The 60,948-nt window shown below is 38.0% G+C and overlaps 6 protein-coding genes across 16 annotated transcripts; 2 read left to right on the top strand and 4 right to left on the bottom strand.

Annotated features, from left to right (window-relative positions):
• Nucleotides 1–815: 815 nt before the first annotated feature.
• Nucleotides 816–21,049, bottom strand: LOC136784103 (homeobox protein Nkx-2.2-like). 4 transcript variants are annotated; one of them, XM_066744607.1, is made up of 4 exons: nt 20,549–21,049; nt 9,221–9,327; nt 7,058–7,261; nt 816–3,488 (listed from the first exon to the last, which is right to left on the bottom strand). In XM_066744607.1, exons 1-4 carry the CDS (start codon nt 20,629–20,631, stop codon nt 2,971–2,973), a joined length of 912 nt encoding a protein of 303 aa, XP_066600704.1. In that variant the 5' UTR covers nt 20,632–21,049; the 3' UTR covers nt 816–2,970. The 4 variants fall into 4 exon arrangements, with proteins under 4 accessions (XP_066600704.1, XP_066600707.1, XP_066600706.1 ...); XM_066744610.1 differs by having other exon boundaries at nt 7,058–7,240; XM_066744609.1 differs by lacking the exon at nt 20,549–21,049 and adding an exon at nt 12,050–12,345 and having other exon boundaries at nt 7,058–7,240.
• A 5,114-nt stretch (nt 21,050–26,163) lies between these two features.
• LOC136784104 (uncharacterized) lies at nt 26,164–34,133 on the bottom strand. 5 transcript variants are annotated; one of them, XM_066744611.1, is made up of 13 exons: nt 33,508–34,133; nt 30,959–31,057; nt 30,780–30,824; nt 30,538–30,703; nt 30,301–30,458; nt 30,098–30,193; nt 29,759–29,914; nt 29,155–29,340; nt 28,604–28,729; nt 28,427–28,522; nt 27,702–27,876; nt 26,946–27,008; nt 26,164–26,836 (listed from the first exon to the last, which is right to left on the bottom strand). In XM_066744611.1, the coding sequence occupies exons 2-13, from the start codon at nt 30,959–30,961 to the stop codon at nt 26,706–26,708; spliced, it is 1,401 nt and encodes a 466-aa protein (XP_066600708.1). In that variant the 5' UTR covers nt 30,962–31,057; nt 33,508–34,133; the 3' UTR covers nt 26,164–26,705. The 5 variants fall into 5 exon arrangements, with proteins under 5 accessions (XP_066600708.1, XP_066600709.1, XP_066600710.1 ...); XM_066744612.1 differs by having other exon boundaries at nt 27,702–27,873; XM_066744613.1 differs by having other exon boundaries at nt 30,964–31,057.
• Nucleotides 34,134–34,288: 155 nt separating this feature from the next.
• On the bottom strand, nt 34,289–39,359 carry Eb1 (microtubule-associated protein RP/EB family member 1). Of its 4 annotated transcripts, none has more exons than XM_066744616.1 (7): nt 39,192–39,351; nt 38,241–38,524; nt 37,089–37,320; nt 36,761–36,832; nt 36,048–36,139; nt 35,818–35,973; nt 34,289–35,736 (listed from the first exon to the last, which is right to left on the bottom strand). In XM_066744616.1, exons 2-7 carry the CDS (start codon nt 38,517–38,519, stop codon nt 35,671–35,673), a joined length of 897 nt encoding a protein of 298 aa, XP_066600713.1. In that variant the 5' UTR covers nt 38,520–38,524; nt 39,192–39,351; the 3' UTR covers nt 34,289–35,670. The 4 variants fall into 4 exon arrangements, with proteins under 4 accessions (XP_066600713.1, XP_066600714.1, XP_066600716.1 ...); XM_066744617.1 differs by lacking the exon at nt 39,192–39,351 and adding an exon at nt 38,871–39,025; XM_066744619.1 differs by lacking the exons at nt 36,761–36,832; nt 37,089–37,320 and adding an exon at nt 37,670–37,931 and having other exon boundaries at nt 39,192–39,359.
• An 11,506-nt stretch (nt 39,360–50,865) lies between these two features.
• LOC136784159 (putative nuclease HARBI1) lies at nt 50,866–52,187 on the top strand. The gene is made up of 3 exons (XM_066744675.1): nt 50,866–50,882; nt 51,258–51,544; nt 51,628–52,187. Exons 1-3 carry the CDS (start codon nt 50,866–50,868, stop codon nt 52,185–52,187), a joined length of 864 nt encoding a protein of 287 aa, XP_066600772.1.
• Nucleotides 52,188–52,818: 631 nt separating this feature from the next.
• On the top strand, nt 52,819–53,886 carry LOC136784158 (histone-lysine N-methyltransferase SETMAR-like). The gene has a single exon (XM_066744674.1). It carries the CDS (start codon nt 52,819–52,821, stop codon nt 53,884–53,886), a length of 1,068 nt encoding a protein of 355 aa, XP_066600771.1.
• A 1,904-nt stretch (nt 53,887–55,790) lies between these two features.
• Nucleotides 55,791–56,360, bottom strand: LOC136784157 (myb/SANT-like DNA-binding domain-containing protein 3). Its single transcript, XM_066744673.1, has 2 exons — nt 56,075–56,360; nt 55,791–55,999 (listed from the first exon to the last, which is right to left on the bottom strand). Exons 1-2 carry the CDS (start codon nt 56,358–56,360, stop codon nt 55,791–55,793), a joined length of 495 nt encoding a protein of 164 aa, XP_066600770.1.
• Between the last annotated feature and the right edge of the window lie 4,588 nt (nt 56,361–60,948).

Raw genomic sequence — 60,948 nt, 5'->3', positions numbered from 1 at the left:
TATAGTTCCTATACTTCGAGATATTATATCCTTCGTAGAATTGAATAATTTTTTACTGACTCTCTCTGTACAGATAAATTCAGAATCACTCCACATTTTATTTCAGCTGTTTTTCACTATAGTATGTATATATATGTGTGTGTGTGTGTGTGTGTGGAGATCCGACGGGAAGCTTTATATCTATCGATAAACGAAGCGATACCAGAGATTCCTGATTACTGCTTTGGCATTGTAAAAAAATGAACAATTTTTCGAGTGTGCGTGATAATGTAGCCATAAGTGCTACGCGATTCACTGGATTTGATTGAAAATTTGATATGGAGCGAGAAGAATATATACATATAATTACTCGTTTGATGAGCGAGAAATCCTTCGATTTTTACTGCTGTATATATATATATATATACATTTAAAATTCTTGTTGCACGGTGAATTAATTTTTAATCGAGTTTTGTATATAAACTTATAGAGATAAATAAGCTGTAAAGAGGAATGAGAGACTTTTCATTGCGAATCGCAACCCTCATCGAGTCTGGATGGGGCGACCTCAGGAAATCTAAACCGGTAGCAAGATGGCCGCTCGGAAACGGAAACCGGAAGCTTGTCACTCAAGCTACGTTCGGTTTCCGGTGCGCAACGAAAAAGGGAAGCTCATCCTGGAGCAGACCTTTTCATAGACCTCTCTCTCTCTCTCTCTCCCCCCCCCCCCCCCTCCCTCCCTCCTAACTCGAGTAGTATTTTGCCATATTTTAAAGTAAAAAGTGTGAAAAAAAAATATGGAGAGAAATAAAAAAGGATTGTTGGTATTCGTAAGATTCTTAATTTTATTAAATATTTTGATATATTAGTTTATATACTATTTATGTTACACAATGTACATATATACAGACTACAACAATAATAATTAATCCCTAATCAATAAGGAATGAAAACTGGGTTTCTTCGCTAATGTTACATTACTGCTATAATATTGCGATTTTATCGCTATTCCTTAAGTTTAAAGCTTTGAACGTCCTTGGAGAAAGGAGAGGGATGCACTTTTTTACTCTGCTCCCCTCCCTTGCCCCGCTTTCTATACCTCGAGGACTTATCGATTGGAGAACTGGCCTTTTTTCTCTTTAACGAAAGTCTTCTAGGAAGAAAAATAACAGCGAACGATGAGTGCCAAGCTTAATCGTTGCACAGAGTCACCATTATTTTTCTTCGTACTCTTATATTATAATATATATATATATATATATATATATATATATATATACGAGGGCTCGCAGATTTCGCGTCCCGGCACGGTATAAGTATAAATATAAAAGAAAAACAGCCATCATGAAACATCCAATGGATTTTTCCAGTATACACGAGAATTATGCACTACGTTAATTGGACCATGTTAGGCAATAACTATAGTCCAGCCACAAATGTAAATATTATTTTGAAATAATTCGGCAAATAGCAAATGCTTGAAAATTAAGTTGAACAATTTTGTAAAAATAAATTAACGCAATTTCCCAACTTGGAGCACACTTTGCACGTTGTACAATGTAAATCTGTTGATATATAAAGCTATGTAAATAAGTTATTGTTATAGAAACAAAAGTGTGGATTGACTCATTATTACTTAACAGGGAAACCCATTGAAAGAAACAATGACGAGTCTCTTTCAGGAAACGTTGATGTAACAAACTACACTCTTACATATGTATATTTACAGCAGAAGTGTGATGGAGCGAGTTTTTTTTTTTTTTTATAATTTTCTATAATGCACTACACGTCGTTAATTAAACGAAGCAATGACGATGAGAGTCTCGTTCGATAAACGTTCGTTTAATAATAATCTACACTGTTATATATATTTACAAGAGAAGTGTGAACGAATAGCAGTGGTGAAAAACTTTTGCAAGATTTGACGAGTGGACAAACGTAAAAGTGCGATTTTAGTGCGAATATTATTGGAGAATCGTTGTCAATTTGTACAATCGAATTTGATTTGAAGAAACGCAAGTAAGATTTGCTCGTTGTTTTCACTACTCTATTACATATACATATATACCATTTTCACTAGAACAGTTGCTCGGCTCGATATAATAATATACTCGACTCGTTTCAAGTACGGTCGTATCTTTGGTTTCGGACGAATTCTTACCGATTCGTGATTTTCCATGTCCTCGACGAGGACGTGAAGTGTAATCGATTCTCTATACAATTATATAGGGATATATCGTCAGGAGTGCGATGGAAAATGTTCACAAGTATCAATTGGCTAAAAGAGTCATACACACACACACACACACACACACACACACACACACACACCTTACGAAAAACACAGTGGTCTCCTCTTTCCCTCATATATTATACCCAAAATCTAGATATGCATTTCGTCATTGGAGAAGATTGCTGAAGTATCAAACACACCGGATAACTTTTTGCATCGATATAACCACCACTCATAGCTGCTCCGTTGTTGGATCAATTTTGCTCGATCGTTCGAAACGATTCTCGAAACCACCTCACCATCACCATTAAGTTTTCTGCATCGGCTCTATAGAGTCATGCTGGACAGGGCTCTTGCCTATGAGCAATCTACTGCGCAATTGTCGCTTTCTCATTTCCAATTGAACATTCAGATGTGCACTTGGTCCATCAACGACGGCAGCTCAATTCTTTGGATTGGAACGTTGGTACATATAATGATGATTATGAAAATTGTACTTTTTTCAACTGTCAATAGGACTTTTCTCAGGGTGCCACTGGAGCAGCTTGCAGCCACTGTGTGGACAACGTTGAGATATCCGAGTAAATTTTCCTTGTCGAGATTCGCCGGCGGCTGATCGAAATGCAAAAGATTGAAAATTCATGCAGATATGCGCTTGGTCCACGAAGGACGCGACACGGCAGGTGAGTCTTTTAACCAAATGGATGGTCACGATTGTATTGGTAGACGAAGTTGAGCTGATTTCGAAAGTTTGGTCTTTACCACCAGTAGTGTTTCTGCATGTAGGGTGCCATAGGAACTTGGGCACCGGGTGGGTAAGGTTGGGGCTCGAGGAGTTTCGCTTGGCAGGGTTTGCCATCCCGGACGAGGACCGGGACTGCGACCCTTCTGGGGGAGCAACCGCTTCCGGCGGCCTCCACTCGCTCGGTGGCCGCGCGTTTCGTCTTGTACCGATGGTTCTGGAACCAAATCTTCACCTGCGTCGGAGTCAAGCGAATTATCGAGGCCAAATGCTCTCGTTCCGGGGCACTGAGGTATCTCTGCTGGCGGAAACGACGCTCCAGCTCGTAGGTCTGCGCCTTCGAGAACAAAACTCGCCTCTTCCGCTTCTTCAGCTCCGAAGTCTCCTGCGACTCTTGCGACGCCTTCCCTCCGGCTCCTCCGTCCTCCTCGAAGTCCTGCGACTCTTCGTCCTTCGACTCGTGGCTATTCTCCGGCTGACTGGGGAAAGACAGATCCGATATTGTCGGACTGGTCGAATCTGGCTGTTGCAAACCTGTCATCGAAACAGACATCGACAAATTTACATTAATTCGCGCTTTGTATTTTGTGTATACCTATAGTATACATATATTAGGGTGGCCATTAAAAAAAAAAGACAATTTTTTCCGGTGCTTTTATTTTGTTAAGAATGATGAAAAGATAGAAATCCAATTTTTTTAGATTTTTTTGAAGCCGTTAAATGGTGCCGATATCGTTTTTAAAGTTAAAAATCCGATGTTCTTCCACTTTTTCGATGTTGGATGTAAACCAAAATTCCAATAAGCTTGTAATTTGTCAAAAATTATGAAAAAAAGAGATCCTCGAATTTTTTGAATTTTTTGAAGCCGTTAAATTGTGCCAATATCTTCTTAAAAATTAAAAATTTAGATTTATTGAAAACGATTTAACGAAATTATAAATTAATATTGTGCTTTGAAAAGTCCTTTAGTTAAATTACAAGAAAATGTAATAAAAAAAACATTAATCCAGCACAATATTAATTTATAATTTTGTTAAATCGTTTTCAATAAATCTAAATTTTTAATTTTAAAAACGTAATCGGCACCATTTAACGGCTCCAAAAAAATCTAAAAAAATTTGATTCCTCTTTTTTCATCATTCTTAACAAAATAAAAGCACCGGAAAATATTTTCTTTTTTTATGGCCACCCTAATATATACTATATATATATATATATATATTGATGGAGAGAAACATTTTTTTTATCGTTTATATGATATATAGCAAAACCAATAGATGAATAACAATCTTTTCTGATCTTGTTCAGTTTTCATTTATTTAATATATATATATATATAAATAGATTGGAGGAGCGTGATTCTTCGACCCTCGGTAAATGAAGCGATCGTTATATTTTTCGCAAATGCGTTATTGGGGGCAAGGTTGGAAAGAGCTAAAACCATGTTGTGGGGAATGACTAAGGCTTTGAAGGAGCATACGTCTCAATTACGGGAGACTCGCTGGCACTTTCCAGCTGCGCACTTGGAGAGTCGGACTCGATCCATTCACCCACGAGGCTATATGCAGCTCTTAGCACTGATTGCGACCAGATGCGCCTTAATATTGATTTTTTAATTATTCCTTTATCGATCGTTCGCATTAGAAATATATATATATATATATATATATATATACCTTTTACCCTTTGGCAACGAGTCTATCAAAGAGAGAGAGAGAGAGAGAGAGAGAGAGAGAGAGAGAGAAAATCCAGTACACGCCTCTTTACACAGAGTTGTCTCGCGATTTAACGTAAGACGAATATGAAGCACTTTCCTAATAACATACGTGTACAATATGCTCTTATATGAAGAATCCCTTGGAAGCCCGTAGCCTATATGCTATATATATATATATATATATAAAGATTGATAGGGTGACAACTAATATAAAGCCCATTCGATACCAACGAACCCTACTGAACGTACGGCAGGACCCTATGGGATCAACCATATCATTTTCATGGGAGATTAGCTTCCACTCGCAGTCTTCCTTCGATTTCAATCAGATACTAGCCAGGAATTATCGTTCCCTTCGGAAAAACTACACATTGCAACGGTGTAATTATCAAATCTCACACAAATCATTCTAACCTCTTAATTTCCATTCTTCTAAAATTTCATATTAATGCAATAATATATATGTGTGTGTATATATATATATATTAGGGTATCCATAAAATTGAAAGTTCCCAAGCTCAGCGTAAAAATGATTCCGAATGGTTAAAAAATAAGAGGTATGGGGTTTATTTCGATTTTATATAGGTTTGTGCTGTGCCGCAAAGCAAAAAACTACGTTTATTCAGACATTTTTGCTTGTAACTCTTAAATCCTGCATTTTTTGGAAAACTTTCATAAGAACGAATGAAAATTTATAAAATTCTTTACAATTTATGTTTTATGCATTTTTAGCGTAAATCTAATACTTATTGAGTTAAAACGCTGTAAATATGGAAATTTTAAGCAAAACTATAACAAAGTTGAATTTTTTCTCGTAAATTTTTATTTTTTTATCTTCCATATACAGGGTATTTTACGTAAGACGCCGCAGTGCATGGATATAGACGTGACGTATGTCGCTTTAATAACAAGAAATATTCAATGGTGTCGTATGACCTTTTTGAAAGTAAATAACAAGGGGTTTTGAAAATGTCCTATGTAAAAATTGAATATCTCTTAAAGTTAAAGAGATACACGTAATTTTATATCCATGCTCTAGGGCGTCTTGCGTGAAAAACCCTGTATATGGAAGATAAAAAAATAAAAATTTACGAGAAAAAATTCAACTTTCTTAGAGTTTTGCTTAAAATTTCCTTATTTACAGCGTTTTAACTCAATAACTATTAGACTTACGCTAAAAATGCATAAAACATAAATTGTAAAGAATTTTATAAACTTTCATTCGCCTTTATGAAAGTTTTCCAAAAAATGCAGAATTTAAGAGTTATATAAACAAAAATGTCTGAATAAATGTAGTTTTTTGCTTTGCGGCACAGCACAAAACCTATTTAAAATCGAAATAAATCCCATACCTCTTATTTTTTAACCATTCGGAATCATTTTTACGCTGAGCTTGGGAACTTTCAATTTTATGGACACCCTAATATATATATATATATATATATAGAGTGGAAAAGTCTCAAGGTTCCTGTGTATATAATAGCGATGAGGATAAATCTCGCAGAGGAAGACGCAGAGTCGGCCGGTCGACGAGGTACATATAGCCCTTATTTATTTAGCACCCTACAATTGGTCGTCGCCGGTTAAGCAGGATCTAATGGTCCTATAAAAGCTAGGTCCTTCTCGGTTCCGTCGGTTCTCTCCGTTGATTGGTCCTCGGAGCGGACAGATGTCCTCTCGAGGACAGATGTGCGCAGCCCCGACACCTCGATTCATCCAAATTTTGTCACGCCCAAAAATCACCGCTGCGCCGCGCCGAGCCGCGCCGAGCCGCGCCAATCTATACCGTTTATCTCCTCCACTGTGCACCACTCTTCCACAGCCACGCACATTCGTGCCAAATTACAAATATCTCCGTGCAACCACGAGAAAATTTGGATTTTCACCTAAAGCGCTTCTCTTTATCGGATCGAGGGATCGATTCGATTCGCGACCTAGATATATATACAGGGTGTACCACTTGAAACGTCCCAGAGCATAGGTAGAAAATGACGCGTATCTCTTTAACTGTAAGAGATGTTCAATTTTTGCATAGGACCTTTTCGAAACCTCTCGTTATTTACTTTCAAAAAGGTCATATGAAAAAATTGAATATCTCCTATAGTTAAAGAGATACGCGTCATTTTTTATCCATGCTCGGAGGCGTCTTACGCAAAACCCTCTCTACATATATATATATATATATGTATATATGCGTAGTGAGGCACCTATATATACGTGCACGCAAGTATACCTCTATCAGACATCTTTCTCTCTCCATGTACAAACCGATATACTCTGACCTTTAAGCCGGTCCTCGGTCCTTACAACTCATCACGCGTGTCCCATTTTATCTCTACAAATCTTTTGCACCGAAGAAGAAAAATGTTATTAGGAATTTTCTTACCATTAACTTCCTCCATTGGTTGTGGCAAGGTTGTGGGCAACGCTGGGCCAGTTGGCCAACCCAAAAGGCCAGGGGGTGGAGGGGGCAAACTACCTCGATTTAGATTCGCGTGCATCGCTGGTTGCAGCATGGCTGTCGTGTGCTCCAAAAATTGCTGATAGGCCGAGGGCACGTCGTTCGAACCTGGCAAAACGGTCGTTCCTCCTAACAATTTTTTTCAATTACTTTTTAAACAACCATATTTCTCCTTCCAACACACGTTTAATAATGTTATTAATTATTCGTTTCTTTTTCAACTATGCGATGTGACTGTAACACCTTTCTAAAGAATTTCATTTATGTGGTACACGTATACACACTCTTGTAGCATTTTTCCTTGAAAATGAAAGGGGAATGATTTTTTGAGCAAAGGTCTCATTATTCGAACCCTTCTATTGTCCTTTCTTGCTGTTTTTCTTTAACTAACCGTGTTTAATTTTGATATAACGTGGGGGGGGGGGGGGGTGGGGCAAAATGATCCCTGAAGATTTAATGACAACTATTGCAGGTACCATTCGTTTAAGAATCAATCGATATGAAAATATAATTTTTCTACATGTATAATATAATATAGTAGAGTGTAAAAAGTTGTTGGCCGCATACATTTATATGTTTGTCATTGTTTTTCTCTACGATAAGCCATTTTTGAATGATATATAAGAAAAAAATATGGGAATACCTACTTTTCAAATGCGCTCCATTGGCTAAATTATAATAATAAATAGGAGCTTTGATTTCTTTTTAAAATTAATTAAAGTCGACTTTGATAAAATATTGTAAGATTCGATGAAAGATGCATGCGCTGGGCATTTGGGACAAAAGGATCCCTCAGTGAATGTATTCGTCGCTAAGAAGCAGACCGTGGCTCGAAAAGAAGAAAAACAAGATGATTTGTAAATAAGATTTGGCGCGGCAATTATATACTCGAATAACATGTTTCTATTAATCTTTTTTCATAAAAAACATAATGTTAGCAGCGACATATGCTATTCCACTTTTTTCTTGAAAATATATATATAGCTTTTGTCTATCGTATATCTATATATAGTTATATATAAAATGATAATTTAAATTATTCGCTATGTAATCATTTTACAACCCACCTGGCCGTGGAGTAAAATGATTCTTTTGTAAAATTTACTTTAATTTCATTGCTGCAAAGCATCTTTAACAATTTAATTTTGGCGAACACGCTGCAGAAATGTAAAGTAATATGTGATCTTCGTTGCATAAATATTTGCTATGTTGAAATCGATAATAGTACGCGACTGCGATGGATTTTTCCTTGGATAGATCTATTTGCCCCGCTATAGTTGATTCTACATTCCTTTTATATTTAGTCCTTACTTTTCAAGCGTGCTGTGTGCGTAAGTAAATTTATACAGAATTTTATTTATCGTATACTTGTTATATTTTTACTAATTATACATACGAAGATAAAGTGTGACTAATTGTTCGTTAATCAATGACGCGTTATATTCAAAGACGAGAAATGATCGTTCCTCAAGAGTTTATTAAATATCGAGCCTCTTAAATCAACACTGTGTTTCGTGTCATTATACGGTTAATATTGTTATAAAAAATTCTCTGCTTTTTAAGTATGCAATGAGAGAATATTCATAAAGAATCCGATTTAAATGTACTTTTTGTATTTTTCCTTAAAGATAAGACGCGACTAATTATTGATAAATCTATACGAATGGTTATTTTAATTTTGCAAAATGTTACAATTTTCAGATGTTCATAAATTTACTTTAGACCAATCGTAATTTAATGTTGATACATTATATTAGTGGTGCATTATTATGACGAACGCTGGAGGCAGTCGGGAGGTTTTCATCAGAATTACTCGTTGGTAACCATTTCTAGAATGTTTTCCAAGCCAGTGTGAAATATTTATATAAATAGGACCAATATGTATATATATATAGTTGTGACGCACATTCTCCCATAAGCTGGTCTCCAGCGGCTTTATCATTTTCATCTTCAAGTATGCGACGTAATAAGGACGCTGATAAAATTTGCTTCGGAACATTCGTTGAATGTTTAATATAAGAAACACGCGAATGAACCCCTCGAATCGTCCATCTATACCAATGGAAACCTCAATTTTTGCGTCGTTACCTTGCATATCAGTTTCCTCCTGAGCCGGTTTGGGATCGTTCAGCTCGAGGATATCACTAATGTGAAAACCGGAAGTTCTGGCTGGCATCTTCATGCTTTCCAGTAACCTGAAGCAGAAAAAGAGAAAAGAAAAATCCTGCTATTACTCTTTCATATATACCAAATTCCACAGTGTTATCAGGGAGGGTTTGAAAAAAAGAAGAGGATGGAAATATCATCGTACAAAACTGAAGGATCTTCCTTTATCTTGCCACGGCGCGCGGCGTTGCTTCCACAGGAAGAGGAGGGGGGGGGGGGGGGGGGGTTTAGAAATAAATGAAAGGGAAAATGCAGGATTTTGGATGGTCGAGGCTATTCGAGAATTGAGTCGAGAAGTCGGGCATCGAGTGAGGGAGAGAGATTTTCCGCTTGCAATCGAATTTTGAAAAGCAACCGGAAGCGGCGTGACGAGCGTCAAGAAGCCAGTGTTGCCCTTTAAGACCCGATTAGCTGTGTCTTTTGGTGAAAGGACGTCGCTTTCTGGCGGGATACCTGCGGTGCTTGGTCCCAAACAACCTGTCTGCGGAACCTGCAGAGAAGCGATCCAATAGCCGAGTGCGGTGCAGGCTGCAAGGCGCGCGAGGACCTCTCCTACTTTTAAGCCAAACTCGCCATTATCGCGACACGTCCGGCCACGCTTCGACTCGCACAAAGCAATTCCCACCGACCAGAAAACTCCATCCATCGCACCTCAACCCCTTATATAAATCCCACCAGCCTATACCTATATGTATATATATATATATATATATATAAACTTGTTGAAAGTTTTCGTTTCATCAAACTATCGTATGCACGTGCATCCTCGTAAAAATTCAAACCTGCATTGAAATAATTCACTCTTTCCTGTGGCTCGATAAACGATTAATCGCTCCTCTTTTTTATTCATTTAATCGAACAAAACTCTCGAATACATTTCATAATCGTTGGATCGATATTTGATCGAAGAATAAAAGTGCTAATTTCTTAAATTAATCGATTTTATCGTTTCAGAGATTTAACGATTGCTGCTATATTTAATATACTGGTATATGTATATGTGGAGGAAGAATAGGAACTATATAGCTTTATGCGAGTTTCGTGATTAAATCATTGACGTCATCGGACAAAATCAATCTTAGCGAGATTTAATAAATCCTTTCGCATTTATATATATATATATATATATATAATAAACTTTGTAATTTTTATTCTCTTTATCGAGCATCGTGTCATTCGAATGATTTATTTGTTTGCAGTGGATTTCAGGGGTTAGGGAATAAAACAAATGTAGAATTTCGATAAGAGATTAGTGGTTCCCGTTTCTAATCCCTAATGAAGCATTAACGGAAAGATATTGGCGTGCCTATCAAACTCGAGTGGACGATTTATCAATAATACCGAGACAAACGTGTGCAATCGTTTAATATATATATATATATATACACGCACAAACACATGGATATAATTTTCTCTCAAAGTGGGATTTTTCGAAAATGTTGCTTCGAGTCGTATATATTTAACTATTATATATTATACATAAACCAAGGATACTCCGAGAGAGAGATAAGGTGTCGTCGTGGAATATACAGTGTCGATTCGAGATAAGCCTCTACCAAGGCACGTGTAAGAATTCAACAGTCGTCTAATCGATCCCAATCATTAATTACTATAATAATATAGCTACTTCTTCTCCGCGACTTATCTCGTTTCTATACCATCACTGCTTTTTCGCTAATCATCTCGTTCATCAATGATGCAATTACGCGAAATATTGCAAGAAACTTTCAGACGAGATTAGTAGTTGAAAAAGATTAAGAAATTCTCTGCATTTTAATCGCATGGCAAACGATGACGAAATGGAAACAGTTTGGGTTTAAGGCTTCCCTTTTAGCAAATATATTCACTAGGAAATTAATTGCTACTCTATGAGAGGAAAAATTTTTCTAAATTGAGAGGGATGAAATAATTTGATATACTTTTTGTTCATGCAGTGTTGTGGACGAACTGACTCTACGCAAGATATATGTGCGTGATTTAAAATAACGAGAATTATTTAATATGATAATAAAGTTAATTCTTCTTTGCGAATTATTTTACTTCTCTATACCATCGTCAATTTTTTTGCTAATCAATTCGTTCGTCAATATGATATAGGACGATAGAAAATAATGGAAAAGAGTTCATTGGGGTGAGATTGTCAATCGAAGGAGAGGAAGACAAAATTTTGTGAATTTTGCAAGACGAAGGAGAAAAATGAGAAAATTATGGAAATTGAATATAGGATCGACGAAGGTGGGTTTGGCTGTTCGATGATTCAGAGACTCCCGCGCGGTGGTAGTGTCTCGACACTGCAAGTACTATTATAGTTATATATATATATATAAGACATGCATGCATGCATATACCGTCGAGGCACTACCCACTATGCAGCAAGATTCATCGGATACTACAGCCTTAAAAATCTACCTTATTTTTTACCAATACCAAAAGTCAGTCTAATCAATGTACCGGACAGGAGTCTGGAGACTGCAAGCTTTTAATAATTAAAATAACAATATAACTGATTTTTCTCCACGAATTATTAAATTCCTGTACCAACACTGCTCTTCTCATGCCAATCAATTTTTGTTCATCAATGATACAATAAAATAAAAGAGGAAAAACTTTGAATCGAGATTATATATATGAATCGGAGGAAAGGACGAAGGGAATGTTTCTATGGCGGACGAGAAAAAAGAGGAAAGTGTCGATATTGAAATGACGAAATGGACGAGAGGGTTTGTGGCTGCTGAATGAAATTATTTTTACCTAGTGTTGAGGGCGAGTTGACTGTACCAGACGTGATTCAAGAGACTGGCCGGGTACGGTAGCAGCGGCCACGGCAGAATCTTATTCTTATCCGCCATTTTGAAAGGATTTTTAGTACCGTCAGTACATGTTAAGAGTTCCCGTGGAGATTCAGCCTGGAGAGAATTCCTCTACTTCTTCTTTACCTCGAGACTGTCCCGTATATCCTTCGAGGACTCTCTCTCTCTCTCTCTCTCTCTCTCTTTATCTATATCAACTATATATATATATATATATATATATATATCTCTGTCTCCTCGACACGTTTTTTCGGCAGTCAACAAAGCTTCACAGAGTCACTGTTCCCGTAGGAGTTCATTGCACAAGAGAGAGAGAGAGAGAGAGAGAGAGAGAGAGAGAGAGAGAGAGAGAGAGAGAGAGAGAGAAACTTGAGAACCAAACAATTTCACTCGCGAGAATCAACGCGGACTTGTAGTATCACTGTGGGAATTTCAATGGGTTCAAAGGTGAAAGTGCAGAGTTTGCTTTCGATGGGCTGGAGGAATTTGTAGCGTAGCAACCCCGAGACGAGTATACAGAGTCCTTTTCGAGATGGAGTGGAGTACTCTTCTTGTACTTTTTGAGTGTCCTCGACGAACACTTGACGGCTAGTGTGTTCCCTACCTCCGTTCAAGCCCGAAGCGTCAAGCACCCTTGAGCCGTGTACAGGGCGGTGCTCCAAAGGGGCGGTTACTCCGAATCGCCGGATACCTCCGCCCCGAACAACCCCCACCCCTTTTATAAAATACCCTCCTTCCATCTCCCTTACTTTACTTTCCAAATCGCTCACACTCTCAAACCTTTGAACAGCTCGCGTCAACCCCCTCCCCCCTCCCCTTATAACCCTCGACACCCCAACGCTCTACCTACATGCCTATACGGTGGAGAATCAAGAAAAATCATATTGGGCCTGTATATAGCATATATATATATATATATATATACCTTCAATTTTGTTCTGATTTACCGACGACTCTCGCGAGTACTCCCCATTTCTACCAGCAGATCATTCGCTCTCCAAGACTCTCCTTCAAATATATACTTCAACTTTTTCCATTCACCCCTGCATCAAACACCCTGTATAGGGCGTTACCTCTATATACATATATGTTGTATATAGGTCGTTACTGCGAAACTCCTCCCACTATCTCTCTCACTCGTTTAGAATTAATCATGAAATCATTGACCGGTCGCGCGAGTACGGAAAAAAGAAATTCTATATCGAACAGTTTTAATGGTCGATTATGTATAACGTCGTTACAAATTTATGTTGTATAAATCGAGGAGGATGATTGCGAAGAATTCGAGGTTAAAGATGAAGTGGATTTTTGTGGAATAATGGAATATACATATATATATAGTAGAGGAGCAATCGTTCGGAGGAGACGACATACCCGTTTGAAATTTTGATTCGTTCGTTCTGGCCGCGACCAGCGGCATTATTAGCTGTGTGCGGACGAGGGTGAGAGAGCAGGGTGATTGGAGTTTTAGGGGGTAAGTCGACGGAAAGGGGAGGAGCGTACTCTGGACCAATGGGAGGCCAGGGACGGAGGATCCCGGTGGGAGAGATTCATGGTGCAATTTCAACCCCCTTGAAAAGCTCCGACCAATCAGCTGGCTTTATCGATCAGCACTTTTTACACCAAGAGCGTACTTTACGTCGAGTGTTAATGCGAAAGAGCATTAGCGGTGCTTTTACTGTGTCATTTCGATTTTTTCTTCTACCTTCTTCCATTTCCTCTTGCTCCCCCCCCCCCCCCCCCCTCCACCGCCCCCTTTCATACCCAGTACCGTGCCTCACTTTTTAATCGCTACCATCGCTTACACGTAAACTGGGTTACCACCATCCATCCATTTAGATTATATCCATTCGCGTGGAAACAGTTTTATCCTAAAAATATTACAAGAGAAGCTATACGATTTTCTCTTTCACAAATGACATTCCTTTGTTGCTCGATGAATATACCGAAAATTCTCTGACGATAAATCAATTTCTTCCTGCGCAATTTTTCGATATTATATATATATATATATATATATTGCAAAAAAGATATTTTTAAATTTAAGATTTTTATTTATCTTAATATGATCTCTTGAGTATATATTTGCTCGCACTCGTCATGCACATAATTCTGTTACTGGAAAAATTTAAATTTTCAGCAAGAAAGTTTAATTAAAATCTGTGTGTAGGTCCCATCGGGAGAGAATATAACCTATCGAGGCGTTATACGATATTGACTTTCGATTTATGAGTCGCCCGTTACCATCAAGCTCGCCACCCTGTCATGTAATTAATATATACAACCTGATGTCTTCCTGTGGTACTTAATAAAATGCATGTACAAGGGTTGTCAATCCTTAGTCCATACACAATATATATATTTATATATATATATACTATTTAAAGTTGTATTCAATGGAACCTTTGGATCGAATCTGTAGAAATTACAGTGATTCTTGGAGTTGTACCTGAAATGGGAAATATATTAAGAGAATTTACAACGTGATTAATGAATTTCTAGAGGTATTTTTCAAGAGGTATCGAGGTGCCCCTCTAAGCAAGATGCTGCAGGTTACAAAATGCAGAGAGTGGAGTAAAGGACTCGTCGATTGAGGAACAGAAAAAGGTCCGATACAGGGGAAAAAGAATGTATTTAAACGTTTCGATTGAATCAACAAAGGTTATATCGTTAGAATTATTTACAATAACTTTTGTTAGAATTTTATTTGAAATAAAAGAATGTATTGAAAGAAATTGGCTCCTACACGATGTATATTTAAAAAAAAACATTAAGTTTTAATGGATCACGATGATATACAGATTATGTACAAAATTGAAGGATACAAAGTTGTGTTAGAAAAACATGGAACAACAATAATGCAGCATGTACCCTGAAAAAAATTGTTCATGGATTTTGACCCCTCTAACAGTTATTCGTGATATCAATAAACTAAATTTGTGTATATTATGAATAATTCGAATTATTCATAATATACATAAATTTAGTTTATTGATATGACGAATAACTGTCAAAGGAGTGAAAATCCATGAACAATTTTCAGGGTATATCAACCAGTAGACATTTCACGATTGAAGCAACAAAATTCGTATCTTTATAGAAATTTCGATTGCTTTGACTAAAAATGAGAAAATAACATATAATGTAAGAGTGGACAGTGGGTGCACGACTATAATGAATTTCCAGATGTATTTTTCAAGAGGCATCGAGTTGTGCACCTGAGCAATGCGCTGCAGGTTCTATAGATGTATGAATCGAAGAATACACATGCAGCAGTAGTACAACAATATAAAATAGGCGGCATGCACTCGCTCGCGTATAAAATGGCATCGAAGTCCTGTAGGAAATGGTCGGACGAATGGAGGCGAGGGACGAAAAGCTCGATTCAGGAGAAGAAGAAGAAGAAGAAGAAGAGAACTGCAGGTAAGAGTCAGAGGCCGGAGGACGAAGGATGGAGCGGGTTTCCGGTTTATTCATAGCGCAGCATCCATTGTGCGTGCGTGCGTGCGTGCGTGCGTGCGTGCGTGTGCTCTAAGGCCGGCGGAAAAGTCAAAAAGTGCGGAAGAAGGCGGATCTTGCCTTCTACGACTTTCTCATTCCTCATTCTCTCTCTCTCTCTTGACCCTTAAATATATCACCTAGATGAAAATTCCTTGCGGAAGTTACCAAAAAAAGCACCGCTTCCTTTCCTATATTATTTCCCAAAATACAACTGTATACCCATGCATTCTTGTAGAATACCGTAAACCGGTAGTCCAACACTCGAATGACGCAGTTTCTGGAAAGTAACAAAATTTCCAAGTATATATATACCTGTACAAAAATTATTTGTTGCATTTTCATTATATCCAAGGTTTTGAATATATCGACAGAGCGAGATGGTTGATCTCGTAATTATATCTATATATATTAAGAAATAATTGCTCGCATCTCGAATCTAAGGTGAAATATATGTATATATAATAAGATTGAAAAGGCACGGAGAAATATCGATGATGTACCTGAGAGAGGAGTATAGTATAAGAATTGACTTGGAGAATATCATCGCGTGTAACTCGGTTAGAATCGTATTCTGGTAGACGCGTTTGTCAATTCTCCTAGAGTTTCTTCGGTAAAGTCTTTGTTCGACCGGAAATGTTGGGATCCGGTGGTAAAAAAGTGGAGAAGTTGGAGCTCCGAGCAACATTTGTTAGGATCCCACGACTGTTTGGCGATAGCTGTGCCAACTTATTTCAAGCACGCAACCCAATTTGTCCGTGTCTCATTGTTTTAGTGCCTGTTCGCTCGCTCCTTTTGCCTCGTCCCATCAATTTCTCCCATGCTCCACTTGCCGATAAATCATTTATTACTATTTCCCAATACATTCGAATCCCATCATATCATACACAAATAATCACATTAATTATACCATTTTATATAACATAATTTTGAAATAATAATAATTTGCATTTTTGCTGGTATAATTAGAATGACAAAAGGTTTATATATATATATATATAGAAATGCATGGACTTTTCTCAATAAGTGATGGTTATTGCGGTTTGAAGTTATTATTGGTGGTAGGTTGGAGGCTGGCAAAGGGCAATCGTCGATATACCAGGTGGTCCATGATCGTCCAGCGTCCCAGGTGTGGCCCAGCTTTCGACGGTCTGTTTATCTTCGAGAAGGCCTTAAGCATCGTCTGTACCTGCTAGATACTCCTGTACTCTGGTAGCGCATGCTGTTGGCGCGTTACTGGTATCGGATTAACTGTAGTCGCGACAGGGAAAGCCGCGTTAAATTCTCTCAAACAACGGATTAACTCGTTCCGTGCCACTCACCTGCTAGTCCACCCACCCCCCCCCCCCCTCCCCTCCCCTCCCATCCCCTTCTCTTTTCCTTCTGATTTTTGCCCATGCAACTACGACCTCCTCCAAGTCCAAACTTCGAGTTAATCGACCGGAAGACTTTGCAGACTTAACATCTCTTATCCAGCTTGCAAATCTCTTTGCAAAGCGCCAAATAATTAACTGGACGGGGCCGGGAAATTTCAGGTATAAACGCGCTAGAATAAACACTGTGCGATATTGCAATCGAGTTGACTGAATAGCTCGGAAGTACCGTGTCCTAAAAATTTCTTTCTTTATTGCATTTTATTGTCCAAACTTTCATCGACATTTTCTTATGTCAAAAAGTTTTCCCAAAAATTGGTTTTTTTAGTTGTATTTTATTATTACTTTTATATATATATACATGTGAACCGAATGACTTTGAACGATTCCTGGTTTGCTACTCAATTTCGAGTTAATTTTACATATCGCACAACAGTATTAGACATGCACGTTGAAACGTATTAGGAACGTTTATCTGACACTAACTCGATCATTGAAAGTTTTACGCCAAAGATTTTCGAACAGATGATTTTTTATTATATTTTCTATGGTTAAATCCAGTCACTATTAGTGTACAAAGGTAAAAAATGTTTCTAAAACGTGCCAACGTGTCAAATCGTTTCCAAATGCATTTCTGGCACTAATTACATCCACTGGTAATTTTATGCATGGAACGTGTCAAGAGTAGCAGGTTGTTGATTTTATGGGCCCACTCGAGTGTCTGGTGAGCGTATCTCAGTCAGGAGGAACGAAGAAATGGTACAGGGAAATGCAAGTATACAGCCATGCACTTGGTATTTGGGTATCTTGGTGGAACTCGAGTTTTGCCTATAGGGCCCATTTCGAGGGAGGGCCCTTATATATTTATTGTAGAGTTTCATCAAAACTTTCACACGTATATAGTTTTATGTTCAAGTGGTTGACTCTCGATACAGCTTTATGACGGCCCGCGGCTCTGTTCCGGCGTTTTTGCTATATGGCCAACGAGGGTGGAGGGGGAGGGACTGACCACTCGATACTCGAGTAGTTTGGTGGAATTCGGGTGTTAGCTGGCCCATGGGGCCCGGAAAAACGTGCAGCTTTGAAAGCGGCTTCACCCATTTGGGAAATATTTCGTCTATGCGCCATTAGCATTACAATATCAGTACCTGTCGGTCGAGGAAGCACCTGAGCCGCTACAAATCCTGACCGCCCCTTATTTATTGCCGGTACGTGCCGACGCAAAATTTACCGAAATTTTCCTTCGAGCATTCAGCCAAATTTCGCACTTGGTTACTTAGCTACCTGGCCACGTGCATCGGCCAACGCCAATTTTAATGTTCAATATGACACTTTTCGGTATCAGCGTCGAGTGGGCCCAACTCGTATTCTCAAGTAGCTCTAGCTGCTTCTATAAAATTCAAACTTTTTCCTCCCATTCGGTTTCGAGACTTTATATTTCCAGCAGCATATATCGATTAACGTTTAACCGTTCCCACGAAAATTATCCTGTACTACGTGGCTCGTAAAAAAAGTCATTTATCGAACATTCGTAGACTAGATTCAGTGAATCGCGCGCGTTTGTGCGTAAATCGGGAGCGTAGAGCATATTCTTTTGCGAACAAAGCAAGGGCGAAACTTGGTGCGCATTCAGAGTGATTTTTCAAGATAGTTGAGTTGACTTTTCTGAGAGTTGGAATGGGAAAAAAAAGGAGCTTCTAGATCCCGGAAGAGAGAGAGAGAGAGAGAGAGAGAGAGAGAGAGAGAGAGAGAGAGAGAGAGAGGTGACTTTTACGTTCATTCATAAAGTGGACAGAAGGGCCCATGAATGAACGTAGTTGGAGGAGTTTGGGAGGGGGGAGGGGGAAGAGCTAGCCCAGAAGGATGCAGTAGTGTAGTATATATAGTAAACTCGTAGTAAGAAACTCGACGGGTGGCCACTGTGCCCCGGCCGAGTCTCCTTTCTACGGGCCTTACGGGGGCCCCTTATCCCCTCCAAGGAACATCGGGTCAAACGTGTTTCCTACCAGCCACGGCTCGTTAAGCTCACCCGACCGTCGTTTAAGAAACGTTTAAGAACTTGTTCAAAGCTACCCCCCACCCATACTGGACTCTCCCATTCATACTCTCTCTCTCTCTCTCTCTCTCTCTCTACAATTCGTATATACAAAATTCCACCGCTCTCTCGAGCAAGTCCCAAATTCTCTTACATCGTTTTCAATCGACTTTCATGAAGAAAAAGGACAACCGACCAATCAAGATAGCAGAATAGCAGTATTTCATTGGTGAAAAGAATGATGGAAAATATAAACCGGGTTGGTATGTACTATAACCCTACATCTGAACACTGGACCTTTTTGGGGACCAGTGAAAATTTAAAACAAAATGTTTCATATGTGGTTTAATTTATTATAAATAATGTAATATCTTCTTCTCGGTTATCGATATAAATTTGGGACCAGCAAATAGAAATGTTATGACATGCACCGACATATTTGTCGATTTTTACAATGATTTTTCGATAGAAGATTTAACAATAAAAATTTGTAGACCCGGTGTATATACATATGACGCTGAAAACATATAGTGTACACAGACGGAGGATTGGTATAGGACAAGGAAAAAATAGGTAATGATATTTAGGCCCTCGTTCGGCTACTCTTGCACGTTTTATGTCTTAAGGGATCGAGCGAGAAAGGCGTCTAATAAATTGGACAGAAATATTAATTCGCTTGGATAAAAATGGAAAAGTATGTTGAGAAATATAGGTGAGGCATCCAAATACACTATTATTTACCAAATTTACAGTGTAAAATCAGAGGTGTTAGTAATTGGACCCTTTCGAATCTTAAACATTTTACGATTTTCAGAGATGTATAACGATCGTAATCTCTCTGCAATTATACCAGAAATTCTGCCATTTTTAAATGACCTTCGCAAACAAATATGCAATTAACCAATCTCGTTAATAAAATTACTCAATTAACTCGAATAAAAGATGTGAAAATCGAAGAATGAAAGAGTATATTGAGCAAAATATATATATATATATATATATATATATATATATAGTAAGCTACTATAGAGGATTAATGGTAGAATTTACGATGGAAACCAACAGGTGATGATACTCGGGCCCTTTCGATTCTTGCACGTTCGATGTTTCAGGGGTGTAAGCGTGTATCACGGCGTACCACTCTACCACTCTACGCCCGAGAATTCACCAGTGCTATATGCGTGACTCTACTTAAACGCTCACTTCCGCTTTCCGTCCCGTTATCTTGCTCATCATCAAATATGTTAATCGTTCGCCAACACGTCACCAATTTTTCCTACTTTAATTCAATTATTCCCTCCTCTCTGCAGCTTATTAATATCCTTGCCATTCCCTATCCTAATATACACTATATATAATATATCATATATTACATTCCAGCAGAGCACAAATATATCGTTATGATGTTAAAAACGTTCCTAGAATATTCCTCGACGCAATTGGATACGTTGGAACGATTTAGGAAGGTTTCTGGTATGACGCTACAAGTGTCTTATAATCATGCATGGGTTTATACATAAATATATATATATACCTATAATCGTCCTCGTTGCTCACATAATCAGGCGGAATCAGGTGCCAGGATGCGTCGTAACAATCGTCATATCCGGCAGCCATCTTTCACCACTCTTTTTCTCCTCCGGAAAAATCGTTTTCCACCAATAAAAAAAAAGAAAAAACTTTCTTTTCGCGTCACCGTCGTTAGCCACTGATTATTTCCGACGAGTTCATTGAAATCTATCGATAGCCTCGCTTCGACGGATCGCTTTGGCACTTTTTCACTTTGCTTTCTCTTTTCACCCTCTCTCTCTCTCCCTTTCGAATCTCACCTAATTCATTAGCCAGAAAACGTCTCGAACTAGATTTGGATCGATCGATTCTGCTATTTTTTTTTGTTTCAACTCGCGTCAATTTTTAATTGATATCTTGAGAGAGAGAGAGAGAGAGAGAGAGAGGAGGAGGGGGGAGGGGAGATTTCAAAGGAGAGATACGAATACGCCAAGTTGGAGGATCCTAACGATCCGGTGTAATTCGGTTTCGTCGTTCTCGCTTACTGAGAACTATGCGACGATATATCGATTACCTATATATTATATAGAAAATATGGCTACCAGATAGGAGCTCGGGCAACCTTATCTGTTTGATAACATCCTATATAGATTAGTTTGACTACTGCCAATCGCGCGGTCAACTCGAAACAAAATTTTGGGAATCGAGAAAAAAATACCTTACCCACACATATATATATATATATATATGCATGTATGGATAAAGAGCTAAGACGGTACGAGATTTCTCTTGAATCTCCACGCAGACTCCCGTGTCTCGACGTGTGTGTACCACTGAATCACCAACCTATATATATATATGTATACCTCGAAGAAAGGAATTTGAGAAAAATTGAAGGAAAGAAAACTTCGAGGAATTTTTCGATCGATCGACCATTTTTTATTGGAATAATAAAGAAAATTTATTATATTATCAATAGGTATAATTAGTTATATAATGAATTATTGATGATATCGAGAAATTTGGTCTATCGTTGCAGCGATGAAAAATGAATCATTCTCTCGATGTATATAGAACTTTGATCGATTAAAAATCGGCACGAGTGTTCGATCGGTAAACTCCGATTGCACTGGTTTGTTTATACCTACAGAGAATTTTCATTGCAAATCAGTTGGATCGAAGGAAATGAAATTAATTGCGGGAAAATAGAGAGTTTTACGCGGCTATATCTCGCGCACTCAAGACTTTTTAGATATACAGCTGAGATTGTTGTTGGCTGACGAATGACAATGTATTTCATTTCTGTGCCATAAAGATTACGATCTACGGCGTAATAAGTTGAGAAAAAATAATTCGTCTAATCAGCTCGATGGATAAAACTTGTCTCCACCTGCGGAAGGCATTCGCAAAACGCGCAATTGTTCCTCGCACTCGCAAATATATATACATATATATAATCTCTCCAGGATTATTTTAATTTATATTGCAACGCGCGAGTGTATATATATATATATATACGTGACTTGGATGTCTATTATATAATCTCCCCCCGCTATATTTAATAATAAGAATCAAAAGGAATATTTCAAGAGGCCGATTCGAGTATCGATAAAATATTTAATCAATAAACGTTTGGAAACGATGAAATAATCACTGCGATGTTACATCGATTCGCTCTGCAATTGGAGGCAATTGTATTATTGTTGCTACTTGACAATCATCGAACCTTACAATTTGTTAATGACAAGAGACCCTCGAGGTGAAGTATCCAGGCTTAGTCGACAAGTACTACCGAACATACAACGTACTACGAGTGCACTGATAAACCAGCATTTCTTTCCCTATCTCTATTTATTTATGCAGCCACCTCCTCGATAACGGGTACTTTAAACGCCATTCAGATTCTTCGATCTTCGGTAAACCTCAGCCACCCCCCCCCCCCCTCTCTCAATCTGATAAATCACAAATTTTCATCATACAATAACAAAAGAATCTACATCGCACACAAGCTTGGATATTTCTATAAAAAATTGTATTGTTATTGCTATTTTTGTATCAATATATATATATATATATATATATATATACACATATCTACAGTTGAGCCATTTTATATCAGCAATCTATTCATCCTCTTTCTAGGACAAAACGCGACATAGTTATTTTCTGATCCATCGCCTTCTCGTATATGACATATGGACTTAATCTTCGGCTTATCGCGAACTGCGATAAGGGCATTTTAGTGCAAAAATTAACTCGCCTTATCTGTAATCATTTTAATAGCAAAAATTCGATGAAATTACAACGCTATTGCGAACGCACTTTGCTGTGACGTGAAATCTAAAAAGTGGCGGGAAATATATATATATATATATGAGCGTTTCCATTACTTTTCGATCCGGTCGTGCGCAATCATGTCATCGATTTTGATGATGTCGACTTTTTTTGGTCAATGTACTTATTAAGATATAGTATATCCTGAAATTTGCGGCGTATGCGACCTTTGGTTCGTGAGTTATGATTTTTTAAAGTTCAAAATTTGATTGATTTTAGGCTATATTTGATTACTCATTGTATGCCTTCTATCATTACAATTTTAATTTTTGTCATCGCATTTTCTTCGCTGTTTAATCAACTTTTAGTAAAAAGTAGTTAGAAATTGATTGATGAAATAAACCAGACATGGGATATAAAGTTGTAATCAACGACATTCTCGAAAAATACTACATTTATTAATTAAAATTATAAAAACTTCAAACAACATTGCTTAAGTAAAAATTAGTTTTGGTACGAAATTTGCCGGATACAGTTCATTAAAAAAAAACTTTATTCGTAGTAATGTATTTTTGTTAAGAAGTAAAATAAAACTTTAATTTAATTTTCCAGATTTTTATGGTTCTTACCACCAAAATCATATTTCCGCTAATTTCTACCATCATATTCATAATCAACACATTAAGGACAAAATAATAGAAAGTTTCGAGTCATTCTGAGGTCCGACATTTTCGAAATTTTATCCAACCTTGAAGACCGTAATTCGAAATTGTTTTGATTAAATTACACTTGGTATTTCGGAAAGTCTTTAATTCCAGCTAAAAGAATGTAGGCGAAAAGAAATATATAATATTGTTAAAAAAAAAATTAAAACTGAGCTATACACTCTCTACCTACATTAAGTTATTAAAGATGAAGCTTATTTAACCAAGAGACGTATTTTTTAAAGGTATTAAATTTATATTGGAAACATTTTTTCCGACGATGAAGAGTTTTCGAGATATTACATTGTTTTCAGGAAGACGTCCTATAATGCGGAAACGTAAGAATCGGGTTTTTTTTTTCTCAAAAATTCATAACTCTAACAGCAGGCAAATATCCGAAAAGTTAATTTGGGGTCATTTTCGGTGATATATGATGAATATTCTGGTAAAGTTTCGTTCTCAAAAAATTATGGAGAAAAAAGTTACAAAGATCTGAAAATGACGGTTTTGGACGAAATGAGTATATTCAAACACAGATAACTTTGATAATTTTTAACTTAAAATTATGCGACTAGAAAGTCATTAAAGTATATTAAATAATGAAGAGAATAAGATCAACGAGGTTGAATTTAATCAAATCCAACGCAATTGGCAGCAGTTTGAAAAACGACAAATATTTAGAAAAACTTCGACACACAATTTCAACTGCCATTCCACAAATTTCTGAAATATCAATTTCTAACTACTTTTTACTAAAAGTTGATTAAAAAGCGAAGAAAATGCGATGACAAAAATTAAAATTGTAATGATAGAAGGCATACAATCAGTAATCAAATATAGCCTAAAATCAATCAAATTTTGAACTTTAACAAATCATAACTCACGAACCAAAGGTCGCATACGCCCCAAATTTCGAGATATACTATATCTTAATAAGTACATTGACCAAAAAAAAAAAAAAAAACGACATCAAAATCGATGACATGATTGCGCACGACCGGATCGAAAAGTAATGGAAACGCTCATATATATGTGTATATATATATATAGAGTCGTTCGATTCAACTGTTTTATTGAAAACTCTAGTGCTGTTTAAACACGCTGCTCCGATAGGCTTAAAATTATTTTAAAACGAGTGAGATACATTTGTTTAAACATAAAAATATATGATTTGCGTTTGAATAATAATTCCTCCGTTGGTTATTCTCTCGTTGTTACTTTACTACCTTATTTTCGTTGCGTGAATTCAACAAAAGTAACTGTAGCGCCATCTCTGGTGCAACTGCTGCTACTACTACTACTGATGGCAATATAACAACATTATCATCATTGTGTCGGTACATACGAATACTGTAATGAGAGAAAATGCACATTTGTATAAATTATTACTTTCATTAAATTTCTTTAGTGTTTCCCATGAGATACAATAAAAACATTCATCTAAAATTACACAGCGCGATTGCTTTTCCATACAACAGCGGTTTGATTATTCGCAAAATTTCTAGCATTTACAGTGATAACAATTTTTGTAATTATGCATTTATATTTAGCATATTAAATCACACAGCACACACATATACAGCATAGTGTATTATATATATATATATATACATACACATACCAACACGCATCGATAACGCGCTCGATCGTTTAAAAAGCTAACGAGTTTCCTAGTCTAAACAGCTGACATTTTTTCAAAGTAAATTTATTTATGATTTACACGAAAGAATAGACCAGAGAACTGTTGCTAGCTGCGTAATATTATTATCGCTATCTTTGGTATTCGTATAGTGAAACTCGGCGAGCGATTAAACGACTGCGAGCTAAAACGGCACATTTAACGTATAGATACAATTAAATAATTTATTATCGTGATAAAATCAATTGTACATCGAATGACATCGAATGAAAATTCAATGGTAATATCATACACGCGTGAATAATAGAATGTAACATATTAACATTATTGCATGTGCAGCATCATCATGTAACGAAAATGTAAGCGGAGCACGGGAGGAAGGTTTGAGGAACGGTCCGGAGACGAAAATTACGCAAAACACGCGGAGAAACGGTTGATGCGCGGCGTTGCGGTAGCCTAATTCAACGAGCCAATCGCGAAGAAGCGCGCGAACCTTCGGTTCCGCTCAGAAATATCCCTAAAACGAATAGTACGCCTCCTTTCGGCTCTCTCGTGTTTCGCGCAGCCGCAATTTTGTCCTGAGAATTTTCGAGATTCTACGATCGGCAGGATCAAGATATAACACGATCGAGTAAAATTAAACTTGTGTAGCCGTCGGTAGCAAATAAATTGAGCTATCGCGAGTACTACTCTATATTATTAGTTGATAATGGAAATGACGAACTTGATCTGATACCAAGGCTAGCGCAATCCGTTATGCGAAATATGATGAAAGCTTTTGATTGGCTCACCATATTGAGCATAAAGTTTCGTCCGCTTTGCGATATTAACGATCGGTCCAAGTTCAGATAGCGCCGTTCCGGGGTTAACCCGACTCCTAGCCTCAGCGCCCTCCTCCTTCCCCCCCCCCCCCCCTGCTCGGGTCAAAAATCCAGTATGTGTATACGATTCCCTCGGTAAGGCTAGAAGCGTGATTGTCGGCCAATATCGTTCGTTCTTCGTGCTTCGAGTCTCTCGAGAGTGGGGGGGGGAGGGGGGGGGGGGGGAGGATTTGAAAATGTTCATATGTTGACGAGAGGAAGCGTGGATTCTCCGCTAAAGTTGCAGGTTATCGGTTGTGAAATATGAATATTGACGCGAAACTAATGTGTGTGTGTGTGTGTGTGTGTGTGTGTGTGCGCGCGCGCGCGTGTTTGGGAACAATGGAAAAGAGAGATCCGAGGCGAGAGCATCCCGCGTAAAGTGACACGAGATAAAGGAATCTTCTTGTTATTCGCAGCTCCCGTGGCGTGAGATGTGCGGCACGCAGACTTCAGAGGGTGCTGAGCAAAGTGACACGAGACAAAAGGATGAAAGCACTATTGGTGTCTTTTGTAATCGTTGCAGTGGAGGTTATCGCCGATGTTTTGCCTCTCTTCACCTCGAATCAATCACAGTCCGACTCGTCGTTTCTTCTTTTTTCACGTCGTTATCACACTATCACTCTCACTTTGTCCCTTCTCATCCCCGCACTTTTAACCTAACCTTTCTATCTTACACGCTCTCCGTTCACCTTCTATCTTTGACTATTTTTTCTTGCGATTGCCGTGATTCGTACGCTTGCCTTTATGCTGGATCTTGTTCGCATTGGTGCTCGATGAACGTTTTTGGTCGTAGGCCACGCCATTACTCGTCTCCTCCGTTAACAATTGTCCCACTACAATTAAAAAGTCAAGTTGCATAACCTATGTTTAACATAGTTGTTCACGATCAGCCTGATCTTCTTTAAACCTTAGACTTATTTGGAATTGTGGAGGATTATTTACCGTTTATAGCACCATTGCCGACTTCCTTAACGTTTACGGATGGTTGGTCCAGATGTTCTGGCCCTAATTAAAGAAGAAACGTCAGTCTTTTAATAAAAACTCAATAGATATATCACTATTTAGTTGTGTTAAAGTGTGAAACAAGCCAAGCGTTAATCGCATCCAAATACTAGCATATACGTAGTGCCAGAAACATCTCTAAAACGTTCTAGTTAGGTCGAAGGAATTAATTCGACATATTGGAATGTTTCAAGAACATTTTTGGTACCATGCTTCTGTTTCCTCGTGTAATCCAAACCTGTTGCACCCATCGATCATGAGATAATTAAATTACTTATAAATATTAATAAAGCAGAGTGATATAAGTATATATATATTCACCCAAGCATTCTACATTGCATTGAAATAAAAAGATATACATATTTTCTTTTCTTTTCTTTTCTTTTCCATCCAGAAACAAATCCCATATCCAAAGTTGGTGTATATTATTAATTAACGCTAAACCTACCCGCAATTTTGATGAGCTTAAATTCTTTTTTAAGGGAGAACAAAGTTATTCCCGATGAAATATCCTAACGATGCATAAAAATGTGATGTAAACAGAGAGAAGCTGAGTAATGTAAACGTGCTCGAAGCATAAAAAAAGCAGAGTAATGAAAGCTTGTTGGTGCACGTAAATCTTTGATACGTAGTGGTATATTAAAAGGAGGGATAAACAGATGACTGCAGAAGGCGCACCTGTGACGGAACACTTACTGTCGTTAACGGTCGATCGCGCCGGAGAGGAGCTTTTCGAACTGATAGGAGAATAAAATGTATCCAATTCTCTGTCCTGGCTGACTTTGTCCTTCGGATACAATTTGATTCCGTCCTCTCTTTTCGGAAGTACCTTGGAATTTTCGCACGTTTCCTGTTCCTCGGTTATCGTCTTCTAAAATCGATTATCCCATACAAATCTACTCGCAGTCTCATTCACCTTCGATAAATTATTCTTCCCGCTCACATTCAACATCGTGGAATATCGATCAATGTAAACAAAACAATAGACACGTGCAATAATTCAAAATTCCCCTTTCGAGTTCCTTATATTTTTCTTAAACGTAGCGCTCGCTACTATAATAACGACATATTTTTAATCTCAAATCTAGGACTCTGCTCGATCATAGCGAAGTGCAAAAGCTGTAAGAAGGTTCGCGATAAAATTTGTCACAAAGGAGGGCTACCCAAGAGAGAGTAAAGATAAATTGAGAGAAATTGGATTTTCTATAATCGCCAGGCTGTTAACGAACCTTTCAGTCCTTTCGATGCAACGGAGCTTCATTCAACTCATATACAATAGGCAAGTTTAATTACCCACGGGGCTAATCGTTCTTTGACTAACTTAGATAAAAGATCGAAGGTTTTGCTGTGACTTGAAACTATCCGTTACTTCTCGCTTCATCGGGCAATTTACGGACTTTTCATTCTGCTTGTTCGTTTACCTTGAGGGAACACTGATTATTCTGGTTCCAGGACAGCTGAGCGCCGCCATCTTTGTTTTCCGGAATCAAGTTGGGCTCAACGAGGGTATTATCCACCTGGCAACCAGACGAAGAGAAATATTATTACTCATTTTCTGCCTGTTTCTCTCTTTTCAATTCTCCATTCTAAAGACGTACTTCCGAGCGGATCTGTGCTGCTTCCTTGATAATGTCCAAAATTTCGGTCAGCGAGATTTTTTCCTCGTCCTTGTCTTCTTCGTTCTCTTCGCTGCAGGTGTCATCGGCGTACAACGTGCTGTTCGGCTGACAAAACAAACGTTCCAAATATATTCCATTGAATAGAAGTATAAAAAAAGCGTTGACGAAAACATTAAAAAAAAAAAAAAAAATGTATACAATAAGAGTGACACGACAAAATTTCTGCATCTGCTATTTTGCATCTTTTATAACATTTCAGGCATCGATACCCTCGAAATGTAAGAAAAATTTATATCGCTCTTGTGTACGGAGACCTATCGGCGGCCGTGGTCCAAAGGTTGCGTTAGGTTATTTTAGTAAAAACCAACGAGATTTTGCGTAATTTACAGAAATTAGCCAACGAACGAAATTGGTGACCGATCGTATATACAGAATGAATTGTTGCGTTACTTTAACACTCTTTAAAGTCCTCTGAGAGTTCTCGGTTAATTCGAAAGCTGATTCAGTATTTTGCTTCGAGGCAAACTCACATTAAAATCTTCGTCTTCCGAGCTATTGATCAGTGCCAGACGTTCGAGCTTAGCATCAAAATTTTCATCCTTAGACTCCTCGGACTCCTCGTCCGAACTCATGTTGCTCTGTTTCCGTTTTATTCCACCGCCGTAAACTGGACTGGGGGCCGATTCGGTCGTTGATTTTTCTTCCGACGACGGAGTCTGCAACGATAAACCTTTCTTGAATACCCAACAAAATTAATATACACTCGATAATTTCTCTCGACACATTGAAGAATTTTAATCCTGACAAAAATGTTTGTTCGATCGACTCGAAGGATTTTCGAGAAACCGTCCATTTCGATACTTTTCTCGATTCTTCCACATACGAATAAACAAATAATACAATTATATATATATATATATATATATATATATATATATATATATATCCCTCTCTCGAGGTTTACTCCAAACTCGCACAACTAGCAATTTTTCATCGAGGAGCATCATAATATACTGATGAATGCAAAAGAGAGAGAGAGAGAGAGAGAGAGAGAGAGATGGGAAACGAGTGAAAGAAGAGAAGAATAAGTGGTTCCCAGCTGGTGACATGCATCATGATCGGTGAATTACTTACAGCATCAAGGTCCAAACCAGTGATTTGGATCTTCATCGGGGGAGGCGATAGGGACGGTTTGGGTCCATCGATACACGAAAGGGTCGACAAGGTAAGACGAATGGACCTGATCAGAGCCTTCTTAGCTTCGTTCATCGACACTCTCTGATTCTGCATCTACCACACATCAGCCCACTCGATTAATATCGTTGCTCCCATAATGACACAACGACCCTCTTCAATGGCTATTTACGTTACTTCTCGCGTTATACACCTCGCGTATCGAATCGTTAGAAACACATTGGAAAGGGCAAAGAACGACAACAACTATAAAATCCTCGCATCTACGAGTTTACTCACCTTTCGATTTGGTCCATGATGAAGTTGCGGAGATTCATTGGCAAGTTTGGGCCTGAGGAAGTCCAATCGTTTGCGACAGCCTTGGAAAATTCTGAGCTTCAAATAAATGAAGAAGAAGCGATGAGATTAGTCGTCTTGCAGAAATTCTCTAATGCCGTTAGGCAGGAATGGATTTTCGAGGGAAAAGAGAACGAGGAACGTACGATATCGGCAGACTCGAAGTAATCGTAGCCAATGAGGAAGCACCAAGCGTTGAGGAATCCTTTGAAGGAGCGAAAGATTAGGATTCCTGGCAGAAGAATGGCCCAGGCCAATTGTCGAGGAGGCTGCTCGCTCTCTACGCCGTTACTTCCGTTTCCTTCTGTGCAAACCAAACAGTCCTTAATATGTATATATCATTCGTGTCCTTTGACAAAATTGTTTTAAACAGGATCACTCACCAGTAAGGCAATCCAGCTTTGGCGAGCACCACTGAGCAGTCTTCTCCATAAAGGCAAAGAATTTATCGAAGATCCTCAAGAAAAACCTGCCCAGCCAATTTCCACCGACCGTTTCGAGAACCGCCACTATAGTGTCATCGATGCTCTCCCACAAATTCTCTACCAGCTGTTTCAACAAATTCACCATTCTCAACTCTCTCGCTTTCTCCATATATACGTGCATGCATCATATTTATACTCACGTTTTGCGGCAACACGGCGCTCTCCATCGTTTCGCCCTTTGTAGACTGAAACATTGTATATATATATGTTATGTTCTATTAAATCGTGGTCGTTATTGAAAATATGTAACAGTTTAATTAAAAAAAAAAATAAATAAATTGTTTTAACTCATATTTAGATGTACGCAATTATACTTTACCATACTTGGTAATTTTTAACGACGTGGTAAATTGAATCGTCCTTTATTTACACTGGATGGCCAGTGGAAAGGGGCACATGAATTAAAACTCTTCTCGAGCTGTAACAAATAAACAATAAGAAAAGCGTTAATGATAATCGCTATCGTGAAGGCCTCGCATGACCTCGTATTATCATTGGTAATGCACGACTCCCATAACCACGTAATATGCTCCTTCTTCTTGCACTGCAAAACCGATATATATGTGTATATACAGGGTTTTTCTCTAACAGCGGAATATAGGAGATTTCGTGTTATTTGACTATAGTAAATTTTATTATAGTCAAATTACTGTTTTCCATTTAATTTAAATATTAAACGTAGTAACCAAGATTAATTGAGTAAAATGACATTTATATTAAATAATAAAAGCAATTAAACTAAAATAACCATTAAACTATAACTATCTACGCTTTTATTAATTATAATAATGTATAGTAAGTGCTTCATTGCTATAGTTAAATAATATAATCCTATGTTCCGCTGTTAGAGAAAAACCCATATATTATAACATATAATAAGCATCTTGGCACGCCGGGTTTAAAACAAGTCGATCGATTCGCGAATCAATCAAAGCTGTCAGGTTCGACCTAGCTTTCAATTTATTCTATGCGATATACATATACACACTCGAGATATCTAAACGCCAGCTGATAATCATTCTCTTCAGAGACGTCTAATAAAATATGTGCGTGTGTGCGTGTGTTTATTGTAAATTTATCTACTTATCTTAAACAACGTCTTCGCTATTCCTCTCTTACACTCGTTTTATTATTAACCTTTATAGACGACCTTGAAAATATATAATGAGATTGTAATCCTAGAATCCAGTCTAATTGTCATGGTTCCTTCAGCAGCTGCTCGAGGTTCGATAAATCATTCCATTGAAATTATTTTGATCTCAGGAATAATTGTGGAACAATCGATACTGATCTGTCACCTTATTATTGTTACGATTAGGATGAGAATGTTATATAAACTGTTGTTAAAAGAGTAAACTATTTCATCTCGAAATAAGGACACTCTTTATTGAAAAGTTAACGTAATTTTGCAAATTACAATTATATGTCGATAACTTCCGCTACGTGTTATGTTTTATCTGCAGTTTTTTTCCATGGAAGCAAAGTTCGCCTAATTTAATCGATGAATCTTTTTCTACAGGGGCGTAGCGTGTTGTTCCACGCGCGAGCCCTATTCGATCTTCAAATTAATTTTACATTCAATCAAATGTTATTTTATGGAGGGAGGGGGGGGGGGGGAGGGACACTATAGAGTATTATGATTCGTTAAAAACTCCTTCAATTATGCACTTTATGACGAATCAATAGCAATACTGGAATAGTTAAAATTTAAACCAAGAATTTTTAATATCATAGAAGATTATGAAATTGATATTATTAAATTGACTAATATACATATATATATATATATAAACAGTGGTGTATGATGAAATGTGTGTGTGTGGTTCTTTCACGGTCTGTCTAGGCGGTGTCTAGTACGAGCTATAGTCAAGCCTCCACGGTCTTAGTCATTCGTATTTCGCTCTTGCTAATCGTTTTTACACGATATATATATATATATGTATGTTTTTGTCTTATATCTTTTATCGTGTTTTCGGCTCATTTTTACGACAGGTCCCGTTGACCGTCAAATCTCATACATCGTATCAACTTTCGTCAAAGATCATTAAACGTCAATCATTTTCAATTCTGAAACTTTGCAGATATATATGTATCTACATATTAATAGCTATAACTTACTGCAGTCCGATGTAAATGATTGCTGAGTGAAACGATTATGCCGTTTGTCAGAAAAATTTATTAATTTTCGTCGAGTACATCAAAAAAGAAAGAAAAAAGATTACAGCTTCAAATAATAATAATATGTGCGTTATATTTGCATAAACTAGAGCCAGGTAAAATTTGTACACTTCTAGGCCGTATAATTTGGCAATTGTTTGATACCTATGCAGTCTTCTTAAAGTGTTAAATCGAAAAGAATAAGCTTTGGTAAAGATTTCATAGATTTTCAACCGCAAATGTTCCATCGGCCGGTATATAAGTATAATACGACGTGCGCTTTTCAAAATACACAACTGTTTTCAGGTTTTAGCGGCTATAGGTCAACGAGGACAATCGATAGTAATACATAAATATGGTTATAGTTATGATATACACTATACGATACAACATATTTAATTTATATACTAATACAAAACTGATAATTAAAAAAAAAAAAAAAAAAGAAATACTTAAATCTAATATATAATTTCATAAAGATTATATTTATTTTTTGAAGCACCCGCACAACCATCCATGAGATATATATATATATATTAAAATAGCGAAATTTATAAAGTTGAAAATTATTGGTAAATTTTGAGATTATCTATAGAGAATCAGAGAGCTTTACACGCATGGTTAAATATTTTTACAACAGATATTACGAGGTTATAATTGAATAAATTGTATATAAAAAGTAACGATTTTATGAAAGGAGGAAAACTTTACCAGAATGAAATTAGCAGAAAAAAATCCTTGATCCACTTGTGGTTCTTAAGTATTTTGAGATATTGAGAGGAAATTCGGTATTAGCAGTCGTAATCGCACGTTAACCGATGGATTGGACTGCTTTCGGCTACTGATACCACACTGATGACACTGATACTGGCTATAGCCTTCTAAATGCCGCCGTAACTCTTATGAACCTTTGGCCCGATACGCACTTTACTCTCTTCCCGTGCGCCAACCCAACAGTTTCAAACATTTCCCACAAGCCCTTTGCGCACCAATTTCTCAAACAACTTTCTCGAACCACCGCCTTCTATATTCTTACCGACTATTAATAATTAATCACGATAACATCCTATCATAATTTTCTTCCTCTGCTACAATTTTAACACGCAATTAAACTCTTGTATATACAGAGCAAAGCACTTTTACACGCCCAGAGCTACTTAGAACATTTTGACGTAAGAATATTTTCCTTTTTTTCATACAGACAGGATCCTTCTTCCAGATTCTTTCTATATTTCCATCCTGAGAGGTCCTGAGCAACATTTCTATATGTCTTAGAATTACGCTGATAAATGCATTTTTACATTCTAATCCTGGGGTGTCACAAGTGCCTTGTCATATAAATTTTTAGAGCAAAACATTGAAATTACCTGAAAATTATATTTTTAAACTATAGAATAAAGTAGATAAATAACACGAAGCATGAGCATTATAGTGTTGTGTTTGTTTGTCGTTTTTTTTTCTCCGTTTTTTATATATAAATAACAAAAATGTGTTGACTTTATTAAACGTTTATTACATCAGTTAAATTCATCTTCAAAGTTTATCAACGTTATAATCGAGGGATACGTGCGAGGAGAATATAAAACGTATTGTCTGTGAAATATGTAAATTAATACTAATGATCCTCCTCCGAAGAAAAAGACTCGACGAAATTAATACGTTATTTTTCATCGGAATTCACTCGATTATGGTAAGAAACATTCAACGATTGCACACGTTTGATAAACTTGGAAAAAGTTGAAAAAATCCACGTACACCCAACCTCTCACATTTCAACAATGTTCCATAAATCTTTACAATTTGTTTGTTTCCAAAGTACTAAATGCTCTTTTTGTTCATGGTAACGCATATGTTTAATTTGATACTTGATGTTTTTCTTCTTGCTAGTCACAGATCTATCGTGCTTTAATAAACTATTCTCGACTATGGTATCAATTTTCAAAACGTCAAACTTAAAATGCGTTTTTTGCATTTTATTTGTAATTTTGTAAGGCGGTCAGATTCATGGAAAATGCTCGCCTAAAGCGATCCTTCGCATTCCCAGAGTTCTCATAGCTAACTGAATAAAGCTGTTTACATAGATTTTATAGTCTACATTGGAGCCAAACGTACACGTCATCGCAACCTAGTGTAATATTCATTTATGTATCTAATAGATTTTTGTAACTACAGATTTACATTCATGCAATGCTTCGACTACATTGCTCATTAGAATTGTGAATAAAGAAATGTACACGATTTACACGCTTTAAACGTACTCAGCCAGAAGGGGGTTTGCAGTTATTTTAAATCAGACTCATATTATAACAAACTAACGAACCGATCTATAATACTTATTGTTGATTATGCATCAAAACAGCTATATATTTTTTGTTAAAATTACAAAGATGAGTATTCGAATAAATTTATGAGCTTCGTGGCTTAATAATATCATTTATAAAGTTGCGCACTGATACAAATTAAAGTGCGTTACATATAGAAAAGTTAACGTAAATCGCACTGATTAACAATTTAAAAACAGATTACCTTATACAGGTTTTTCAACACAAACGAGTCATTTCGACTCATCAAATTTTATCGATCAATGATCAATAACAATGGTACAATGAAGAGAACAAGAAAAAAATCCAAAATATTGTTGAATGGTTATCAGTTATCACTCATAAATAATTACATGTTTTTCAGTGCACTGATAGATCATGTCTATTCTATAATAGTGCGAATCTCAATGATCGTGGTGAACTTTATAATAAAATAACGCGTAAATATTTAAAATGCTTTACATAATAGCTTATCAATTATGCAAGGGGTACTGGTACTGGCTCATAGACATAATAAACTTAAACGCATTCCTTGTTAATATAAAAAATGTGGTTAATATTCCTCATCATCGGGAGGTAAGCCATCCACTTCCAACTCTTCGGGTGGTGCAAATCCGTCCTGTGTGTGAAAAGAAAAACGTTTTGATAAATCATCTTAATGTAGTATACGAATGCACTGATCATTTCAAAATGTTTTTACCGCTGTTGCATAAAGAACATCTAAGATTTTCTGTACAATGGGTAAAGGCTTGTCGTTATCGCAATCCTGGCATATTACTTCTATATCGCGCAACTTGCCGAAATAAAAATCCCTTTCCTTCTCTAAACCTTCTACGGACATTTTTAGCTCCATTATCTGTAAAAAAAAAAGCAGCAATTTGATATTGAACATAATGGCAGTTAGAAAAAAGAACAGATTAAAATACGTACCTGCGAAGAAAGCTCTTCGAGTTTTCCTGTATCTCCGCGACTAACGACGTTGCCTGTTTTAGTCGCAGGACGATAAGGTTGCACCTTATTAACTGTATAATATCAATAAAATTGTTAGTTACTGAATTATTAAGCAATACATTTACAGTTAATATGTCAAAATTAATATTTTTTGATGCAAGAGAAAAGTGACACAGACTGCATAAAAGCATATTATTTTAAAGAACATGATACATGCAATCACGTTCAATTTCATGCACAACAATTTCATAAAACCGTGTACCCAGCTGTACAAATGTTATTTTGCAGAAAAACTGATAATTTTAGTAAAGTAGCAGATATAAAACTAGTATTTAGATTTAGGAAGAATAGACGATCAGACGCTAATGATAATAATTATTATTTTTATTGAAACACTCCAAACCAAGCCACTGACAAATACTACTATTGTACGGAAATCGTGCCATGTCAATTTATTCAATTTATGATCATAAACTTAAATGAATATAATAGATATATGGAAAACAATGTAGTCTCAGTGAATTGGAAATTTTTGTTTTCAAATATACTTTAAGAGTTGATCGAAAAAATTTATCTCTGTACAGTTAACACAAGAGCTTATGTTGTTTCAGCAAAACTATACTTGAGTGGATAAATAAAGGAAAACAACAATTAAAATGAGAAACAAAATAATGACAATAAAAAATAATTACTATTCTTCTCTAGCAACTTCAGTTCAGTTACTTTAGTAGGCACTTGAGAAGACACTTGCTGAGCTATTTGACCTATAGGCGAAAATTTTCTATTTAATAATTTCATTGAAGGTAGCACCCCAAATGTCATTCGAGAAAAAAAAATAATAAGGAAAATAATATTATATTTTACAAAATTTTTTGAAAATTAGATTAAATTTTAGAGGCAACTCTATTAGCTTTTTAAGTTAAAAAAGTTATCTTAAGGTTAGTATTTAGTGGTTTAATATTGAATTCATTTGTAATTGCAGAATCTCAAATATGACTAAAAGGAAGAAAATTATAATACCGGCGCGTCCTGCTATATTGGTAGCAATCGTTTCGCGTGGTGAGCTACGCTTCACGGTAGAAGCTCTTGCTGCATTTGCTCCACCACTACCCATCTGTTCTCCTCCCCTTATTGCCAGTGCATCATATGTATCTACTCCTGAATAATTTGCATCAAAGAACTTCTTAAACCACTGTAAAAATTCAAAGTTGTCTTGGAACCTGCCTTTTACCAGCCTATCAATTGGCACAATCTGTGGATATTGCGAAGCAAAATAAAATGTCTTAGTGAAAAATAAAAATCACAAAAATAATGGATCCTGATTGTCAAAAAAAATATATAATAGATCAAAATTTAAATATTTCTCTTCTGATATAATACATAAAATAATAAATGTATAAGCAAAATTAGCTAAAAGCAACAAATAATAATAATGAAATATTTGTAGTGCCTATGAAAGAAAAGCTTTTCATAATTGCCTTTAGAATATTCTGTGCATAATAGAAAACTATACATGATGTGCACTAATAACAAAATAACATAAATTTAGCATGCAACAAGCTGTTTATAGAGCAACGTGGTGGTAAAACTTTCATTTATACCCTGTTGCCGTTGTGAAATATTACGTTGTTGTGCATGCTTTTGTGGTATTTGTTGATGCTTGGATTGTGGTAGTGGCACCAATTGTGGATTTGATATAGTATGAGTTCCATCTATGCCAGAACCAAGTGGTATACAACCACGAGCTTCGTAAGCTTCATAGTCTCGTCCATCGTAATTTGCATCAAAAAACTTCTTAAACCATTGAAGAAATTCAAAGTTGTCTTGGAATCGACCTTTTATCAGCTTGTCGACTGGTATAACCTAAGCGATTTTCATTATATTTATAATACCAGGAAATAAATTCTCATGTTTAGCATAAAAAAGCACACACACTACAACGTAATTTAAACTTTGTCCTTATAAACAGCCTGAGGAAGCTTTAATTCTTTGTAATTATTAATTTATTGTACTGAAATATTCCAAGGAAAAATGCTTCTTGAAAAATATCAATAATTGTGCACAATAATTGTATCTTTTTAAGTAATCAATACTTTATTATTTTATGTTTGGAAATAATCATTCATCACCATTATACTGAAGTATAATTATAATAAAAAGAATAATCCTTACCTTGTCTACATTCATTTTTTTAAAACCCCCTTGTAGAATTTTAAAGTTTTGTATGTACTCGTGTTCTAGATTGGTCTTAAATTTAACTCTCTTTAAAGGTACGCTGCCAGGGAAGAGCATGTCCATGAACTGGCAATAGGCTGCACCAGTACATAACTCTTCAATTTTTGTAAACGAAGACTGTAGGCACCCATTCACCCAGGCCAACATGTCATGACGGCTGAGATTCTCAGTTGTAACGTTTGTTGCATATACATTAACAGCTTGATTTCTACTCATTTTAGCTAGAAGAGACAAGAATAAACTTAATTTACACACAGTTATAAATATTAATTATTACTTAAAATATTATGTATGCAGTATATTTTCATAAATCTTATTTCTATGCAATCTGCACGATCAATCTCTAAGTAAAATTTAAGAAGGTATATGATTCGTTTGTTATTTATTAAAGTTTAATAATCTTATTATTTTCATCAAACTTAATAGTATGTGATTTCAAAAATCAAGATTTAAAATATATAAGTAAGCTTATACAATAAGTACTCATTAAGGAATGCCCACGTTAAGAATGTTCAGTATTTAAACACATTTTTGCAAAGCTTATTCCTACACAATTTATCCACTCACATTTCTAAAAGTACGTGAAGCTGTCTTAAAATAAATGCGTCAGAATAAAAAGAAAAATGTCTATTTGCAACCTGTAATATTAACAGTAAGACAAGTTAAACGGGAGATATTAAGTTGTCATAAAAGGAGCAACATTCCATTCACTTTTTTGGTACGAGACGGTTGTAGTCGACATATTCGGGATTCTCAAACGATTCACTACGAATATAGAATATGAATTTACGGGTGCCGGATTTCTTGCACTATGCTATAAATAGTAAAGAATTCTTAAAAACTACAAGAGGATATTATATTTTCTTCCACAATATTATAGAAGCTTACCAGAATTCAAAAGAACACGGTAATATAAACGGAAGTAGTTCACAAACGCAAATGACAAATGTGGTATTCAGTGGTATACTTGATCGTTCAAAGAAGCCTACAACGGAAATTTCTAACCGATACTTCAGCAACGATTGGTCACTGACGAAACCAGAGATGAAACGGGAGATTGATCATGCGAGGATTGCGACTATTGCGAGGTCCCGAGGCAATCCCTACCGGTAGGCGGCGCTGGTGATGGCAAACTGTGGCGGTCCGAGGTAGTTCAACCACCAAACACCAGAGGGAAACATAACGTCCCCAAGTTACACATCTATGTACAAACCAATTTAAGACAATTATAATTTTGAAATATCTTGTTCTTGTTCCTGTGGAATCCGTCGAGTCCACATGTTTTCCAAAAGGCGTTTCATCTTACTACACGTGTGGAATAGATTACTTGCTCTCTGTAAAAGATTATTTGTATTATAATTTGCATTCAATAGTTGAGTTCGGAATTAGGGCCAACACCACCAAGTGTAGTTAAACCTCGGTTTGCTAACCACGGTTTAAGTAGTGGTACCAATCTAAAAAAATATTCAATTTTAATTTGGCAGTAGTGAAATTTCACTTCATGATTAAACTTCGGATAGCGGAAGTAGCTGGTAGCGAATATATACTCTATTTTTGCTAATATCATACTAATCTCATGTTGATATTGTTGATAGATCTTGTTCTATCATCTTTTTGGTCTGTTTTTTTTTTAAGGAAATAATTATTTGCAAGTAATTTTCAAAATCAATTTAATTATTAATCCTAATTAATATGACTGATTTATTAGAAAATATGGCATACCAGTTTTTATTTGAAAGTGATGAGGAGGATGAAATTTCTTATAAATTAAATCATCGAAGACCACGTATTATAAGGCAAAGAATGAATTGGTTGGCAATATATGATCAAACAGATTTTATCAGAAGATTTCGATTGTCTAAAGATCATATAAAACTAATTTTACAGAAAATTGAAGAAAAGTTAGTTCCTAACACAGTAAGGTAAATAAATAAAATTATAAGCAAAAAATTTATATAAAGGCCTATTATTTTTTTATGCATTAATTAATTAATGCAATAAACTCTAATAAATTTCATGTATGTTTTATATATGTTATATTATGTTGCAATAAAATATTCTACTTGTCCAAAACCAGTTTAAGAAAAGCTTTACTTAATTCATGATAATGGATCATTCAAGGAAATAAATCGGTTTGAAAATTGGGACGGCCAAACTTGCTGTATAAGTTAACGGTAGTGCTCGGCGGTATAGACATGTCATTATCTACTTTTAAATGTACTTGCCGTCGAGACACTACCGTGTCTCTTGATTCTTCAACATAAGAATACATCAGTAGCTTTTACCTCTAGTTTAGCAATCAATCTTTTACCATTTGTAGCAGTAACAACAAATCAAAAAATGAATTTAAAAAACTAAAATTTTGAATCAAAGCAGGATTTAACAAAGAATATAAAGTTTATAATTTTAATTATTATAGTTATTTAATTGTACATGACACTCATTTTTGGCCATTTCTTATGTACTAGCAACTATGGATATTACCTTTAAATTAAAAATATTTATATATATTAAATAAACTTTATCAATCCTTTTAATTGTTTAGCACATTTGAGTCTATATAAATAGTATATTGTTAACTTAGGAAAGAAAGTGTGCAATTTCCGACGAGTTGCAATGCATGAAATGAGATTGATACCCGAGCCGAAGGCAACGGATTTTAATGTAGCCGAGTGTATTGCAATTTCGTACCTCATCAAAATTAATCTCTTCCTGCGGTTAATATACTATTTTTCATAACAAGTGAAGAAAAGTACAGTTTTCCATGCATGTTTCGGCGGGATGAAAATGATTTATTTTCCTCCCGTTGAACTACTTTTCTCCCCGCTGGACTTATTTTCTTTTCGCTAGAATTTACTTTCCACTCGCTAGTCGGCGAAACGTCATTTTCACCCCTCAAAATAGGCACGAGAAGCTGTACTTTCACTTCATATATTATGAAAAATAATAATCTTTATCAATGTAGGTATATATACAAGATTTTCTTTATGCTTTAGAATTGATGATAGAAATATTCATAGATTAATTTGTGTGAAAACACACAAAATTGTCATGAGATAGTTAAAAATAGTGGTTATTCTTAGATGTTATTATCTATTACTAATAAAGTTATGCTTTCAGTTTAAGGAAGCTTTTACTATTTTCTATATAACTAAGTACAAAAATTTAAAAAAAATAATAAGTGAATTAAGTAATGATAGATACTGTAACGAAGTTCCCCGTTACGTATACGAGGTACCGAATAAAGAACATAAAAGCTACCGAACAGTGGATATTATTAATCCCTACGTTACCGACTCGTGAGATAGGCTCACGAGTGGATTATAGCTAACGTCAAGGATAGACCCCGTTGACAGGCAGAGGCCCGGATGAAAAGACCGGCGCTCCAGTAAACGATGTCCAGGTTGTCCTGAGAAGTAAGGCAGGGCCAGGCCAAACAACCCAGGCAACCTGAGATAAGGAGAAGCGGCCTCGGGGAGTCCTAAAACAATGACAGTGTCTATAAGTCCCCACGAGGAGGGGAGATAGAACATCGAGTCTGGCTTGAACGCTGGTTACGCGCGTCAAGCAGGCTGCGCGAATGTCGTGCGCAGACTGCCATAGCAGGCAGTCGGAACGCGACCATGGGACTGTGCTGATGTGTCCGTGCGTGCTGGTGAGCGCGTGACGCGGCACTCAGACATCCATGGGTCGGTTCGCGTACGTGAGGCGTGTGCTATAGGCCAGCCTGCACGTACGTCACGACTGGATACCGGCCAATGCATAGTGGGTTGTGCAGGGGCGTAGTTAGCCCGTTGGAATGTGTCCCGGTGCCCTCCGTAATCCCATAGGCTTGCGCTATGGCTGGACGGGCCGTGAACATTGCCTCCGTGGTGGTCCGCTCCTGGCAAAACGCTATGCTTTGGCAATTGATACCGCATGTTCCCGCACTCCTCACCACCACCTGTGTGTGGGTGGTGAGGGAGAAATGTATGCCCCTCAGCAGGCAGGTCTGCGAGGCTCGGACTTCCGTAAGGAACCCTCCCCTCTCTCCACGACCTAGCATACTGAGCGACCCTGGCTACCGCTACCGTCCATATGCATGGCCGCAGGGCCGTATAAGATGCATAGAGAATGGGGTCGAAGGACCCAATTGATAACGTAGGGTTGTTGGCCACCCAACTGACCAACTGGCGCCCTGATACCGATAGAAAAGGACGGGCGAAGGTAATGGGAAAACCCGTAGTGTGAGTGGCCCCTCGCACTGACGAGAATAACGTTACAAATTGCGCCCAACGTGGTTTCTGATAATAGATTAATTATTCGGCGAACGAATAATCCACAAGTCCGAGAAGTTACCGGAAGTGTTGGAGTTTTCAGGGAATAGGTGGCCCACTATTTTCTGGAGGCTCGGAAACGCTGAAAAAGCATGAAAAGATCATCTGGTTGTAAAAGGGATCAAATTCTGTTAAGAATTGATAGCCTGATCGAATTGACGTGTTCACGTAGAATTCGAGCAACCCATGCTAAGCTAACGGAAAATTGGATGAGAACCAGGGGCGCAAATATAATTTAATATTATATTCGCCCGTGTTAAAATCTAACGCTACCGAAAAGGCTACTTGACTGGGCAAGTGACAGCTGAGCGCTTGTTTGTAAACAAGTCGACCGGCTGAGCTGAGCCATGCTGCCTGGCGGAGCCCGACCGGCTAATTGTCACAGCAGTTCAATTAGCTAGCTATCGAGATGTTGCCAAACATAATTACCGAATTAAGCGCAGAATCGGAAATTTGGCAACGGATGATAACGCCTCGCTAACGTTCCGCGAGCCGGCAAGTCGCCTCACATCTCATCCTACCCTGGATCCCTACAGAACTATTGTTCTCTCCGTCTCGCTCTCTCAGCCTTCCTCGCTCTCTCTCTCTCGCCAAAATAATGGCTTCCTTGAACGCCTCGCCCTCGACCACGATTGCCGGCGGAACCGCCGACGCTCCCGTCGCTCCTGTGCCTATGGCACAGGACTCCTATGACGAGGATGCCCTCCTGGCATCCCCGTCTCCTGCGGGCCCTGTAGAGGGTCCCGCATCCGATCCCGTTCCCGTTCCCGTGGCGCAGGTTGTCCGTCAAACGCCAACCTGCGTTACTGTTATCGAGGTGGGCGGTAGCCCACCTGTTCTCGAGGGGGTATCGAAACACCCTGTAGAGTCTGGGCATGAGGAGCTGGGTACGCATGTACTCAGCGAATTAATGCAGCGACACTGCAGGATGCGTTCGGTAACCCCGACGCCTATGGGGGGGAGCAATCAGGGTCTTCCTAGACGTAGTCTAGTGGAGTTGCTGGCTGCTCTCTTCCGAGCGGACCTGGACCTCTACCACGAAGTCGTGGCAGCGGTCGAGGTGGCCGAGGCACCTGTGCTGAGCACCCCTGTCCGTAAGCTCTCCCGAAAGGAGCGCAAGCGGGTCAGGGAGGTCCAGCGGGAGACAGCGGTAGCTGCTCCGGAGACGAAGCGGCCGTCATACGCAGCTATGGCGTCCGTCAAACCTCCGAAAGGAGTTAAGCAACTGTTGCCGCCTAAGGTGACTCCGGCACCACCGGTGAAGAAGGCGAAGCCTTCCGATCCTGTGGCCACGCGCGCTACCGGCAATTTCGGCATACGTGTATGCTGGAATTGCAAGGGTAAGGGCCATCGGTTTTCCGAATGCCCTACACCAATTACAGATGCTTTCTGTAAGGGGTGTGGGCGCACCGGGAAAACGTTACGCACCTGCCCTGCCTGTGGGCTGCATTGGCAGACAATCGGTCCATACGTGGCGAATGCGGGTACGAACGTACCACGTAAGGTGATAGCGGCAAAACGCAGATCCGAGCGTGGGAAAGTACACGCCCAACCACGGCTTTCCGAGGCGACTCCGAAGGCAGTTCCCCAGGTGGTAACCCCACCGAAGGAAAAACCTTCGAAGCCGCTAAAGACGAAAGCGGCTCGTAAGGAGGTTTGTATGGATAGGGTTTCACAGCTAGTCGAGCCCTAGAAATACTCCTCCTGCAAGTTACCGAATGTTACGGGTACGAGAAATCGTACGATCCCGCACGCTACCGTACACCTCGGTGAATTTCCCATCAATTTCCATCCTATTTTCCTTCCTTTTCATTCCTTTCCTATCCATCCAAAACAAAAATAAAATTGATGGGCTTGAGCCGGTAAAGGCCAATGTTTTCAGGACGAGGTGAGACAGAGACCACACGTGGACCCTCTGTCGAGAAATGTTACCGGTACTGCCATCTAGCGGTAATCGACGGCAAGACGAATCATTAATTCGTGGAAGTGCTGCCGTCGGTCGTGATCGATGGTACTGGAGGTCGATGAACTCGATCCTAGTGCTGCCATCTAGCGGCCCGTAGATGAAGCAGAGCTATCGAGCGCCTAGATCGAAATTCGATTAATCGAAGGGCGATTGTTATCGAGCAGAAGCGATAAGTGAGAATACGAGAATCACTTAGATCGTCTGCGCATGTCCAAAGCTCGGGTGGGGGTAACCTATCCGACGGACGGCTAACGGGGCAAAACAGAACTTTGCCGGATCACTCCAGCGACAACCCTTGGACTACAAACAACACGCACTATTGTTCATACGTAGATGGCTGAGTCCACGGGACGGAAGAGGAGTACCGGGTCGGGCGACTCTGATGAGTTCGCAGAACCGACAGCTACCGATGCTTCCCAGGTAAACCTGGAGAAGAAGATCTCGAGTCTAGACGAGAGAATGGAAAAACTGGAAGGGTCGTTCCAAGATTTCATTTCTCAAGTCCAGCAGGCTTTTGACAAGCTGCTGAAAAATAAGACTGTTCCCGATGAAGCAGCAGTGGCAGCTGCTTCTGCTACCGAAAAGCGCGCTAGAGGCCGACCGCGAAAGACCGCGGCCGCTCTACCGGCATCGGCCAATCAGGGTCAACCTTTGTTGACAGTGACAAGGCCGAGCGATGATCTCGAATCTCAACCGACATCAGACGATGCTTCGGCTGAGATATTCCAGGGGGCCTACAGGACGAGGGTCCTGAAGGGAAAACCTGGAAAAGTTACCGGCCAAGGGGATGACTGTATGCCCCGTTGGCGTGTTCTCGAATCTCTCCAGAGATCAAACTTGACCTTTGCGGGCGATGGAACGGAGGCGGTTGAGAGTTTTATTTCTCGAACCGATGCCGTCCTGAACCTTCTCAGGGTAAGAGATTCGGACCTGGTTGACGTCTTTCCCCACATCCTGACAGGTGTGGCGAGGATGTGGTTTGAGGATAATGAATTCTCAACCTGGTCTGATATTAAGTCCGCCTTAAGGTCTTATTTCAGATCACAAACATGGGAGGAAGAACTGGAGACTGAGCTTCTAACAAGAACTCAGGGTGCTAACGAATCTGTGCGAGCCTATTTGCAGACTATACAGTCGTATATTCGGAAAATAGGCAGAGAAAGATCGGATTGGAGCCGAATCGCTATCGCGCACAAGAATATGCTACCGGTGTATAGAAGAGGTATCGCTATACACAAAAATATGACGTATCGAGAATTTGAGCGTTTGGCGCTCAATTTCGAAGCCTCTTATAGGCCGTCATTAAAATACCGTCCACCTGCCGCGCCTGAGGAAAGTTTAGTTCCTGAGTTGGCGTATACCGGCAGTCATGGAAGATCCCGAGAGTCTAGGCGACACGGTGTGCGTGCCCTAGAAGTGGATAAAACATCCAGCTCTGATACCGACGAATCAACAACGGAAGATTCGAATGATAACGAAGAGCATTTGAAAGCCTTTAAATCAACAAGGAACCGACAAGGAACCAGTTCCAAGTCGAAACCTTCGTTAGATAAGGCAGCTGGCAACAATAACAGCCGGCAGGGCTCAAAACGTAAACAACCGGGCCCGAGCGCTACCTGCTTTAATTGCGGGAAAGCTGGACACGGTTGGAGTGCGTGTAAAGAGCAGAGAACAATGTTCTGTTACCGATATGGCAGCAAAGGGGTTTCTACAGCGGAGTGCCCTAAATGCTGTTCAAAAAACGCCAAGAGGAGTTAGTAAAATTTCCCGAGAATGTTACGACACTCCAAGAGCGGAAAAACATGATACCGAAAATCTTGGGTGAAAACCAAGATAATATATTCCCGGATAATTATGTCGAAGAATATTCAGTACAGCAATGTGTGAATATTAACCATAATTATCGGTCCCGCGACTTCTCAGACCAACATGTTATGTTGGAGACGGAGAATGTAAACAAACAATCAGAGGACACAAGCGCTCGAGTGGTTGCTACCGAAAATTCGAACGATGATCAATCGGTCGATAAGTTACCGGTCGGTGATATTACTGATATAGTAATTACGACGTTTGGCGATAGATCTAGGAAACTAGCATTCTACATCACGATCACCGTACAAGGGGAAAAGCTGTGTGCACTGGTGGACTCGGGAGCCTCACGCACGTTTGCAGGCAAAGTAGCCATTGAATTGTTTAATTCAATTGGTATACAAGCCAATAAGATAGAACCCTTAAGAGTTACCGTTGGCAACAATTACACATGTAAAGTAATTGAGTCCGCCAAGATCCCGATATTTCTTGAGGGGAAGACAACTATAGTTGACACACTATGGATGCCTTCCTTGTCGAGTAATTTTATTTTGGGACTTGATTTCCTACAAGATGCTCATGTTGTCGTGGACTTCTCCACGGGAGAATGGGCTTACAAGGAAAAACCTCAAAATAAACATTGGTTCTCGAATGCCGAATCACTAAACTGTGTAGTGGTGAATAACGGCTTAATGGTTCCCGATAATGATAACGCTAAGAAATTACAAGAGTTTCTAGAAATTAAACTGCCCCCCATTTCTGGAAAACCTGGAATTTCAAAGTTACCGGCAGTCATAATTGACGTGCAAGATCACGAGCCAATCAGACAGCGAGCTCATAGGTGCACGGATAAAATCCGCCAAGCTATGTGGCAAGAGGTTGACGATATGCTAACCAATGGCATTATCGAACCGTCGCAAAGTGATTGGGCGAGCCCGGTAGTCATGGCGAAGAAAGCCAATGGCAAGCTCCGCTTTTGTGTGGATCTCCGGCGCGTTAACGCTGTAACTAAAAAGGATGCGTACCCATTACCGAACATGGCTGCGATCCTAGATGAGTTACGACAGGCCAATTATTTAACAACGCTCGACTTGAGTCAAGCGTATTGGCAGGTACCGCTAGCAGAAAAGTCACGTGGTATCACGGCTTTTATTGTTCCAGGCAGAGGCTTATTTCAATTTAAGCGAATGCCTTATGGATTAACTAATGCTCCCGCAATATTCCAGCGTGCTCTGGATAAATTATTGGGTCCCGAATTTTATCCACATGTATTCGTCTATTTGGATGACATTATCATTGTCACCAAAACATTTGACGAACACTTATTATGGTTGGATAAAGTTATCGAAAAGTTAAGGCAAACTGAGCTAACGATAAATAAGGAGAAAAGTTTCTTCTGTAGAACGGAAGTAAAATATCTCGGATTTATCGTGGACAGTCAAGGTCTTCGCGTGGATTCGGCGAAAACAGAAGCCGTAATCACGTTCCCGATACCGAAGAATTTAAAGCAAATTCGTAGATTCTTGGGAATGGCATCTTGGTATAGAAGATTCATTCCGGAATTTGCGACAGTTGCTGAACCGCTAACGAAATTGACAAAGAAAAATCAGTCATGGGAATGGACAGCCAATCAGCAGTCAGCATTCGACGCGCTGAAAGGATGTTTAACAAGCGCGCCAACGCTTGCCTGTCCAGATTTTTCGATCCCGTTTGCATTACAGACATATGCTAGCAATGTTGGCTTAGGTGCTGTTTTGACACAAGTTATCGAAGGTCAAGAAAGAGTAATCGCCTACGCGAGTAGAGCGCTTACGGATCCCGAAAGAAAATATACCGTGACCGAGCAGGAATGCTTGGCAGTGGTGTGGTCGATAAGGAAGTTTCGATGTTACCTTGAGGGTTACCACTTCACTGTAATTACCGACCACAGCAGTCTCCGATGGTTGCATAATTTAAAAGATCCATCTGGAAGACTTGCTCGTTGGGCTCTCGCCTTGATGGAATACGATTTTACGATCGTACATCGTAAAGGAGCTTTAAATCATGTTCCTGATGCTTTGTCAAGAGCACCGGAAAGTTTAAATGCTTTGCTACCGTCTTACGCCGATACCAAGGATGCGTGGTATTTAAAGCACGTAAAGGATATCGAAAGAACGCCAGAAAAATTTCTTGATTGGAAATTAGATGGAGAGTTGATGTATCATCAACGACGTTCAGATTTGGCAGATGCTGAGCTCGAAGATCTTGATGCTTGGAAACTGGTGATACCCAGGGAGTACAGGCAGAAAGTGCTCGAAGAATGCCATAAGTTACCGCAAGCCGGCCATCAAGGTATCGATCGTACATATCGACGCCTTTCGATAAATTACTTCTGGCCAGGTATGTTCAAAGATGTAACGGCTTACGTCAGTCACTGCGACGAATGTCAGCGTTGCAAGGTAGAACAACAAGCTCCCGTCGGCTTCATGGGACGTTGAATTGTTGAACAGCCGTGGACTGTAATATCGGCAGATATTATGGGCTCACTGACGCCAAGTAAACAAGGGTTCTCGTATGTGTTGGTAATCCAAGACCTATACACAAAATGGATCGAAGTAGCTCCACTTCGACGCGCTAACGGCAAAAAGATTGCAGAAGCTATCGAAAACTTGGTGATTCATAGATGGGGTACACCAAAAGTTTTAGTTACCGACAATGGTACCGAATTTGTAAATAAAGAGATAACTGCTTTATTACAATTAACGGGTATGAGGCAAACCACGACACCTCCATATCATCCCCAGGCAAACCCCACCGAAAGGGTGAATAGAAGCCTGAAGATGATGATAAGGGCCTTTCTCGATTCTGATCATCGAAAGTGGGATCAGCATTTGGATGCATTTAGATTTGCATTTAATACTGCCCACCATGGTTCACTGCAAGCTACACCTGCATTTGCTAATCTGGGTAGAGAACCAGAATCGGCAAGGTCGATGCGACGTGAATTAGAAGGCGATACCGAAATCATGCAGCAACCGACAGAAAAGTGGTTGGCACGCATGAAACGCTTGGAAACACTTAGAACAGTTTTCAAGTATGCTCTCGAAGAAGCGCACGAACGACAGGCAAGACCGTATAATCTACGTTGTCGTGAAAAGCACTATGAGGTTGGCGAGTTAGTCTTAGTTCGCAACCGACAGCTCTCGAATGCCGCAAAACACATATCGACTGCACTGAACAAACCATTCGGTGGACCGTTTATGATTGCGAAGAAGTTATCGGAGACAGTTGTAGAATTGTCTGATTTGGCAGGAAACGTCACTGGCAAAATGTCTACGGCAGACATCAAGCCATACAAGCCTGAGCTACCGCAAGAGTAAACCCAGACTGAAGTGCATCACTGCACGCTTGGGCGTGGCAGCGAAAAACGAACTCGTGTTCGGGCGCTTTCGGTTTCGGGTCGAAACCTCCGTTACGGAGGGGGGTATGTAACGAAGTTCCCCGTTACGTATACGAGATACCGAATAAAGAACATAAAAGCTACCGAACAGTGGATATTATTAATCCCTACGTTACCGACTCGTGAGATAGGCTCACGAGTGGATTATAGCTAACGTCAAGGATAGACACCGTTGACAGGCAGAGGCCCGGATGAAAAGACCGGCGCTCCAGTAAACGATGTCCAGGTTGTCCTGAGAAGTAAGGCAGGGCCAGGCCAAACAACCCAGGCAACCTGAGATAAGGAGAAGCGGCCTCGGGGAGTCCTAAAACAATGACAGTGTCTATAAGTCCCCACGAGGAGGGGAGATAGAACATTGAGTCTGGCTTGAACGCTGGTTACGCGCGTCAAGCAGGCTGCGCGAATGTCGTGCGCAGACTGCCATAGCAGGCAGTCGGAACGCGACCATGGGACTGTGCTGATGTGTCCGTGCGTGCTGGTGAGCGCGTGACGCGGCACTCAGACATCCATGGGTCGGTTCGCGTACGTGAGGCGTGTGCTATAGGCCAGCCTGCACGTACGTCACGACTGGATACCGGCCAATGCATAGTGGGTTGTGCAGGGGCGTAGTTAGCCCGTTGGAATGTGTCCCGGTGCCCTCCGTAATCCCATAGGCTTGCGCTATGGCTGGACGGGCCGTGAACATTGCCTCCGTGGTGGTCCGCTCCTGGCAAAACGCTATGCTTTGGCAATTGATACCGCATGTTCCCGCACTCCTCACCACCACCTGTGTGTGGGTGGTGAGGGAGAAATGTATGCCCCTCAGCAGGCAGGTCTGCGAGGCTCGGACTTCCGTAAGGAACCCTCCCCTCTCTCCACGACCTAGCATACTGAGCGACCCTGGCTACCGCTACCGTCCATTTGCATGGCCGCAGGGCCGTATAAGATGCATAGAGAATGGGGTCGAAGGACCCAATTGATAACGTAGGGTTGTTGGCCACCCAACTGACCAACTGGCGCCCTGATACCGATAGAAAAGGACGGGCGAAGGTAATGGGAAAACCCGTAGTGTGAGTGGCCCCTCGCACTGACGGGAATAACGTTACAATACAAGTTGTATATAGGTATTATCGAGCTTACATTTTCTTTTTTGCATATTGAAGTAACTTCATTTTTAAGGCTTAAGAAGATATCATTTTACATTATTTAATGGAAATTTAAATCTCTAAATGTCCTAATTTATTAACTCTTTGTTATGTTCGTGCTACAACTGATTTCCTGATGTTTGTAAACAAGTAGATAGGCAAATTAGTGCAATAAAAAGGAAAATGCCTTTCTATATAATTAGTGACATCTCTTTATTTATTACAAGATGCTTGATAAAGATTGTTAGTTTTTCTTTCCATTAAAATGATTTTTGTGAAGATAAAATGTTTAATTTTCAGGAATCATGCAATTCCACCAATCATTCAATTAAAAGTTTTCATTAAGTTTGCTGCTACTGGTTCATTTTTATTAAGTGTTGCTGACTTCTTTGGTATCAGTAAAACTAGTGCTGAAAGGATTGTAAGCAATGTTTCTTTAGCAATATCTGAGCTTCATAAAGAATTTATTAAATTTCCATCTGAAAATCAAGATATATTACAAAATAAAGTATCAAATTTTAATTTGTCCGGATTCATCCATGTTATTGGAGCGATAGACTGTATACATGTCCGAATTCAATCTTATGGTAATACTAACTTATATTTTTTGAAACACTTTACATATAATAAATTCAACGTAGTTCAGTTGAATACTTTTGTTTTTTGTCAGGTGGTGATGACGGAGAGCTATTCCGTAACAGAAAAGGTTTCTTTTCTATCAATGTGCAGGCGGTAGTAAACTCTAGTTTACAAATACTAGATTGGGTTGCATATTGGCCAGGTGCCACACATGATGCTACCATCTTTGACAATTCCCGGTTAAAATCCCGCTTTAAAAGCGGTGAGTTTGGAAATGGTGTGTTATTGGGGGATTCCGGTTATCCATCCTTACCATTTCTACTAACACCTCTGCAAAACCCACAAACGCCATCTGAAATTTTGTATAATGAGGCGCAAATACGTACACGCTCCATGGTAGAGAGATGTTTTGGATTGTTAGGTAGAATGTTTCCAGTACTAACACTTGGTTCTCGTTTTCGTAGTCCTCAAAAAACTCTACAAGTAATAACAGCATGTGCTGTTTTATATAATCTGAGCAGAGAAACAATTGCAGTTACACATGATGATATCGATAAATATAATAATGTTGACAGAGATTTACACGAAAACTTAGTTCAAAATGAACGACAATATACAGGGTGTAACCAGCCAAAGACCGAAAGATTTTGACCAGAGATTCTTGAGGCTATACTAAGTAGAAAAGTCCTATATTATAAGATCCGCAAAAGCATGATTGCTGAGATAAATCAGTTTGAAAGCGAGCAATCAGGGCTTTGATCGAACGGAAGAATTACTTTACTGTCGCTTTCGTTGACACCTCCCTTTCGAAAAACAAAAGAAGCTCGTACCTCTCCGCCGCTCCGTAATGCCGTACATGTACACACACACGCCCGCAACTACGCCGATTATTAATATTACCTCCTAACGTTCTACAATCCTGATCCAAGCACCGTATGAAATTTATTTTTCGCCTAATATTAACAGAATCCCTGTGATGTAATTATTAATACTAAAATACTAGACAACATTTCTGCGATTTAGATACCTTTTGCCTGTAAATTTTCGCCGCCTCCCGTCAAGCTTTTCAAAGCATCAGCATCATCTCTGCGTACTCTTCATTGGTGAAATCCGGCATTTTACCCACTCACATGTTTTCAAAATAAACAGATGAAGTATCTTTAGGTTTTTTCTTCCGAATCGTGTCATAGTAATAAACAATCAGTCTTTCGCATCTTTCGGATAGAGTGCAAGTGAACTGCATATCACGGGATATAATTAGTGGCCAAATTTTGTGTCAAAAATGCCGAATTTCACGAATGAGGAATACGGCCAAATGGTGTACATCCTGGGAGAAGCTCGAGGTGTGGCGACAGAGGCGGCGAGAATCTACAGGGAAAGGTACCCAAATAGACGACACCCAATCAGTACGACGTTTACAGACACATATCGTAGAGTTTTAGAAACGGGTAATGTTTTGCCAAGACAGGAGAAAGGTGGACACAACTTACGTGACAGACGTGTGACGGAAAAAGTACTGAATCTAGTAGAAGCTGACCCGACAACAAGCACTCGCCGCATAGCTCGAGAAGTTAAAATCTCGCATATGACGGTACATCGAATTCTCAAGGCTGCGAATTTGTATCCGTACCATCACACACCCGTTCAGGATCTGTTGGAAGGTGATTTCGCACAACGCGTTAATTTTTGTCGTTGGCTTCTGACACAATCAGAAGTCAATCCTGGTTTTCATCGCCGAATTTTATTCACGGATGAATCCCTATTTACTCGTGCCGGAACATTCAATTTTCATAACTCTCACACTTACGCCGAGGAAAATCCACACTTCGTACGTGTGGTAAACTACCAGCATAGGTGGAAATTGAATGTTTGGGCCGGGTTAATAGGGACTCATGTGATCGGGCCGTTCGTCCTTCCAGAGAAAATGAATGGGGAGTTATATGCGAGATTACTCACGGAAGATTTGCCTGAGTTACTTGAGGATGTACCGCTAGACCTGCGGACCAAAATGTGGTTTCAGCAGGACGGTGCCCCACCTCATAATACTCGGCCAGTTTCTGCGATTTTGGAAAATTATTTTCCAAATCGATGGATCGCTTACCGAGGACCTGTGAGGTGGCCCCCTCGCTCTCCAGATCTGACACCACTGGACTTCTTTGTTTGGGGTCACCTAAAAAATGAAGTTTATATGACGGAGCCTGGCTCGCTGGAAGTAGCGCTCGAGCGTTTAAAAGTGGCGGTTGCTAACATAGACGAACGTACGCTGGACAACGTATGGACAGAACTGCTGCGACGAGCGCGAGCTTGTATCGAAGCAGGGGGGAGACATTTTGAACAGCTTTTAAAATAATAGACTAAGGACGACGACGACGATTTGACATGACTGACGTGACGACTGACAAGACAAAGCGACGAAACATTACTTGACGCGACAGACGAACGAAGACAGAATTGGAAAACTTTCCCTGTAGATAAAAATTGCTTTTCATATGAAGGAAATGTAAGTCTTCTTTACTTCATTGGACATTCCGCGGCGGAATTGTACATTTTTTATTAGGATTATGTCATCTTCTAAGCTGTTGCAGCTGGAATCTGACTAACTTGTTTAGCATTTTAGAATCAATAATTACATCACAGGGACTCTGATAATATTAGGCGAAAAATAAATTTCATACGGTGGTTGGATCAGGATTGTAGAACGTTAGGAGGTAATATTAATAATCGGCGTAGTTGCGGGCGTGTGTGTGTACATGTACGGAATTACGGAGCGGCGGAGAGGTACGAGCTTCTTTTGTTTTTCGAAAGGGAGGTGTCAACGAAAGCGACAGTAAAGTAATTCTTCCGTTCGATCAAAGCCCTGATTGCTCGCTTTCAAACTGATTTATCTCAGCAATCATGCTTTTGCGGATCTTATAATATAGGACTTTTCTACTTAGTATAGCCTCAAGAATCTCTGGTCAAAATCTTTCGGTCTTTGGCTGGTTACACCCTGTATAATTGAAAATTACTTTCAAAATTTGATATAATAGAATATTGAAGTATAATATGTGCAACAGGAATAGTATAATACAGAACTTAAAAACTCTAATTTGCTTCTTTATTAGAAAATTATTTTACATTTTATAATCATAAATAACAGGGCAATAATTTTATTTTAAATTTAAACAAAATAGATTTCAAAACTTGCTAAATAATTAAGTCTATCAGTCTTTAAATATGCGGTTACTAAAATAAATTCTATAATCACAATTGCAAATAAAATAATGATATATCCATCAGTTTTACATCATACAAATATAAATAAAAACAATTATACTTTAATTCTCGCATAATATATATATATATTTATAAACGCACTAAGTAATTAAATTCATTATACTTTAATTGCTTACAACTTAAACAAAAGATACGAATTCAAATAATTGCAAAAGTGTTAACGATAAATGGCAGTACTTAGAACATTTGAGTAGAAATGTTAAGGTCAATTTGACAAATTAAGAAAATGAAAATAATAGGTTGTTTGAGTTGTTAACCCTTAATTGAAACTACAAATTTAAACAAAAATTAACTAAATAATATAATACCATATAAAGTGCACAAATTGTTGAAGAGCGATAACAATTTGTTTGGAATACCATTTCTGTATGAGTGATATTATGATAAGTCATCCTTACAATGATCATTTTCTTCGGAACATTGAGGCTGCACAGAACATTTCACAATGAAATTCATGTTTGACATTGGTTACTTAAATTACTTGTAATAATAATATTAATAAATATTCTTTACCGGCATAGGTTGAAAATTTCCTTGTAATTCATATTGTAATTTTGTTATTTGCATTTGTTCTTTTTTCAATTGAGCCTCCATAATTTCTCTCTCCAATGCTGCTTTTTCAGATAAATGCTTCATCATTAAGTTTGCTAGCTGAATTTTCCTTATAGATAAACGCTCTTGCGTAGTTTGTGGTCTCTTTTTTCTTTTTAAGGTTTTACCATTTATTGGTCCCAATAGTGATCTACTAGTGATAGCGTTATGCAATGGCTCACTTATCGGCTTTTTTAAGCTGTTCGGAGTATACGAAGACCAATTTTCTATTTCACCATTTGTCACCATGTGCTGAAAGAAACAAAATATGCATTTCATAAAGCAATTTAATATTTCAAGTGCAATACACATGTTAATTTCAATTATATAATTTGGAATATAATGAATTAATTTATTCTTTAAGAAAATCTTCCCTGTTGTATAGTTTCAAAGTAATAAAATAGTTACATCATTCACCTCAAATACAGGATCATCACAATCTATATTAGGATCGTCATTTTCATGGTCTTGTAATAATACCTCCATCGTCTGATTATCTGAGTCATGTTGATACCTAATTCCTGTTATAGATCTTCCAATTATTTCATGAACTTTCTCAGATATAATATCTAACTTTACATTACATGATCCACCACCTATATGATTACAAATACAATTGCTTATAATTATTGCTAAACTACAAAAATTATTATTTTTATTTAAAATATTACCAGTTTTATAAGTTTCTGATTTTAACTTTGCAAAATTTTTCCTTGCAATCTTTTTTAGATTATTCCACAAAAACTTTAAATTATTTGCTGTTTTATTCTCATATTCTGCAATTTCATTCCATTTTTTTTCTACCTTTTTCCATGTATCATTTTTTTCTTTTAGGCCTACTTTATCAGTCTGTTTATTTTCAATTTTGTTTGAATATTTGTTTACTATTCTGATTAAACAAAGTTTTTCATCTATAGTGTAATTGCTACACCTTGGTAAATTTGATTTAGAAGTCATTTTCCATCAAGAGTCTGTGAAAGATATTTCGAACTTTTGTACATTATTATTGTTATAAAACGGCAAAAAGTTAGTAATTGTTAATGGATACGTAATTTTGCTGTTTGAGGCAAGAATTAATAACGTTGTCTGATAGTGCAGCTGTAAACTTGGAATGTCGATTTTTCCCGTGGTTAACATATTTTTCTAACACATGTTAGGGGAAAATAGAACTTTTAATTCATGTTTTGCAAGATGAAAATGATTTACTTTACTCCCGCTAGTGAAATGCTATTTATATTTGTAAATAGAGTATAAAAATAGTATTTTGCCCTCACAAAAGTTTTCGAGAATGATTAGTAAAATTACTAGTTTTTATAAGTTACTTACTTGCAAAGAATTATTTTTTTAAACGAAACAGACCAAAAAGATGAAAGAACAAGATCTATCAACAGTATCAACATGAGATTAGTATGATATTAGCAAAAATATAGAGTATATATTCGCTACCAGCTACTTCCGCTATCCGAAGTTTAATCATGAAGTGAAATTTCACTACTGCCAAATTAAAATTGAATATTTTTTTAGATTGGTACCACTACTTAAACCGTGGTTAGCAAACCGAGGTTTAACTACACTTGGTGGTGTTGGCCCTTAAACTCTTTTCACTCCGACGGAGCTTTCCCTAGAATTCCCTATTCACTCCGTCTAGTAATTCTGTGTCCGGGAGCAAGTTAGAGAGTGAATAGGGAATATGGAAGAGCTGTGATAGCTAATTGCTATTCTATCCCCACTTCTAAAAGGAAAACAGGGGTAAGGATAAATAAGAAATATTGGCACTAATAGGGAGCTCCGTCTGACTAGTTTAAGCGGGAAAGAAGCAAAATTGACAAATGTTGGTTTCATTATTTTGGAATTAAATTTCAAACGTTTGTTTATATAAATCTAAGGGCCTGATAAAGTAAGTGAAATAAAATTTAAAATAATACAATATCGTGTATAGTTAAAAAATTAATCTTTTATTTCTTTTTAACAGTTGTTATGAATAATGAATATAGTTCGTGTAGACTCTACCAATTTTAATTTAATTTATTTTGATAACTGTCTTCTTTCAATTAATTGCAATAATTTAGTAGTACAGCAAAAATGAAAAATTCCAGTAGCAACTTTATCCCTCCATATATTTTTAATATAATTTTATAAACTACTCACTACTTTTTTCTTGCAGTAGGACATCCATTTTTATTTTATCAAAATAAATTAAATTAAAATTGGTAGAGTCTACACGAACTAAATTCATTATACATAACAACTGTTAAAAAGAAATAAAAGATTAATTTTTTAACTATACACGATATTGTATTATTTTAAATTTTATTTCACTTACTTTATCAGGCCCTTAGATTTATATAAACAAACGTTTGAAATTTAATTCCAAAATAATGAAACCAACATTTGTCAATTTTGCTTCTTTCCCGCTTAAACTAGTCAGACGGAGCTCCCAATTAGTGCCAATATTTCTTATTTATCCTTACCCCTATTTTCCTTTTAGAAGTGGGGATAGAATAGCAATTAGCTATCACAGCTCTTCCATATTCCCTATTCACTCTCTAACTTGCTCCCGGACACAGAATTACTAGACGGAATGAATAGGGAATTCTAGGGAAAGCTCCGTCGGAGTGAAAAGAGTTTAATTCCGAACTCAACTAATACATGGAAGTACACGGACTACAGGAAGGAAAATAATTCCCTAGTGCTAAGGTCTGTTTTCGTTGCCTACACTTTTTACACTTTAGTGCAGCAAGTGTTACTGTATTTTATTTTGAGTATAGCTAAGTGTAGAAAGTGTAAATGCAAATATGTATAGTAACGGGAACGCTAAAGTACATTTAGTACATATATGTATGTAGCAGAGATGAAACGGGAGATTGCTCATGCGAGGTCACGAGGCAATCCCTACCGGTAGGCGGCGCTGGTGTTGGCAAACGCGTGTCTCAGGTCCATCTAACCCCTAACGCCATCTATCGGAAGAGACCACGAAGCACGAGCGTTAAGCTTAGAATAGGGTAAAACATATGCATTGTTGCCAGAAAGCGGAATAAAGAGAGAGCGGAGATATTTTCTCGGACCTCTCTGTCTTTCTCGCTGTTAGCTTCTAGCAGAAGAGTCGAGGCAAAATCTTTCCGTTTCGCTTTGCCGAAAATCTACCAATATTCGATGTCATTTATATTTGCAGGCCAATGCCTTTATACATGATTTTTTCAGCATATTTATTTATCAGCATTGACTTATTTAAATCAATAATAAATTAAGGAAATGCGTATTTGATATATAATAATTATTTTAACTATAATTTCATCGTTATATTTCGCTTATTTCCGTAAAATCTGCATTTCTTTAGTTTATTATTGATTATTGTAAGTTAATGGCAATTTAAAAAAATTTAATCTTAAAAAAAAAAGAAAAGTATCGATCAGGAATCGAACCCGCACCCACGAATCGCCACGCGATTACCTTACCGCCTAGACCACGAGGCTTCTTCAGTGCACCGTAAACAGATAGTCTTTTTAAGGGCTTGAAATCTTCTATTGAACCATATAAATAAATGAAGAACCGACATCTTTATTCATTATTATTCTATCATAATGGTACACAAATTAAAGAATAATTATATAATGTAGATTTTAAAAAGCTTTTCCAATAACCAAGAACGGAAACTGCGAGCGTTGATTATTTATTTTCGTTCTTGGCTATTGGAAAAGCTTTTGAAAACTATTCAAAATATAATTATTCCTTAATTTGTGTACCATTATGACAGAATAATAATGAATAAAGCTGTCGGTTGCTCGTTTATTTATATGGTTTAAAAGAAGATTTCAAGCCCTTAAAAAGACTATCTGTTTACGGTGCACTGAAGAAGCCTCGTGGTCTAGGCGGTAAGGTAATCGCGTGGCGATTCGTGGGTGCGGGTTCGATTCCTGATCGATACTTTTCTTTTTTTTTTAAGATTAAATTTTTTTAAATTGCCATTAACTTACAATAATCAATAATAAACTAAAGAAATGCAGATTTTACGGAAATAAGCGAAATATAACGATGAAATTATAGTTAAAATAATTATTATATATCAAATACGCATTTCCTTAATTTATTATTGATTTAAATAAGTCAATGCTGATAAATAAATATGCTGAAAAAATCATGTATAAAGGCATTGGCCTGCAAATATAAATGACATCGAATATTGGTAGATTTTCGGCAAAGCGAAACGGAAAGATTTTGCCTCGACTCTTCTGCTAGAAGCTAACAGCGAGAAAGACAGAGAGGTCCGAGAAAATATCTCCGCCAGCCCCCTTCAACTTTATATCGAAGTGACATATATATATGAATCCGTTTGTGTCTCCCGAAATATATTAATGCGCTAGATGTCGATAGCATATACCCAAGGCGCCGCTAAGGCTTACGCGACTTACGTATGTACATACTTACCTAACCTATTATATTTGGCATGCTACTGATTTTAAGCATGTAGAGTCTTAGAGAATTTGTAGCATTTATAGTTTATTTTATTTAGTTAAATATTTCATCAATTTAGTGTATATCAACAGGTACATCTATTAGTTTAGTATGAAATAATGTAATCCTGAATTATATTTTAAATTATATGGTGTTTCTTTTGCTGTACAGTGAGCAATGCCAACATGTTGCATTGTGCCAGGATGCACTTCGGGATACAGGTCAAATGTAGACAAATTTCATTTTTTTTCTGTACCGAAGGATGGAAATTTAAGGAAAAAATGGCAAAACGCAATACGACGGAAAGATCCGATAAAACCTGGACAACCAGTTTGCAGTAATCATTTTTTACCAAAAGAAGTTTTATGGAAAAGAGTGCTGTTGGATTCGAATGGAATAGTCCTTGGAGAAGTTAGTTTATTAATGCTTATTTTACTGATTTAATATTTTACAGTACCTATAATATTGGAGATCTAAAAGAAAAATTATTTAACCACTTATGAAATTATAATATATTATATTTAAACTCTTATTTTTCTTTATAGTCTCCCTACAAAATACCACGATTACAGCCCAATACAATACCAACTATATTTCCATGGTACGAACCTTCTACAGCAATGTCTGAATCGTCAAAGCCATCAAAAGAGCCTCATGAAGACTTCCTTGTTAATAATAATTCTGAACAACAATTGGACTATAATATTGGTGGTATTGATCCAATATGTACAGTTTCATTAGAAGATTCGCAGCAATCGGATATTCTTTCAGAAACAAGCAATATCAATATAAATGATAGCTTTAAATTTTCTGATGTAATAAACTGTAATATTTCATTACCAATATGTTGGGTCAAGAGCAAATGTGAAGTAGAAAATGAAACTGTAGTAATATTTTCAATTGTTAAATATCAAAAAGTTAATGGTACTTTAGAAGTTTTCTAGTCAAAGAAAGTATTTGTATTTCCAAATTTACAAATGCAAGTAAAAGTCAACAGCATTTTATTAGATTTGTGTAAACATGGCATATCTAATGTTGTGAAGAATTTACAAATGCTGGAAAATATCCTATTTAAAATTAATTCGTTAAATAT

This window comes from Prorops nasuta, unplaced genomic scaffold, assembly GCF_024137725.1.
Source record: "Prorops nasuta isolate Cenicafe-Biocafe unplaced genomic scaffold, Cenicafe_Pnas_1.2 PNAS00048, whole genome shotgun sequence".
Lineage (NCBI taxonomy): Eukaryota > Metazoa > Arthropoda > Insecta > Hymenoptera > Bethylidae > Prorops > Prorops nasuta.
The sequence above is the reverse complement of the archived record's forward strand: the minus strand, read 5'-3'. Positions and strand labels throughout refer to the sequence as shown.

Bases quoted from the DNA above. Each gene is read 5' to 3' on its own strand.
- LOC136784103 (XM_066744606.1), bottom strand. From the start codon at position 12,147: ATGGCGGATAAGAATAAGATTCTGCCGTGGCCGCTGCTACCGTACCCG. The intron at 7,262-9,220 runs GTAACGACGCAA...AAAAATTGTTAG, and splicing joins GGAGGAAACTGATATGCAAG to GAGGAACGACCGTTTTGCCA. The intron at 3,489-7,057 runs GTAAGAAAATTC...TTTCGATGACAG, and splicing joins ACCAATGGAGGAAGTTAATG to GTTTGCAACAGCCAGATTCG.
- LOC136784104 (XM_066744611.1), bottom strand. The intron at 30,704-30,779 runs GTGAGTATAAAT...TTGTTGAAACAG, and splicing joins GCGCCGTGTTGCCGCAAAAC to CTGGTAGAGAATTTGTGGGA. The intron at 27,009-27,701 runs GTAAGTGTTCCG...TTCTTTAATTAG, and splicing joins GCGATCGACCGTTAACGACA to GGCCAGAACATCTGGACCAA.
- Eb1 (XM_066744616.1), bottom strand. From the start codon at position 38,519: ATGAGTAGAAATCAAGCTGTTAATGTATATGCAACAAACGTTACAACT. The intron at 37,321-38,240 runs GTAAGGATTATT...CAATATCCACAG, and splicing joins AAAAAATGAATGTAGACAAG to ATTGTGCCAATTGATAGGCT. The intron at 35,974-36,047 runs GTACGTATTTTA...TTTTTTTTACAG, and splicing joins TCGAAGAGCTTTCTTCGCAG to ATAATGGAGCTAAAAATGTC.
- LOC136784159 (XM_066744675.1), top strand. The intron at 51,545-51,627 runs GTAATACTAACT...GTTTTTTGTCAG, and splicing joins TGTCCGAATTCAATCTTATG to GTGGTGATGACGGAGAGCTA.
- LOC136784158 (XM_066744674.1), top strand. From the start codon at position 52,819: ATGCCGAATTTCACGAATGAGGAATACGGCCAAATGGTGTACATCCTG.
- LOC136784157 (XM_066744673.1), bottom strand. From the start codon at position 56,360: ATGACTTCTAAATCAAATTTACCAAGGTGTAGCAATTACACTATAGAT. The intron at 56,000-56,074 runs GTAATATTTTAA...GTAATCATATAG, and splicing joins ATCAGAAACTTATAAAACTG to GTGGTGGATCATGTAATGTA.